Here is a 58,646-nt window from a genome sequence, read left to right as displayed (position 1 = left end):
TGCCTACAAACAGAAAATCCTTCTCCTCAATGCTGCTGTGTCCGACCTTCGATAAAAAGCGCGCACCAAGAACAGCTACTTCAGAACTTGTGGAAGTGGTGGAAAAAGGAAGATCTTCTGTTTCTGCCTGCTGCTTACCACAGCAAGACGATGCCGTTATCTAAAGTAGAGCCTGATAATCTCATCTTGTTAGAAGATTTAAATACTCCACCACTAATATGGAAGACGGGTCGAGTCGTTAAAGCATTTTCGGGTAAAGACGGCACAGTACGTTCCTTCCAGATGTGGCTGTCTGAATGTCAGCAAGTCCAACGTCCTGCACAGCAACTCTACCTCCTAGAGGCGCACTCATACAACATGGCCGCGAGAGTGTGATAAAAGCTGAATAGGACGTTGCGGCGCAGTGTGTGTGCGACGCGTGCTTTGGACAAGAAAAAAGAAGTTGCGTTCCATCAATAAACCGTGTACGAGGGCACGTCAGTCTCTCTGTCTTCACATGGTTTGAAAAGTGGCCATAAAGTTTTAGACATTGAGAAATAACAAGAAACTGAAAAACAGCATTTGTTTTATTCTTTGCCAGAGAGTGAGAGAAAGAAAAGAGCTGTCCTACTGGTAAAAACATCTGGGCACTTTCTTTTCACAGCGTCTTCCATCATTGCTGAAAGCCTCGCATTTATAAATAAGTATTATCTGTATAAATGTATGTACATGAGTTAGCTTGCTCGATACATAAAAGGCTGCCACGGCATGCTCCAGAAGAAGGACGTCCTTGATCAGAAGCTGTACCTGTTCAGCTCTTGCAGTTGGGCATGCAGCTGTTCTTCTTTCACTCGCCTAACGTGACCCAACTAAAAAAAAAAAAAAAAATCATGCATCACATCACTGCCTTGATTTCAACGTAAAAATATTTGACACAAATCAGTCTGGTTGGGCAAAATAAGAATAAAACGAATTCTCCACCCACATTTAGTCTTTAGTTTTTATATTTACAAGAGAGTCACAATTTCGCCAAAAGAACAAAGCAAGGTTTTTTAAGGAACAATATTACTGTGCTTGCTAAGTAACTCTTTCTGTGGCACGGCCACAGTAGATGACCACAAGAAGGCTCGTGCACAGAAACAACGTTGATGAGAAGCGCCTCCCGTGGGCAGCGCATGCTGGTTTCCCTCTCTACCATTATTCTCACCACAATAACTACAGTCGAATCTCATTAATTTGAACACGCTTAATTCAAAATTGGTTAATTCGAATGCACGATGAGGTCCCGTCAAAGCTATGTGTATTCCAATGGGCGAAAACCCCGGTAATTTAAATACACAAGAACTTGCCACGGTTAATTCGAATATACCGCTCTCCGAAAATGCTCTCAGCACCCCACCTAATCCCACGACGCCACCTCCGACACCTCAACGCTGCGCGCTAAGGAAAGGAAATAGAAAGAAAAGGCTGCGGTGGAATGTTCGCGCTCTCTCAAATGCCGATCTGCGATGCGCCTGTGCCTCGCTTCTCCCTTTTCTGCCCCTGCCAAGTAAAGACATTTTTCCTTCCATCACCACATGCAAAGAGACAGAGGGAAAAAAAAAAAAGCTGTCACGGAGTGTGGCTCTCTTTCGCGTGCCGGTGCCATGCTTCCCCCTTTCCCGTCCCTGCCACGTAACCCTTCTCCTTGTATGACAAGAGCAAAAAAAAAAAAAAAAGCCGATCTGCTTTTCTCCGCGTGGAGACGCTCCACCTTTCTCGTCACGTGCTGGCCACGCTGCTGCTTTGGCCCAGAGGGTAGTAGCGGAGATGCAGTTGTTGTCATCTTTAGAGAGAGTTGGCGCTGGACATTGCCACGCGCAACTTCTCTTGCCAGGAGAATGCTGACGCCGAAGCAGACATGCTTTGCAAGCTGTGTGCTAAGGATTGACTCGCTGCAAGGCAAACGTGTGCAGACGCGCATCACCGATTACTTCAATTAGTGACGGATGTCCTGTGACTAGTGAATAAATGTAACTCTTCTGAAACTTCCCCCTCGTGTGTTAGCTGCATAGGGAGCTCTCCGTTTACTTAGCTTTCATTAATTTGAACTTCTTTTAATTCGAATAAATATTCGGTCCCCTTCAAGTTCAAATTATCGAGATTCGACAGTACCATCATATTGTGCTAACTTTTAAGCCAGCCGAATAGTCACCTCCTGAAAAAAGAAACCGAACGAATCACGAAATCTAAACACGTTTTGAAATATAAAAACCAAAGACAAATTGGGGATGGAGAACCTGTTTTTTTTCTTATTACTGCCTTGGCACAATTTCCACAATGTCCTCAGTGAAACATACTGCACTTGAATAATGCTGATGCAACGAGAAAACTGCATGTCTGTCACATAAGCCAATCCGGGCACAAAGGAATAAATGAATAAAACAGAATTGATTCTTGGTGGAATTCAGTTTCAACATGCTCCGAAGGCTGGGCTACGCCCATTGTAGAATGTGAATACTGAATATGAATGTGTTGTACCCACAGTACAAAACAAGTCCACTACAAGAAAGTTGCGAGCGGACAATCGGCGACATATTCTGTATACACCATAAAATAACAATCACAGTATTTTTCAGGACAGATTTACCAACACAAAGACAGCAAGCAAACGCAACAAAGTCAGAGAAGCTATGGCAGCTTACATAATCATTTATGCAGAAGCAGCAAGCCCACAAAATAAGCACGAAATATAAACAAAAGATATTCCAGGATTACTGTATCTCATGCAAACATTCCAATCTCTTTCTCTGGAATAACGCACATTAGCAGCACATAAGAAAGCAAATGCGCCAATATATTTAGGGCAGTCATGGTAGTGGGGTTTCCCATTAAAAAACTAAACAGAAATATCACAATGGTTGCTTTTCTCTACCAGCTAAAACTACTTCGCGAAAATCAGTGGCTGTCAATAGGTCCAAAGGTACTCACCGTTCTTACTTCCATAAATTTTGCAAGGAACTGGTTAGTGCTTAGTTTACCTGGAAAGGGACAACTGCATTGTATACAAGTCCGTGCACACATGCATGAAAGTTAAAGAATTCCCAATACTCTGCAATATAGAACTAGATGAGTGCGTCGCAGTTCATCTCAATCAAGCAAAAAGGTTGAAAATTGTTACCTATTATGCTTACGGTGAAAGAGGTTTTTTAGACATAAGATGCTTCATAATTTAAGTTAGGCAGATGAAAACAGACAACATTACATGTTTTTATGCACTCATATTCAATATGAGCTCAGTTATGTAAACCATATCATTATTTTTAGATTATTCATAAAAACTTCACATCATTGCAATATTAAAGAACTAGTTGCATAGACCCTGCTGAATCAAAAATCTTCCTGAAACAAAAGTGACCAAGGTTGGTTGTTGTCATTAAAGAGGCTGAGGAAAAGCATTTTCTTATACTGCCCTGTAAAAAATGTGTACTTTTCTAAAGAAATGTATGGCAACCTATTAGCTGAGTGTATTGTTAAGGAATACAAAATTGATATCTGGGGTTTTACGTCCCAAAATAACGATGCAATCATGAAAGACGCTGAAGTGAAGCGTTCAGGAAATTTTGACCGTCTGGTGTTCTTTAAAGGGCCAGTAAACAGCCCTGAGGTTCAAAAATTTTTAAAAAGAGATAAATGTGCAGTTTTTTTTTGCGAACATGCTGCCGCAACAGTTTTGCGAATACATGCTACATTAAAGGAAGTATAGGGGTTAGCACATCAAGCTAAGCTGGTTTCAAATTTTCGTGTGGCCTTGCCCCCTTCTCCCTTCCATGAAGGGGAAGGCATAGCCCATCGACGTGCTATAATGTTACGAGTAACTTGTTTAATGATCTATTTACAGCGCACAGAACTCGACAAGCAACATGGCGCCAGACCAGCATCAAACGAAAACCCACTTTGCCCTCCTCTTTCATGCAGCCGTGTTTAGCTGCTGTTATGTATCATAACCCCCGGCGGTCGAAGCACCGTCCCGGTGTTAAATTTACGCAGATGATGTCGAAGGGGGGTAATAGGGCTTTGGCCGAGCCACGTGAACGGTGTCGCTCGGAGCTGACGATGACTTTGTTGGATCGGTTGGAACAATCTCGTACGTGACGCCTGTCACTTGGCGAACGATACGGAATGATCCCGTGTAGGGCGACAACAGTTTTTCAGACAGTCCCACACGCCGAGTAGGTGACCAGAGGAGCACGAGAGAACTCGGAGAAAAGTGCACATCCCTATGGTGAGAATTGTAGAGCTGTTGTTGGCGCGCCTGTGAAGCCTGTAGACGGTTACGGGCGACTTGGCGCGCGTGGTCGGCACGGGCAATGGCTTCCCCAGCATATTCAGTGGCCGCAGGTAGTAAAGTGTCTAAGGGTAGAGTTGGGTCCCGGCCATATAGTAGATAGAAGGGCGAATAGCCGGCTGTGTTGTGACGAGATGAATTGTAGACGAACATCACATACGGCAAATGAATGTCCCAATCATGGTGGTCTGGCGCAACGTATTTGGCAAGCATATCGGTTAGGGTCCTGTTAAGGCGCTCTGTGAGGCCATTTGACTGAGGATGGTACGAAGTAGTAAATTTGTGCTTGGTATGGCAAGACCTCAGGATTTCATGAACGACAGCTGATAAAAACGTGCGGCCTAGTTTTCTGGTCGGAGGTGCTGCGAATAGGTTGGGGAGGCAGCACGGCGTTGTGGGGTTGACCGGGACTGACGACGAGCAGGGGACGGTGACCGGTCGTAGCGAGGTCTGCTCAGAGGTGCTGTAGGAGCGGAAAATGAGGTCGGCGTTGATGGAGAAAGTGGTGGGGACGACTGGCGAGCAGAAGTGGTGTGATACTGAGGTGCATAATGGGACGGTGGAGCCCAGCGGCTGCGGCAGTGACGAGCGATATGACCAACGCGTCGACAGTTAAAACATATGGGCCTGTCATCAAGAGTACGCCATTCAGACGGATTGCGTTGTATGCGAGGTGCAGAAGGGGTAGGATAAGAAGGCTCAGCAGAGTATACGGTAGGAACAGGATGTAGGCCGACATTCGATAGCTCTTGACGAACGACCGCTTGTATTAAAGAGATCGTGGTCGGGGAAGGCGCAGGCGTCGGTAATGGCATGGCTACCGGTTGTGCTGCCTCGACCTCTCGACGAATGATGCGTGTAAGGTTGTCACATCGAGGTGCATGGTGGAAGGCGTCGTCACACGAAGAAGTGGCCGCTGTATTCGGAAGGCGCACGATGCTTTGGAAGTTATAGGGATTAGCACATCGGGCTAAGCTGGTTTCAAGTTTTCGCGTGGCCTCGCCCCCTTCTTCCTTCCATGAAGGGGAAGGCGTAGCCCATCGTCGTGACTCTGCCCACTTCGGCAACATGACACCACGTCAGCGATTGACGTCATCGGCGAACTCGATCAGTCACAACGCACTCCTGCTTGCTGCGAAGCGTGGTTGTTTCTTTACCATTTGCTGCACCAGCCGTGCGTCAACCGTGTAAGCGTCAGGTACAATGTGTCGACCACAAACGATCAGGTCCCCGACGTACGTCGCTGGATGGCCGATTCGCTTTAGCTATGCAGCACACAGGGCTCCATTGTGAGGCACCTGGTGCCAATGCTTCTCCGTTGCCCAGTTGCTCGATTTGCAGCTGACGACAGAGCAACGCTTTTTACCCGTGTTGCTCATGTCAAGGGCGAACTACGTTTGTATGCGCACACATGCGCTGTAGTAGAGCGAGGAGTGTACACGTGCACGCGACAACTGCAAGGCTGGTTCTTTCACCACAAAGCCAAGAAACAAGGGGCAGTTTCGTAGCTGTGGGTGGGAGCAGGAACCGACGTTGACTTCACTACTGTTTTTTCACACTTGATTTAGACCAATCGGCGAGCTGCACGCTACATCAGGTCGCCGATCGCCGAGTTGACGTCACTGCGCATGCAAAGGGGTCCGTCGGGCGTAGGAAAAATGCGCGGGAATTGTTTTTCGAAATAGAGGCTCTGCGCGGCACGCAGCGCTGTAATATACAGAAAAAAGGATTGCTGCGGTCTAATCTACGAATTGACGAGCTTGTATGGGGGGTGTAAAGTCGGAGCCTGTCTACTGGCCTTTTAACGTGCGCCGACATCTCATAGAACACGGACCCCTACCATTTGGCCTCTATCAAAGTACGACTGCCGCAGCCGGGATCAAACCTGCGACCTTCTGGTCAACAGCCAAGCACCCAAACCAAATGAGCCAAAACTGAGCAGGGGTAGAAGTGGACTTTATTGGAGCAGCTCAGCTTTCTAGGGTTAAACATAATCATTAATTAAAATTATTTCTCGTAATCCAATGGGTTTCACTAAACATTCAGTAGTTGAGCTGACTGACCAATAAATGTGTGTGCATGCATATGTTTGTTCCCATCAATAAACCTCACAGCTGACAGAGAAATAATCTCTGCGTGACCCGGATGCCGGCATAGTTTAAAAATGCTTTGTGGCTTGCGATTGCACGCCATCGGACGACCGCACTAAAAAGCCAATTCAGTTCCTTTTCCGCTCTCTGGTAAAAATAAAGAAAAGACTTTCTGGTGGATACTTCGGGCATCGGCTGCTGTGGTACTGTGTTTTTCTTGGTGGTGATAGCGCACTAGGAGACGTATAAATTTGTGCTCAACGGTAAATTCGCAATGCCGTTTAGTGCATAATCATGTCATGTTCCATCGCTGAGACAGGCACTTGCAAGCCCTATGAATGAACCGAATCACAACGTGATCCAACTACACCAGAGAACGATATGGATACAACCGCATTCTTTATGGAGCCAACGCTCACTGTTGCTCGGTCGATGATAATAATAGGCGAGATTTGGCGGTTTACACTTCCAATCGACAATTATGGCAGAAATTGCAGTTTATATGCAGCAGTTTAGATTGGCCCAGAATGGCGCAGTTCAGGGTGGCGCAGCACGTTCATCCCTGACTGAGAAAAGCTTCTCAGGAGATCATAAGGTTTAGGAAAAAGGGAACATGCCATTGAGTGCTGGTTGTATATGAAAGGCACTATGCATGAAAATTGTTTTTAGTTACCCCTCTAGTGTCTGAGCTGTGTCTAGAAAGACACAGCTCAACTTTGCAGCTCCTGTGTTTGAAAAATGCATTAATAAAAAAAGTGATGCTACTGAGAACCTCTGATTCGGAGCACTTGTTGAAGCAACAAAAGTTGCCATATTGGTGCGTTTTAAGAGCAGGTGATTTTGCATTAGCGAGAAACTCATTCTGGCATACACTGGAGAAGGAAGTTTCATTTACATCCTGACACCTATTATTATCAACTATTGTGATTACCTATATAAACATTGCAATTCATTCTAAATATCATGAATATGCTCTCTAAAGCCCTGATTATTTCAGTCAATCATTCAAGAACATAAGGGGGTCATGCAAATGTATGTTGTAAAACAACCACCAGAGCAACATTTTTTTTAATGCATCAAAATCGACACAATATCGCATCAATAAAATTCTAAATCATGAAACACTCGAATACAACTACGTGGTCATCAAAGTACTGGGAGAAGAACAAGAAAACTTTGTGAGGAAAATGACCTTTCTATGAGTATGCGTAAAAGTACAAGGATCCTACCCCAATTTTACAATCTTGATGTTACTACAGTAGGATCTTGATGATACTGTCACGGCTAAAAGCCGGGCAAGAGGACGACGAAGTGATGAGCGTAGGCAGCACCCACGGTTGCTCCGAGAAAGACGACGTCGAAGTGGCTGCTCCTTTATTCTGTCAATACAGACCTTGTTTTTCCTGGTCGCACCCGCATCCTGTATCCTGCTACTTTCACGCCGCGACATTGGTGGAGGTGCTGGACTTCTCCAACTGATGCTTGGGACACCTCCGCGCCCTGACACATCGAGTCCGCCACCACAACCTGTTCCTGCAGTGGATACTCCTGTCCACCGCTACAGTCGCCGACAGGGAGGCCTTAGTCTCGAGGCAATCCCCCTCGAACTTCTCCAGCAACACACCGTGCCTAGAGAAATGGCTAGTGGAGGGCCTTCACACTTTACTGTTGAGCAGCCTCAAATTCCAGAGACCTTTCACGGTGAGGTCTATGAAGACGTTGAGGACTGGTTAGCCCAGTATGAGCGAGTCGTTAAGGCCAACCGCTGGCCCACTGAACAAAAGCTATCGCGTGTCTACTTTGCTTTGGCAGACAGCGCAAGTACGTGGTACGAGAACCACGAGTCAACGGTGTCTTCGTGGGATGAATTTCGGCAGCGAATTCTCGGGACATTTGCAAACACCGACCGCCGGGATTCTGCTCTGCAGCTCATCGAGGCACGCATACAAAAACCAAACGAGAGCATCGCCATGTTTGCTGACGACATGATCCGCCTATTTGGGCGGGCTGACCCCGAGATGCCTGAAAGTAAGAAACTCCGACATCTGATGAGGGGCGTCAAAGAAGAGCTGTTTGCCGGTCTACTACGCAACCCGCCAACAAGCGTAGCGGAATTTATCAAAGAGGCTACGACAATCGAGCGAGCACTGCAGCAACGGTGCCGATACCACAACCAACCAAACAACACATCTCCCAGCCTCTCTGCTTTGACTGTGAGCAGTGAGTGCTCTCTGCGAGAGCTCATTCGTGAGGTCGTTCGTGAGAAGATCCGAAACCTCCTGGTGACTCCGCAAGAATATACCATGGCTTGCGTTGCAGAAGTTGTGTAGCAAGAACTCCGCCAGGCATTTTTGCTGCCCGAATCGCTTTCAGACCAGCGGTCTGTGAGCCACGCACCGGCCTTTCGTCGACCCCCTCCAGTGACGTACAACTCGACACCACTGGCTTATCGCAACGTCAGCCAAGAGCCTTACAACGAGCCGTGGGCCCCAGCTTCCAATTCGCTGCTGCCGTATCCACAGCCTAACGTACCTATGCAAACTTCGCCGACGTACACTCCTCCGACATCTGCATCTTGGTCGCAAAGAATGCCCACCAGTCGACCATTGATTCGTAAGACGAACTTGAGGCGCACCGTCGACCACTTTGCTTCCACTGCGGAGAAGCCGGCCACGTTTTACGCATTTGCCCATACCGTGACCATAGACATCAGAACTTTCTACAAACCTCCCCTCGTGCTTATTTCGATAAGCGCCATGACAGCAGTGCAGGCCCGCTAGCCCAGCAACCTGATGTGCCGTATCGCCGACCCCGCTCTCCTTCTCCTGCACCTAACTCGCCGCAGCAGCGCAGTTACGCCGAGGTGATCCGGGGCAGATCTCGTAGCCCTCGTTGGGGAAACTAACAGCAGCGACCTTTGGGGGGAAGGTTGCCGCCCGTCGAGATGCTATCACACCCCCAACATCTTCACTACAACGCGATACGACGGATGTTACCACGGATCGTACGACGGATGATACGGCGCCACCCACATCAACGGAAATCGTAAGCGCCCATCTATACATTTGTATAGACGGACGCCCAGTAACAGCGCTGGTAGATACTGGCGCGGACTTCTCCATTATCAGCCGTAAACTTGCCGACTGGCTAAAGAAAGTCAAAACAATATGGACGGGCCCGAACATAAGAATCGCAGGGGGTCAATTAGTAACGCAGACGGGCAAATGTACCGCTCGAATTAATATCGGCAGTTCAGATTTCTTCGCTACTTTCGTAATTTTATCGGAGTGCTGCAAAGACTTGATTTTGGGCATGGACTTCCTGCGTGAATACGGCGCTGTTATCAACGTTTTTGAGAGATCGGTTACATTCTGGATGGCCCCAGGTCAAGTTTGGGATGAGCCCTGTACAGACCAGCGATGTAAACCTTTTCGCGTTTTCGACGACGTGACCATCCCGCCGCGGTCGAGTGCACTCGTGGCTTTGACATGTGACACGTCGAGCAATTCTGAAAACATCGCCGAGCAAATTCCAACACTGCTATTCAGTCATGGTTTATCTATCGCAAGAGGCATTGTGAGCATAAAATGCGGACACACGCACGTCCTTGTTACGAACTTTAGTTCTGAACGCCGACATCTGACGAGGGGCAAGGCAGTCGCGTACATGGATGAGCTCACCGAGATGACAGACTGCCTAACTCTTGAGAAAGATAATTCAACTGATCTGCACCCCGTACCTCTATCTGTTGATATTGGCCCAAGTTTGCTGCCGGGGCAGAAGCAAAGTATCCTGCAGCTTATTAACCAGTTTGAAGGCTGTTTCTCTTCGACGTCCAGGGTCCATCTCAAACGCCACTGACAAAACATCGAATTGTAACAGACGACATGACCAGACCCATCAGGCAAAACCCGTACCGGGTAGCTCCGCGGGAACGTGAAGCCACGGAAAACCAGGTGCGACAGATGCTTGAAGATGATGTTATTCAGCCGTCGAAAAGCCCTTGGGCTTCGCCGGTTGTATTAGTGAAGAAAAAGGACGGCACCTTACGTTTCTGCGTGGATTACCGCAAGCTGAATCAGGTGACAAAAAAAGACGTCTACCCGCTTCCGCGTATCGACGATTCACTCGATCGACTACCGCATGCGCATTATTTCTGGTCGATGGATCTAAGGAGTCGGTATTGGCAGATAGAAGTCGATGAAAGTGACTGGGAGAAAACCGCTTTCGTGACACCTGATGGTCTTTTTGAATTTAAGGTACTTCCATTAGCTTGTGCTCAGCACCGGCAACGTATCAGCGGCTAATGGATACCGTACTATCAGGCCTCAAGTGGCAGACGTGCTTAGTGTATTTAGATGACGTCATCGTATTTTCTGCCACATTCGACGAACACGTCAGGTGATTGCACTCAGTATTTCAAACCATCCGTTCCACCGGACTAACACTTAAGCCAGCAAAATGCTACTTCGGCTTCGAAGAGCTTCTGTTCCTGGAGCATCTTGTCAGCAGTGAAGGCGTGCGGCCTGACCCTGAAAAAATAGCTGCCGTAACGAATTTTCCAGCGCTAACTGACAAAAAGGCGGTCAGACGGTTTTTAGGACTGTGTGCGTACTACTGACGCTTCATTGAGAACTTCTTGCGCATTGCCTCGCCGTTGACCCGCCTTACCAGAAAAGACGACGCATGCGTATGGAATGAAGAGCAGCAAAAATCATTTGACGAGCTGCGGCAACACCTTCAGAAGCCACCTGTCCTCGCACACTTTGATGATGACGCCCCGACAACAGTGCACACCGACGCTAGCAATGTCGGCTTAGGAGCTGTACTCGTGCAGTGTCAGGATGGCGCTGAACGAGTAATTGCTTACGCGAGCAGAACTCTTTCACGTGTGGAAGAAAATTATTCCACCACGGAAAAAGAGTGCCTTGCCGTAGTGTGGGCCGTTATGAAATTCCGCCCATATCTGTATGGTCGTCCTTTTAATGTTGTCAGCGACCATCACTCCCTGTGCTGGCTGACAAATTTAAAAGACCCTTTAGGACGGTTGGCGCACTGGAGCCTGAGGCTTCAAGAATTTGACATGACGGTGGTCTACAGATCGGGGAAGCGACATTCAGACGCCGATTGCCTTTCTCGTGCGCCATAGGAACCTGCAACGGCAGAAGATAATGATACAGCCTTTGTCCGAGTTGTAAACACGGCTACTGTCGCACAGCTGCAACAAGACGACCCGGAACTAGAACCTATAGTTCGTTTTTTGGAGGGTCACACTTCAGCTGTACCTAGACTGTCTGCGAGATGGCTTTCATCATTTTGCTTGCGCAACGACGTAATGTATAAGATTAACTTCGTGTCCCACGGAAACGATTACTTACTTGTCGTGCCAACATCTCTAAGGAGTGAAGTACTACAGGCATGCCACGACGAACCAACATCCGGCTACTTGGGTTACACGCGCACGCTGTGCAGAGTGAGGCAGAAATACTACTGGCCAAGACTGGCGGCGACCGTTCAACACTATGTTCGGACGTGCCTTGATTGCCAGCGCAGAGAAGTCCCACCCGTCAAACCAGTAGGCCACCTCCATCCTATTGACGTGCCTGTTACTCCATTCGCTCAAGTCGGTATGGATATTTTGGGCCCATTTCCCACCTCATCGACAGGTTGCAGATGGATTATAGTAGCCACCGACTACCTCACTCGTTACGCCGAAACCAAGGCTCTAGAGAGGGGCACGGCAAGGAAAGCAGCCCGATTTTTCGTGGAGAATGTGGTGCTGAGGCATGGCGCTTCGTCAGTGGTAATAACTGACAGGGAAACTGCATTCGCAGCCAAGCTACTACAGACGGTTTTAAGACTTAGTGGCACATCCCACTGGCGAACAACGGCGTATCATCCTCAAGCGAATGGTCTTACGGAGCGTCTCAACAAGACACTTGCAAAGAAGCTCTGCATGTACGTCGATGTGGAGCACAAAAACTGGGACGAGATCTTGCCGTATGTCACGTTCGCCTATAACATGACTCATCAAGAAACAAGAACAATGCCATTCCGCCTTTTTTATGGTCGTGAAGTCACCACTATGCTCGATGCTATGCTACCACACAAATACGAAAACGTCGAGACGAATGCTGATTACATCACCCAGCTTGCCGAAGAAGCTCGACAACTTGCACGCCTACGTATTAGTTGCTAGCAGGACTACGATTCAAGACTGTACAACCTTCGTCACTGACTAGTCTCATACGAGCCAGGAGAGAAAGTTTGGATATGGACTCCTATTCGGCGCCGTGGCCTCTCAGAAAAAACTCCTAAGACGGTACTTCGGGCCCTATAAAGTTCTACGACATCTCAGTGACATTAATTATGATGTTATTCCTGATACTGCACACTCATTAAGGCATTGAAGGTGTGCTCCAGAAGTTGTGCACGTTGTTCGGATGAAACCTTATTTCTCCTAATGAACTCGTACGTTCCCAGCGAGTACGAACCACTTTGACTATAAAGCATCGGGACGATGCTTTCTTGAAAGGAAGGCTAATGTCACGGCTAAAGGCCGGGCAAGAGGACGACAAAGTGATGAGCGTGGGCAGCACCCACGGTTGCTCCGAGAAAGACGACGTCGAAGCGGCTGCTCCTTTGTTCTGTCAATACAGACCTTGTTTTTCCTGGTCGCACCCGCATCCTGTATCCTGCTATTTTCACGTCGCGACAATACGATCACGGTTGATGCGAATTTCACAATGATACGAATATTAAAGTTGTTTTAGATGGACTGCATTATACAAAATACGCTGTGACTCGGTGTTATTCGAACGGTTTCCCCAGGCACCGCGGATGATACGACCGTACGATGGATGGCTGCACACCAGCGGTGCAACGCAGCTTCTTTGTGGGAAGAAAGCCCATTCACTCTTGGCCTCGAAGGGAGTGATTGCAGCAAAACTCACCGGAATTTTCTTTGCTTCAGCGCAAAGTGTTCGGAAAACCACGCCGCAAGGCCTACATGAAAAAAATAGATCTGATATTGATTTTCCCACGACGCAATAGCAGGTCACCTTGTTTGCTTCACAACTTCAGTTACACCGGCTGCTCTAGCTTTCAAACCACGTGATGTAAACAACCAGCCTCAAATTCAACATGTCAGTAAAGGCATCAGTGGCAGATCACGTTGGCGCTATCGTGTTACTCGTGGAGCACGCCAAAGCTCACGGCCTTGAGAAGGACACATTACTGAGAGCCTCGTTTGGATTACGATTGCTGAGAACACCGGAAGTAGAAGAAGGTGCAGCAGCAGCAAGTCGACATGCCCTTACATGTCTCACTTTTGCACTAGTGGCTAATTTGTCGCCACCGCTGCGTCTGCTCGTGTTGTTTCTGCTGCCATATCTTCCGAAACAATGTCTGTAAAGGTGTAAACTGTTTCTTTTCAGTGCTTTGTATGCATAACTAGAACTCGGTACGAACTTATATGCTTAGGGAACAGGCAAAATAAAATTAATTCTCGAACGGCGGCTGTGGCATGTATGAGGGCCAGAATGAGTGTGAACGTTTTCGATGGGCCCAGACATGGTGTTTTGGCCGCTCTGTCGTTTGGCGCTTGAATTCTCCAGGACTGATTTTTCTTTGCGGCGTAATTTACTGGCCGCTTAAGCGGTGGAGCGAGTGAACTTCCAATTAGTTTTGCCGCTTTTGCTCCCTTTGATGTCAAGTGTGAACGGGCTGCGCCAGCAGCATGAGTGAGGAAATCTCGGCACTTTATTAAAAGACGGTGAAGGCAGGAAAGTTCAAAAGAACATGCTGGACTTTTTCAGCAAGAAGGGGTCGCTGGTAAAGTCCTTGTTCATCTTCATTATCAGCTTTAATTTTGGTTCATATGAATTCGGGATGATACGAATATTTTGCATGCTCCCTTCAAATTCGTATCATCGAGATTCTACTGTACAATGCTGCACTTAATATCAGCAAAAGTAACAGACGAATCACATGACGCACAGCAGTGCCTTAATGCATCAGTGCCGGCAGAGTTTTTTTCTCGGGAGGGGGTGTGGTTGTGGTTGAGGGGAGACAAATGAGCCCTTCTCAGCTCCTTGCTGACACACATGCTTCAATGCCAAGAATTTTTGTCTCACCATCGAGAAACTGCTGGGCGATGGTGTCGGCCTCCTCTTCAGCAGCCCGCGTGGCCACACGCAGGTTGTTCTGTAGGGTGGACGGCTGGTAGGCCTGCATCTGGGCCTCCAGCACCTGGCTGTTCTGCTCAAACTCTTCTTTCAGTACATTCACCTCATCCACCTGCACAGCTCCATTTTTTGGAAAGTCACACTTTGGCACACAGGGCAAAGCAATGAATGCAAGCAACAAATTGCATTGTTATACAAAGTAAAGCATGCCACCTGGTAGCTATTCTCAATGTATTCACCTTGTGGACATACCCACTTTGGCGAAGTGCGTTCAGTATTAAAAAAAAAAAGGGTAAAGTTGCGGTGCTCTTGACTACATCGACACATTGAACCCACCAGCAAATTATCAGAATAAAAAGATAGAAATGGACAAAATGTACAGCAACAGGACACTTGACAAGTCTGAACTTTTGTATTGATAGATTCAGATGTTTGAGAACAATGCAGAGATTATGTAATGACCTTCCAGATGCGTTATGCGGGCCTAATACGAGGACCAACACGATTAGAGTTCATGCACTAGCCAACTGGAGGCAGCATTCGTTGCAATGAAATGAATTCCGTCCCTCTCATTTGTGTTGACAGTTGTGAAAGCTCTGTGACGTTAAAAGAACAAACATTGCAGAACAAGGTGAGAAACAGGGGGCCCACTGTTTGCTCAGCCACAGCCAGTCAGTGGAAGCGAAGCAGATAGTCCACAAGGCGTACCTTAAGAATTGCACCCACGATGTGAAAAAAAAAAAAACCACGCGGCTGCAGCGAGCGAAGTGACCTTCGTACTGTCTATCACTCCAACGCAAACTGATTGGCGATAGTTGGCTGCCTTCACAAACTTTCAATTGCACATAAAACAATTTTATCGCCCTTGGCCTTTATATGAGACCTTATGACAAAAACACTACAGATATGGCAAAAGTGTGCCTAGGGTGTCCATAAAATTGCTATTGCTATACACTTTCCAGAAATACATTTACATGTCCAGTATAACCTCATTACAATGCATCTCCTTACAACTGATATGTGCATGAACCTTTACATGTCTAGTATAATTTTGCTGCAACGAATCTGCTTACAACAGACATTTGGATACAATTTACTAATTGGCAGCATTATGCTGACCTCCCTAATTGTTCTATTGATTGAGCTTCGTTTAGAAGGGATTCTGGTGCAAAAGACATAATTGACTAAAACGTGCGGCCAGCAAGCTGGTCAGGATTCCTTTACAGAGGAATTTTCACGATGGACATCCCTAATTCAATAGCTTCTGACCTCGAACATCGCTTGCCATACATTCGCAACGGAACAGTGAGGCACGGATATTGACGTACCATTTTAAGAATGAAGACCGCTGCTCTCCGGTATCTTATGATCACTTATGCCAAGCTTTGGCAACGAGAAATCGTAGCTTGGCCTAGCGTTTTGGGGCGCTGATGTGTGAAATTGCTAGCCACTGCCACCGCTGTGCTGTTCCAAGCGGTTGCTGCGTGTCGAGCTTGGCTGGGGGTGTCTGCTGCTGAAGCGTGAAATGCCCATCTGCAATTCTCAGGAGCCACCAGGTGACACAATTCGTTGCTTTCGACGAAGCACATTACAGCTTCTTCACTTTTGCATGTAGCTAGCACAATGGTCTTGCCTCCCAAGTTCGAAGCAGGGTTAAGCCTAGCCTCGACTTTGAGCCATGAAGGAAGGAGAGCCGAGGAGAGGCCACTCATATGATCATGTTTTTTGAGAGCTTGCTGGAGTTCCGAATGTGCATTTTCATACAGCTGTTGCACTTCAAAGATGGTGCAATGTGTTGGAAGCATACAGTGAGCACTGGTCTTCACAGTTGCGAGTTTAGTTGATATCACTTGTGGTCGAAAACAGTTGTTTTCGAAGCTCGCGACCACTTCTCTGAAAATAGTTGCTGCCGCAACTTCGCTGTTTTCCTTCAGCACTGTGCTGTTGCGTGCCTCAGCGATCGAAGGCTAGAATTCTAGACAAGAATGGCAGCACCTATGGCTTTTAATGCGAGAGGCACGGGTGCGCTTTTCCAGTGTACGGCAGTCACAACTATACAACTATCGGAAAGCAGCATGTGGCCAACTGGGCTCACTGATTCAAGAATTACAGACGTGCCTTTCCTCAGTAAGACAATTTTTTTTATATATTGCATCCTGTTTACATTTTGTGCGTGATAACCTCACTTTTGACCAAGATTTTTTTCGATATGGTCGCAGTCGGCCGACCCGCGCTGCTGCGAATGGTACTAGTGCACATGCGCAACTAGCGCCTGTCGCTTCCCTTTCACTGGCGGTAGTTGCGCATGTGCGAGTCGCCAAAGAGTGACCACCATTTGGAAGGGGAGTCCTCTACTCTTTCCTACTGCTGGCTTCGCAAAACGTGACATCATGGCCTCTCCTTGCTTTTCCATGCATCGAGCAGAAAGCACGGTATTCCATGGTTCGAGCAAAAAGCTCAGTCGTGATGTGTGTAACCGTGGAGCTTTAAAGCACATCATGCTCGATCCCATTTACAAAGTGTGTCCCACAGTGGCCTTCATCACAAGGTTTAAAATGCTGATGCAGAACCTTTAACAGCAGGTCCAACGAGTAAATGCTGTAGTGTACAGGTATTTTAAAGGATTACGCCCACTAGCATGGGTCTGGCCTTAGCAAGCCAGAGGGCACGCGTTGACTGTCGCCGTGGCGAGAACACAGTACTGCTCAAGGTCGCAACACTTTATTGTCTGCGGCAACACCAAAATGCAGAACAGAGCCCGTTGCAAAAGACGCGGCGGGAAGCAAATGAGCTTATCCACGCCACGGGCGAGAAGTACTACACAGGGTGCTGGAGGCACGTCTACGTGGACAAAAGTGATTCATGGGGACACCGGGACAAAAGAGCCCGGTCACTCAAGCGAGGGAAAAAATGCGCTCATGTTGGCTTCGGAAAAATACGGGTCAGCGTTGTCTAACCACACTGGTACACCGCACCGCTCTTCGGCCTAGTGCTCGAGGGGGGGGGGGGGGCAGAAAGTAAGCGTTCGCCGGAGGTGCAAGGCGTTGTTGGCGAAGTCCGATTGAGCCCCAAACAAAGAGAGCGACGGACCAAAAAGAAATGCGTGCTTACCCCATGTCGTCCCGAAGAAGTCTCTCACGCTCCTTACAAGTGCGCGTGAAACGTCGAGACTCCACGCACCGCGCCACAGTTGACATCCGCTACCGGGTGAGAGCGGTTAAACGTCACTACCCGCTCCCCCAGCACGACAGACCACGGAGGAGAGGAGAGTCATGTCAGGATATGAGAACGCAGAAAAAGGCGGCAAAGCCTACACAAAGGCGGCGGGCTAGCCTTGACCCACAACACCAAGCATACAGACTGTTTGAGACGTGCGTGGTGCGTGTGCGATATGGTCGCAACAAGTGCGGCTTGCTATTGTAAACTAAAGTGTAATTGTATTCTAAATTATTGTCGACCCATGAACACAGAACGAGTGCGAGAACCTCACTGAAAGTAGCATAATTTTCAACAGCCGTGACCTCGTGGTGCGCAAGCAGCAGACGACGCTACGTGCCCTGCGGCTGTGTTATAGTGGTGCTAAAATTTATTTTTGAAAAATGCAGTTTTTTTTTCAATAATTTTTGCCACTTCAGCAGAGGCAAACAAACTCTTTACAGCCCTTTTACGTTGTTTTCAGTAAAGATATTTTGATTTGATTGATAGATATGTAGGGTTTAACATCCCAAAACCACCGCATGATTATGCGAGATGTCGTAGAGGAGGGCTCCGGAAATTTCGACCACCTGGAATTCGTTAACGTGCAAGACATTTTGAAATCTGATAGAAGAAGAGCTACAGAAACTGAAAATCTGATTTTCAAAAACTCGGTTCTTTTATGCCCACATCGAGAATGAATCGGTAAATAATTGTCTCTCACTATAACAGACTCATTCAGTGTTTCCTTAAAAATCTGTTGTAACGGTACTTAGATTTTAAATACTTTTTTTTACAACAGACCGATATCCCCTTTACCATGGAAGTCTGTTGTAATGAGGTTGTACTATTAGTAAAGCATACGTGAGACAGAAATGGCGCACAAAACATAAGAACACAAAGCCAACTGCAAGTAGCTTGTCGAGCTAGAAAGAAAATGAACAGACTTCAATTATCAAATCAAGGCAGTATTTTATGGGATGAGAAGTAACTGGTGAGAACCTAACATGTGTAGAACTCAAAACAAATTAAAAAAAAAGAAAATTTCCCGAGGTTTGTAAGTGCATAAAAACCTAGAAGACAGCTGGAAAAGAGCATAAAATTTGACAGAATGGTTTGGAATGTCATAACTTTCTCAATAAAATTATGCTATGATGTAATACTGCTTGCTTCTTATCAGTTCTACCTCAGAATATTTGAGCCACACTAGTAAATGAAAAATTGTGCAATGTCTCGACAGAGACATTGCCCAAGAAAGGGCCCAAGAAAGGGCGGAACATCACGGTGTCCCAGCCCCGACCTGGACGCGGCCAGCGTCTTCCGCGGATCCCCGATAGGGGTTCCCGCGAAAGCTCCTCAGGATTACATAAAGTTCATTGTCTGTCTGTCTCGACAGAGATATTCGATTCTCTCTTCGTGTCTATTATTTTCACAGTGACTACATTAAAAGGGACACTGAAGTGAAACATAATATAATTAATGGCATTTAACATCACAAAACCACGATATTATTAGGAGAGAAAATGTGCAGTGGAGGGCTCCGAAAATTTCAAATAGCTGGCATGGTTTTAACATGCACTTAAATAAGTACACGAGCCTAGAGCATTTTCAGCTTCATGAAAAATAAGGCCGCCACCGCTGGGATTCAATCTCACGACCTGTGGCTCAACAGTCGAGTGCCATAACCACGAGACTATTGGGCAGGTTCCGAAGTGAATATATTATTTTAGAGGTATCAATTATCCTTGGAAACCTCTACTGTCGTTAATTTCACCATAAGAGGTTTAGTAATAAACACAATGAAGGTGAAAATTGCATTCTGAATTTCGCACTGGAATCATTGTATGTGATATCACGAATTTTCCGTGTAATTTTTCCTATTTTGGTGATGGTGACCCAACAAAATTTCCTGAAACTTAGGGTGCTGCATCTCTGATTCCCTCAGGACAATAAACTTTGTGGTGACCTTGCTACACACCATAACGAAAGATCACCGCGGCTTCAGACTTAGCGAGCCACAAGGCTGCGTTACTGTCGCCTGCTCACAAGTAGCGTACTGCTCCGTGCGCGCTGAAGTAGCAAAGCATCTAGCGTGACGTGGCAAACAGACAGTGTTTAAGACTTAGCAGCAACACACAAACACTTTATTGCCTTTGGCGACACCCCAAACACAGTATAACATCCGCTCACAGGAAGCGGAGAGCGTAGGTTCTTGCTTGCGGACGTTCAGCAGAAAAAGGAGAGGTCGCAGCTGGCAATGCCGGTCGGAAAAGGGGTTCCTTGCGGCAATGCTGTGCACTCTCACTACGTCCACTGGGCCTGGCGCAAGAGTTAAGCCTTCAGCAAGTGCGGCTTGGTGAAGTACGACCACGTCAAGCACTAGGCATCGCTGCTTGGCTTATCGTACGGAACCGGAGCTAGCACAAATGTAAACACGCCCGCTGAGGATAGTCCGGCGATTCCCGGACAGGCTGCAGTCCGGCGATTTCTAAAGGAGAGGTGGGCGAAGGAAAACACGGGCTTACTGAGCGCCGGTCAAGGAGGGAGAGAGCGTTCCCGACGCACACGTGATTCGCCGACTTTCACGGCCCGAGATCACGTGCTGCGCTCGCACGTGGAACCATCTATCGTCACACGCTGTCACAAGAGCACGGGAGAAGGAAAGGAAGCGGCAGAACAGTAAAAATGCCCGCAAAATTTTTATAGGCATTGAACAAAGTTAGGTCCCAGAAGATGCCTTCAAAATCTATGATGTCACGCTAACTGATGTGGATACTTCAACGTACGGTAGCGTCGCCACTTGTATTTTTCGTTTGTGCATCTTCTTGCTTAGGAAGCGTCCTCTTGTGAAAAGCATGGCGATCTTGGTACCGTGAAGAAGTAATTTACTAATATGATACAAATTTGTTTTACTCTGTGGTGTCCCTTCAAAAAAAGAAAGCACGCACACTAGAGAGACATCAATATATTGTAGCTCACCTTCTGTAAAAGCAGATGCTTGCGCTGCTCTGTGGTAGGCTTGAGCTCCAGCGTTTTTCCTGGGTAAGAAACAGGCAGCTTGAAAAGTCATCTTCAAGTACACTGAGCTCAGGTTAAATAGAACTTAACAGCGCAAAAACTACCGACAAGTAACACAAAAGACAAGGATGAGCGCAGACTTTCAACTAAATTTATTACTAGCACGACGCACATATATATGTTACAAAACAATACGATAAGATCACTTGCTTACAAAACAAAAAAAGAAAAAAACACAAAACCAAAAGTCAAAAGAGCCAATAATGCATTACCAAAAAGCCAATAATGCATTACCAACTAGCCCAATCCCACACTTTACTTAAATGGAACCCCAGGTGACTATGAAAATCTGTTCTGTTTCTGAGCAGTTCCATTTACTGAGAAAAAGAAGTGGAAGGGTACACGATAAAGCTTATCATCCATTAGTGAAACATGTTCTGCAGATGTACTGTTTTCCAAAACGTGGCTTTCTTTCACAATAAATTACATTGAAATAATGATGCTAACAATAATTCTTTCCAACAACAGTGTCGATGGAGGGGATGAAAAGAAAAGCAACTAGCCGCTTGACTAATGAAAAATAGTAGATTGGGGTAAATATTATGTCGCTCGATCATACTGTTTATCCAGGCAGTGGTGCGTTAATAGACCCTTTTTGTAAAAAGGCGCCTCAAGAGCCTTTTATGCGAGCTACTTTAAGCCACCATGTTTACAGTGTCGCAGCAGACAACACTGTCTGCGACTAGGGTGGCTACTTACAGCGACTGTGTGATGTTTCGCTAACGTGGCTCGTCCTTTGTGAATTGTGCCAAACATGTGTTCCTAAATATTATTGAAGGGTGCTGTGTTCCATTGTATCACTAATGAGGCTACTGCGGTGAGAATGGAAAGGTACGTGCGACAGTATGATGTAAACAAACACACATATCATGTATCTACACACAATGCAAAAGTCAAAGTCATTATTGTCGTAGAAGTGCTAAGCCTTGTCGCCACGATGGGTGATGCAGTGTCGACCATAATAAGCACGTTGCAGTGCCTCCCGTACTCACATAATAAACGCATCCCCAACTTCATTTAGTCAAAGAAATTTTTATTTTTTTTCCCCGCACTATAAATGCACCCCCTACATTCATCCGCTGTAGTCTCGCTAACCGACACTTTGCGCCTCCTCACCCATTGGATCTCTTCCGTTCTTTATTATTTTGCGACTCCCCTCAGCTACCCACTCGCTCCAAACGTAGAAGCCAATGCTTGCAGTGCAAGTACCTTCATAAGATTTTGTTACATCAGACATACTATAAGCGCACAAAAGCGAGACAGGCAAAAGCTAACCTCACACAGAAGCTGACGCGAAAAAATGCGCTGCTGCAATGGCAAAACCAGAGCATTGCAATGTTGAGCAATATTATAGAAAAGATGAACGGGGACAATGAAGCTATAAGCAGCTTTAGTTTTGAAGAAAGGTTACAAAGCCTACCAAAAAAGCAGCAAGTGCAGGTACGCTATTGCTTTGAAGGGTTGAAGAGGCGAAAAACAATGGGGTGAAATTTCGGCAAAAGTGGATCCTTCAGTGGATTGGGATGCATATAAAAATCTCGCATCTTTTGTGGGGGTGCTGACACCCCCCCTGTAAAGTTGTCTGCGCCACGTGGCGCACGTGTCTCGCCCCAAGGCTTTATTTCGGTGGTGACCACCGCCGGGCGATAGATGGCGTTGTGTTCGCTTTGAGTACCACTGTTGGTAGAGTGGTAGCGCCGGCGGTGGCCCCTGGCGGAAGGCGGGCCTTGGTGGTGGGCGACAGTTGAGCGAGTCTCTTCTCCTGCGCGTGCCGGCTGCCGCGAACGGCTGTCTGTCGCGTGGGCCCCCGGTGCTCGGCACCGCGGGCTTCGCGCCGGGGTCCCACGTGGAAGGTCAGGCGTTGGCGACGCCGCCTTGGGTATGTGCTAGTGTGTTGGGTGTTAGTGTGTGTTTATCATGTTATTGTGTGTTTAGTGTTTCACTGTGTTATGTTGTTTGTATGGTAGCATGTTAGTTGAAATTGTTGTATCATTCGGCGGACGATATCGTCGTCTAAATTAGTTAATAAATCTATGTATGTTGTGTGCTTTGGTACCGATCGTGTTCACTGTGTCCGTCCCTCCAAGAGCGTGGCGTGGCGGTGCGCGCGTTCGCCTCGCCGGGACCCCACACTGGCGCCCAACGTGGGGCTCTTGGAGTATCGGACGACAGTTTTTGCGGTTCGGTACAGGGATTTTGTTAGAGCCGGAGTAGAGTAGGCCTAGGGGGGACTTCTTTGCTAGCGTCGGTGGTGTGCTTTGTTGAGAAGCGAGGGGATTGGTTTTGTAACGTGTTTCAGTTTGTCGGCAGGTTGACTTTCTTTTTTTTTTTGCTCGCAAGTGTTCTTATTTTTTGTTGTTAGTTTTCAAAATCGTTGTTGAATTAGGACGAGAGCCATGCGGTCCGCATCCTGGGGTGAGCAAGGCCTAGAGCACGTGGTTTGTAGGCCAGGCCCGAAGCGAGTGAGTACGGAAGCCTCGTGGGTGGTCCAATTTTCTGTAAATAGCTTCTTCTATCTCTTTGGGCTCAGGGAGCCGGGCGTCGTTGCTGACTTGTATTGCGGCTCGACGCCGGGGCGTCGTGACACCGCCCGGGGCGGTGGACGCCGATCGCTCGGTAAGCTGCTGTGTGCGGCGAGCGATAGGGCCACCTCACAGAGTGGACGTCTCCTCGCGGCTGCCTCTCCTGCGCCTAGGCTGGGTGGATGCCGGTTGTTGCCGAGCGACTCATTAGGCCTAAGGCTCTGCGCAGCCGCCTGTCGCACGTGGCACAACTAGGTGGATCGTAGCGTTGAGGTGTTGCGCTCTGCTTCCCTCACTTTTTTTTTCTTGTGAGCACGAGTTAGGAAAAGTGATTTTTGTTTTTATTTTCATGGGCGTCTCGGCCGCCACCGATGTATTAGCTAGCAGTACTGACCACCGTACCACGTGGCCGAAAAGCCTGAAGCTCCCTCCCCTGGGCCGCGCTCCTTTGTTTCTTTCGAGTTTTGTTTTTTGTCGATGTATTCAGCGGGAGGGCTGTCATCCACGGCCGGCTGTCATCCACGGCCGGCTGTCATCCACGGCCGGTTCCTGAGCGAATCAACAGCTAAAGGACTCCGCGTTACTCTTACCAGCACATTTTCTATCTTGCACTATGTCATGAAAACCTTGGACTACAATACATGACGTCTCGCCTCTGCCTTGACTCGCTTGAAAATCTTTTCGGTATCCTGAGGCAAATGTCTGGCTCGAATGACCACCCTACGCCGACACAGTTTTTGGTCTCTGTATTTGCCTTAGTTTTTACAGCTTGGCATGGTCACCCTCTAGGGGAAATATAGCGTCTGGAGTTCTGAGCAACCTTTTATGTTATGCCGGGTGCCCACAATAATTCAATGAAGCTACAAAATAAGCTGTATGAGCTGCTAGATGTGGGGCATCTCAATGAGGTTCATGAAATGATTATTGCTTGTGAAGCCCTCCCTAACCACACAGTTGGATGCAAAAGTGACTCCCGGGTCATGTCAGTGGCTATGTGGCCCGGAAGATGTCGTAAAAGACGAAGTGCAATGAATGAAGCAGGCTTCACTCAGAAAATTCCAGCTTGCTTCCGGCAGAATCATGCCTCACACGTTATATTGATTGATTGATTTGTGGGGTTTAACGTCCCAAAACCACCATTTGATTATGAGAGACGCCGTAGTGGAGGGCTCCGGGAATTTTGACCACCTGGGGTTCTTTAACGTGCACCCAAATCTGAGTACACGGGCCTACAACATTTCCGCCTCCATTCGGAAATGCAGCCGCCGCAGCCGGGAATCGAACCCGCGACCTGCGGGTCAGCAGCCGAGTACCTTAGCCACTAGACCACCGCGGCGGGGCCCTCACATGTTATATAGACAGAGGTGGCCTCCTGCACCTGTTTGATTTCTTAACAGACCTGGTAAAAGCTATGGAAGATGCATTCATCTATTGCTTCAGTTTCAACAAGTTAAAAAGGGATAGCATAACGGACTTTATCTCTTGCCTGTCTGTGAAAGAAGGTAAATAAGGTCGGCTGTGAACACCACAAACTGGAAGTCACAAATCAGATCATTAGATTTTTTACATTGACCAGAATGGATTTTCTCGTCGCTGAAGGAAATGCGTCCAACCAAAAAAAAAAGGCAGAAAGAAAAGATGAAGTTTTTGAAGTTGAAATGTAAGAGTTAACCATCATTACATCAACACAGCAAACAAGGTTTTATTTTATGTTATTGTGCATTACTCACATTGTGTTTTCTCTTGTAATTTTAGTATTATCTTGTTCACATTGTTACAAATCTCCCATTAACAATTTTGTTATCGCTGTCTGGCTGTGTTTCACATATGCAGAAATCTATTTTTTTGTGAACTGGTTTGTGGCTGTATCTATGTTTGCCAATCAAATCTCAATTTATGTGTATATGTATGCCCCACAAGGGCATTGTATATTTACTGCTCTTTTCAGTTGCCTTATTCACTTGGTTTAGTTCAGTTTTGTATAACTTGCAGTTCTCTCCAACTTTAAGGGGGGGACACCCCACTTAAAATTTTTTTATTTATGAGTGAATTTTGATCAAACTTCTATCCTTTATGTATTTGTAATGCTTATTTTAAACATGCAATTACTTTTTCTGTGCAACACGCACTTTTCAAAGTATTGAGAAATTCATGTTTTTTACATTGACTAATTTGAAGGTAACTTTTTTCTTGAATGCTGGTAGTGATAAAAGACAGTGGCATATCAAAATGACATTGTATGGTCAGAGCTTGCAGTGCTATAAGAATGAATGCTTTAGACTGATCTGAACCAGTTACAGCATGTCAAACTTTTGTGAGCAAAAGGTTTTAGTAACATCTCTCAAAGTATTCGTTCAAATTTCATGCCTATTGCACTCGGCATTTGTCTCCTATTCTAACGAGAATCACCGCGATAGGATAATTACCACCAGAGATATCCTCACAACAAAACTACACCATGATAAAAAATGCAGTTTTGAGGAAACGAGCAAAAATGTATCAAGACTAGTTAGAAACTCGCTCACACGGTCCTCATCCCCAAATCGGGAAAGGCGCCGAGCCTAGATTACCCACGCCCTATATCGTCGTGCGTGGGCAAGGTGGCTGAGCACGTCGTCCTCAACAGGGCTGCTCGATACCCCGAAGATAACGACTGCCTCCCGCACCACATGGTTGGCTTTCGACCAGGATTATGCACTCAAGACTCCATTACTGCTAAAGCACCAAATTCTAGATGGCAGAAACACTTGGGACACTCGTGATTACTCGGTCTCGATTTAAAAAGGCATTCGATACCATATTGAAAGCGATCGCAGACCTCGGCCTAGGGAATTGATTCTACTATTTCATCCACTCTTTTCTCACTCGACGGAGAGCCGTCCTCCTCGTGGGAGATCTAGTGTCGAAATAAGTGAAGCTCGGACAGCGGGGCACTCCTCACGTATCCGTCCTCTCGCTGACGCTCTTCAACCTTGTGATAATCGGGCTTTCCGAACAACTATAGAAAATCGATGGACTAAACCACACTACCTATGCGAACGATGTAACCATATGGTGCTCCGCAAGGTCAGATGGCTTCATTAAGTCCGCCTTGCAAGAGGCCATTGAAACCACCGAGTCTTACCTCGAACACATCGATCTCAGGTGCTCACTCGCAAAGTCGGAGCTGTTAATATATTTTCCCGAACACCGGGATGCCAAGACCAAAGGGTGGAAACCTTTGGCGGAATGCAATATTACCCTCCACACTAGAGATGGTTATAGTGTCCCCACGGTAGACGCCATAGAGTTTCTCACAAATACCTAGAGGGAACTGTGCCACTGTCTATGCGAATTTCTTAAAGGGCGATGCTAGAGCGCTGGGAATGATGGCATATGTCTCTGTGAGAGTTGTGTTGGATGTAGTTGAGCGAGGCTTCGGCTCAAAAGTGAATACGGCTGCGTAAATAAAGCTTCTCTAAAACATAACGTTTATGAGGGGATCTCATTCACAAGTATTATATTCTAAAATAAAAGTCCACTTACCATGACGGCACAACCAAATCACGAAGGAAAGAAGACAACATAAACGTATCGGAAAGAACGGTCGCTTTGTCGTCTGCCTGCCAAGTTTAGCGGCCATTGGTTACTTCTTACACTTCGTAAAATTGTACATTAACATAGGAGGTTATAGTGTTAAATACAACACGTTTCTGTGCAATAATAAAAATAGATAGCTTATTATGTGCTCGTTTAGTAAGAAATCAATCATTTTAACGTGAAGCTAAACGCGTCTTCGACGTATGCAAATTCAAGTCAAGTTCGAAGGTCACGTATCTCGTCATTCCCTTGCATCCAGCAGCTCACTAGCGCCAGAATTCCCTCTAGGTATGATTGTGAGAAACTCTATGGTAGACGCCATCAGGGTCCTTGGCATGTTCATCGAGTCCCACGGAACCAACACCCAAACAGTACAGAAGCTTAGGACTATGACTGAGAATGCCATACGACATGTACGTAGAGTAGCCAACTGGCACCATGGCCTCAAAGAAAACAATTTGCTCCGTTTTGTACACGCGTTTGTTTTGTGCCACTTTACCTATGTTGCCGCTATACACAAATGTTTACGTGCTGAGCGCGATCAACTCGGTGCCCTTATTGGCAAGGTGGTCAAACGAGCCCTCGGCCTCCCTATCATTATATCAACGCACAAATTCCTCGAGCTTGGCATACATAACATGCAAGAAGAGATCCACGAGGCTCAAGAACATGTGCCATCGACCCGATTCAGGACTACCAAGGCGGGCTGCCATATTCTGCGTGAGCTCGGCTTCTCCTTGACGGCCAGGGATCTCACAGAGTTGACTCTAAATCCCCGTCAAATCCACGATCACTCCCGTTCATTCACGATCACTCCCGTTCAATCACGATCACTCCCGTTCCGCTAAATGTACACCCTGAACACAACAGAGGCAGGCACCTAGCGTGGGCGACCGCCATTCCCAAGCGCATAAACACGAAAGCGGACAACGTCTCCTTCATGGACGCCGCTGCCTATCACAACAACCGATCCTTCGCCGTGGTTGCGGTATCATCCGCGCAGCAGATTCTTAACTCTTCCACAACCCTCGCCCGAGACCCCGAAGTAGCTATAGCTATAGGTATGCTCAATAGCAAACGGGAACTCATCTACAGCGACTCCAGACTGGCCATCAAAGCCTTCGAACGTGGCGTCACCTTCGACCAGGCATTATGTATCCTGTGCAGCGCGGACCCATGTGTCCTGAAGCACCACACTGTCATCTGGTTCCCTGCCCATCCTGGTCAGGTGCCGGTTGCCCCATCCAACCTCAGCAAGATCGCCCATGATGCAGCGCATGCAATCACCGACTGCGTCGCCACAGGGCAACCTATCTCGCTGAGTTAGAGACCAATCAGGATGCACCCATTACGTACAATGACATAACAAAGCACTTTTAACTTGAACGCCGCATTTTGCCACACCCACATCCGGAACCTAACAGACTGCAGGCGCTAACCCTACGCCTATCACAGACCCACATGTACCCAAACCTTTCCAAGCTTGACGTTTATTATCCTGATGCATACCCCAGCGACACATGCCTCTCGTGTGGACACACGGCGACACTCGCACATATGCTCTGGGAGTGTAGAAACATTCCTCCCAACTCTACCTCAATCAAGAGGGAGAGATCCTGCAGGAGCTCACTTCTCGCTAACCAGCTCTAAGCCATTCAGCAGGCCCACGAAGTGGCCGCCACGTACTCCCTGTCGGTCCCTACGTGGGAGACATCCGCTACGTGCTAAGCGCTTCATGCAGGACTAAAATAAAGTTTTTTCATTCCATTTCATTAGAAATAATTATGAAAATCTTTTGAACACTACAGTGATCGAGGATAATATATGGTGGTAGTGACACCTTCCCCAAGGTAGCGACACCTTTTCCTTTCCTCCTCGCTTATTTGCCTGAAGCGCCCTCTAGATGGTTCAAAACTTTCATAAAAAAAAAAGGGTTTTGCTTCAGCTGCTATGGTGAATAGATGTAAATGAAACAAAATGGAAGGGAATGAGTCATAGAATAAACAGTTACCTATTTGAATATAAATGATACAACACAAAAGCAAGCCGAATGTATGTTACTCAATTGGCAATGTTGTGCAGCTCTATACTTCACACCACCAGGCATGACATCTTGCATCGTACATCATAGTTTGTCCAGTTCTCCAAATTTGTTTTTGCTCGTGGTTATGCTGTGACACAGTGAACGCACTTCTTGCTGGATCCTGTGAGTGACAACAGGGCGTGATGTGATGAGTGATTGCAGCCGGCTTGTGCACATGCAAGAAAAAACTATGGCCAGACTGGTAGGAACGCTGGACTAGCAGAACTGCGATGACAGTTTTCTTTTTCTGGAAAAATACGCTCATTTTGACAATTGACAGGTAATTCTGGTGCAGAGCGCGGAACTTCACAAAAAGTAAGAATTCTGCCAGTCAGGTGTCCCGAAGCAGCCCTTTGCAACTACTTTATGCCGTGTTCCAGGGTAACGGGCTCGAACTGGTCAAGCATGAAATGTTCCTGAAAATGCATTCACGAAACCCGCCCAGCTGTAGTGTACAGCTGCAGGGTGTAAATATTTGTGTTATGTATTCACACAAATATTTGTAACAGCGGGCCTGAACTAGATGTGTGTTAGACAAGCTCCTGGTCAACGTACATCGATGGCATTGCACAAAAGCCTACGGGCGAAATGTTTTCTGTTATTTTACTGCAACCCCGCATTAGTGAAAAACTCAAATGTTGCACTGAACTTGCATTGCGAAGCAATCGTCCCTGATTTTGTGCCAACTGAAACGCTCCTGCTCTGCAGTTGATGTCTTGGCTACGATTTAATCATGGCAAAAATTCAGCTGAAAGCCTATGCGCATGCGTTCTCGTTTTGAACTTATAATAAATAATATCAGCACCCATTTACAAAATCACAAGCAAGGAATGCACCAATTACAGACGCGGATGGCAAAGAAAAGGAGGCGAGAGAGTGAGAAGAATGGCATAGAGAACAATGAGTGACGTTGACATAGAGAAAAATACGCCATTAGTTTACAAAATGCAGCACTGTTCTGTCCACTGCTGGTGCTGCCTTTTCTGCACTCTTTAGAATGAATGCTCTGAGCTGGACTGCAAACAGCCAGAATGCACGGCATTGAACAACAACAGCCAAAACTACTTAGCTGTTCTGATATCAAATGTTATGAATGCTGTCTTCCAAGACAGCAATATAAATAAAAATTTTGTCTACTCACGCGCCAAATCCTCATTCTGGGTCACCATGAGGTGTCTGATTTCCTCAGAGCGCAATACTTCGGGTAGCTGGTCAACAAACTCCTGCAGCTTGCCATCTTCTTTGAGAAGTTCTTCTAGTTGGGAGTTACTGTGCAAGGACAGAAGGGCATCACAAGTGAGTGGCAGATGTGACTTTCTAGTGCCACAATGGCCCTGCAAGTCAATCCAAAGACAAACTAGGCAATAATAGTTATGACTGCACTGTATCGAAAAGGAAGATTTTGGTTACAGTGGTTTTTCTTTTGCCTAAAAGATCTGTGCACAGTTTAGAGAATGACATAATGATGAACCCAATTAGTTCCAATTATCATACCCACATCAATGAGCACTCCCTGGCGGTAAATTGGACATCTACCAGTCTCTAACTCAATACATAAGTATGGCAATAATCAGGTGGTGTGTTATAGGTGGTGGTATAGGCCAAATTTGTTGATATCAACATCTTGTAGATTATTGGAGCACATCATCCACAAATATATCGTAAAGTACTTGTCTGAACACAATATTCCCTTGCAAGCTCACTATGGCTTCCGTTCTGGCTTTTTGAACACAATTACCAGAGTTCTGCTCTGATATCACATCCACACTTAATGTTAGAAGACAGCTTGATGACATTTTCATTGACTACAGTAAAGCTTTCGACCCGGTGATTCAAAATAAACTTCACATTAAACTCGGGGCAATAATCATGACACCAAACCTACAGCTTGGATAGAAACAGTTTGTTCCAATGAGCAACTTTTTTGAAAATCCCCCTCCAAATGTCAATTGGTTTAACGTAAAAATATTTCACTACTAAGAATTTCAGAATACATAATATTTCACAATAACATATCGAATTTTAATCCTCTTGTATCTGCACAACACTTTAAACTAACGAATAGCAATTTTAAAAAGTTACTCGCACGTGTAAAAATAATACCCAGCTCCGTACCCGCCACTATCATCATTAACAGAACACTAGCGTATTCAATCTGCCTGTTTGTCCGACCCTATGGCCATCGTCATTGCCTGACATTTGTTTTATTTGTTTTTCTTTTTTGCATAAGGCTTCCCCCTTTACCGTTGCTTTTGTCGGGCAGCTTTACCCGTGTGCTTGTTACATTCTAGCCTTTTGGTTGGTAGCTGAACATGCAAGATGAGCTGCGCAAGCAATACGAAAGGAATGCTACAACAGTGAAAAATGTGATACGAGTGACCTGTGGGATGAAGTTGCCGATCATTACACATGCATGCATCAATAACGCTCGAACACCACGCACAGTGTGACAACAAAGCATGTCTCACACGTTTAACACAGAAAGACGTTCCCATTGAATGGAGTGACGAATGTGAGAGAGTACTGTGACTTGGTGCACAGAATTTCTTCTGACCCTGTCCTACGCCTGCCAGACTTCATTTTACCCTTTGAATTGAACACTGACACCTCACATTATGGGACTGGTGCAGTGTTGTATCAAAAATGTATTGAAGCATCCAGCCAGGAAAAGCGACACGTAGCAAGTTACTACAGTTACATATTCAAGCCATCTGAAACTAACTACACTACTACAGAAAAGGAAGTCCTGGCCGTTCTGAAGGCCATTGAGTACTTCCGTACGTACCTGGAAGGTACGAAGTTCACTTTGTTCACCCATCACCAGGCCCTCACTCATCTCTTTAATATGACCCAAACTAAAAGACGTATTGCTAGATGGGTGAATTACTTGCAGCAATTCGACTTTACCGTCTCGCATCGACCAGGACCGTTTTTAACCGATGCAGACGCTCTATTAAAGTTGATGGTATGAAGCAACACAGAAGAATCCAAAGAAATCAATGAAGTGAAGCTGTAGGAAGGATCCGAACAGCTGGTTTTCAGTGAAGGTCGGTATCAAGTCCAACCAACACTAGTTTCCAGAGGCCTTTATTTGTACCGGATAGCCCAGAATCTGAACGACACGACAGATTTTGGCACACCGACAACAAATTGGTCAAGAGATTTACATGGCCTCACATGAAGAAAGACGTCAATCAGCATGTTCGTTCCTGCCATGTGTGTCAAGTACACAAAGTCAAGTATCAACAGCCTACGGATGCTATGATACTACCTTGCCACTCGAATGTGCCTTCCGAAGTAGTTCACCTGGATTTCGCTGAACTAAATGAGAAACGGGAAGAAGTTAAGAAAATGCAAGCTTTTCTTCTGGCCACAGATGAATGCGGAATAGTCACGGTGCGAGCAGGAAAAGAAGATGCAAATAGCGTCATAACCCTCCTCTCAAGAGACATGTTTAAGACTACGCGGTCAATCGTATGCGATAACCGCCCTGCATTCAAGAGCGAAAAGCTAGCAAGATGGGCTCGGGATCACAATATATTGTTCAAGTTCTGTGCTCCATACCATCCCGTAGCGAATGGGCTGGCAGAACGTGCCATACGGGACATGAAACACTGCATCAAGATGTACGATAGTTTTCCTGGTGGATGGAAATGTTCTTTGGAAGCCGCCGTGAAACATCATGATCGATCCTATACAAGTGGCTTGGGGTGCAGTCCACAGCACGCTTCTTCAGGAGAAACCCCTATTCTGCAGGCAGACTGTGAGTTGAAACTCTTGGAAAACATCAAGATCGTCGAGGAAAGGCAAGAAAAATCACAGGAGGAGAGATACCGAAAATGAACGAGAAAGAATTTCAACAAAAGGCATCGAGCAGACATGCCAGACATTCAAGTCACCGACCTCGTACTAAAGTGGAAAGAAATAAGAGACAGTGCCAAATTTTACGGTCCTTACTCTGTGACTAAGACAGCCACCCAGAATGAAATTTTGAAGACTGTCTGGTACACTGGTGAACGTGGATCAGTTGAATGTGCTTCAATTGGAAATGTCTTGAAATATTACCCCAGGATGGGTAATCAAAAGAAACCGGGAAGGGTGAAGTGGTATGAGCGGTGAGACAGGAGAAGGAGAAGCACGAGATCCGGGGCAGGAAAGAAGAGATGGATGAAGGGAGGAATAAAGCAGATTAAGATGGACGCCAGTTCTATACTGAGGCTATAATTCTGTTCCGTTCTTTTAAGTAGGAACGCTACATTTTTATTAGGACCAGAAGCTTGAAAGTAAAGACACATTTAGATATCTAAATGGCATGCTCACATTAAGCACATAACCAACAAGGTGCTAAGTTAACTGGGTCATCTTGAGAGATACCTTAGAGATGCGTAAAAAAGAATGTGAACTGGCGGCGTACAGATCACTTATAAGCATGGGTTGGAAAACTTCCTGATGAGTCGACTTACTTGGACTCACCCATACTCAGATCGAGACGTGATTTCCAGTCAGTATGAATTTTAGGAACTAATATTTCTATGAGCTTGAGTGTAAATAAGTCCTGTTGAAAAAAATTTTCCTGAGTGTGAGTCCGAGTGAGTTCCTGTCAGGAAAATTTTGGTGTATGAGTCTGAGTGAGTCCAAAGAGCAAGATATTTCTTGAGCAAGCCTGATTTAGTTCTACATTATTTTTTGTCCTGACCTATGGTCCTATCCACTCATCATCAGCATGGCTTTACTTGGATTCACATTTATACGCACATCCACTCACACGCATTTCAAAGCAGTGTTATTCATATTCATAGACCATGTCAATATTTGTTCATCACAGGTGTGTATTATGTGGGGGGGGGGGGGGGGCAATGGGTGGCTTGACCCCCGCCCCCACCAACTCTTCCAGGAAAGTTATGCATATCTTATGTTGTCACCTGTTTCAAAAGAAAAAAACGACCCAACTGGTTTGTGAGCTATCACAACCTTTTTAAAAGGTACTATATATCTAAAGACACCAAGCAGGGCACCAATCATATGAGATATAAGGGTTAAAGACTATTAACACTATGGTCGAGAAGCTAATTATACGCTAACAGACTCATGAGTTGACACACTCAGACTCCGATCAAGCTACACGTCTGAGCGAGTCCAGCTCGGGAAAATTTTGGCGAGTCAGAGTGCAAGTGAGCTCTCAGTTTAAAATATATTTCACGAGTTTTGCTGACCTATGCTCATAAAGCTGCTACGTGAGTACACATCCGTTGTGTGGTCACCACATCAATATGCTAAAGTCCATTAAGAAAAAAGGCCATCAGATTCATATGTAATAGTATGATCACCATTGTTCACTAGCACTGCATGCTGACAAGCTGCAGCTAAGACATTTGGCCCACAGACATGCTTGTGACCGTCTTGTCCTGCTGCATAAAATTCCTCACGGAAAAACAATTATCAATGCACATATTGCTTTTGCTAACCCTTCATCTCGAGTCACCATAAGTGGTCATCACCTCAACATAGTTGCTTTGAAATCATCCATTGATTGCTTTATGCTTTCCTTTTTTGTCATAATATTGACATTTGAAATGGTCTTCATGGCCCCTTGTGCGAGTTGTCCAATGACGAATTTGTCGAAAAATTGCCAAACTTCATTCACCGATGAATCGTGTATGCTTTCCTGACTTATTTCTTTACTTTCCTTTCCTTTTTCAATGGATAAACTCTTCTTCATATTGTATTTTTAGTGTATGTATATACTCACTCCAGCAATTACTTGCTAGCAAGATGGGACTATATGTAGATGAGTAAATATAAACAAATAAATAAATAAATAAAATTTTAAAACTGGCTGTACACATATCTTGTTTTAAATAGTGAGCACTGCTACAAAAACTGCTTATAGAATTTCTACACAGTAACATCAGGTGATGCCACGGCAACAATGGAACACTAAATAAAGAAAACCACGTCAGGTGGTTTTGAAATTCATACTACAGTATAGAATGTTATAATGCAAGTCGCAGGAGTCGAATATGAACGCACTATAAGCGGTACGGCACTATAACCAAGACAACCTTTTTCAAGGGCCACTTTTGCGGAAAATGTGTTGAGCGTGCAGCCTTGCGTGTCCGAGAATCGAAGCATGTGATGTGTGGTGCTTACAAGTAGTTAAATTTTCGAATGTTATAAAAATTTAACCCCCAAAGACCCGCACTGCCAAGGAAATGAACATGAAATGGGGAGACAGTGTATATAAAAAGAAAACACCCTTGCTAAAATTCGCCAACTACTTCTCAGACAGCCTTTATTATGCACATGACACAGAATCTATGTGGAATCCCATTCGCAATTTCACGCCCTGAGAGACACCAATTGTTCAATTTCATGGGCATGCACCCCAATTTCAAGATGTCGCAATCAAACCTCGAACCACCATTCGAGTGCTAAACATGTCACTCTTGTTTTCATTAACCATGTGTATCCCTTTCAATCAAGTGCAGCCACCGCAAAGGGTTTCGTTGATTCAGTACCAGTCTTCAACTTTAGATAGCTTGAAAATGCTATCGAAGTATAACCTACGCTATCATGCCTGCCATTTGGGACGTTGTCGTGGGAAGTATGGCCAAGACAGAAAATAATCGCACTGAACCAAGAACAGCGTGCGTGATACGAAGTTTGCGTTTGTCGCCGAGAAATCAACTATGAGGAAAACCCGCCACGCTTATGTAAGACAGGCAGCAAAGGAAAAAGCCCACGTCACAAAGCCATGGACGAGGTGCGATATCTGTCGCAAGCTCGATGACGCTTTTCCCCGGCAGTAAACTTGGCAGTGCACGTGCCATGTTGAGCCGCGCGCGGCCATTACTTATAATGTTCTCAAGGAGGAAATTACAACACAGCCTTTTGTTTTTCTTCTGGCAGGCCTTGATGCCTTAGTTACAATAATGAAACACGAAACCATATCCTGTTTAAATTTTGCATGCATTCTACTTACAGTCCAAAAAGCTATTCTCATATAGCAGAATAGTTTTGATTGATTGATATGTGGGGTTTAACGTCCCAAAACCACCATATAGCAAAATAGTTTGTATAACTCTTTAGTACAGTAAATAACAATGCAGTCCTTTTGTCACATGTGCATAAATATGCAAAAAAGAATGTTTTCATGACACCATTTCTGTTCCACTGTTTAATCGGGTCTGTTTAGATGTTTTTCTTACCTTAGCTTGAGGAGCTGAGGAAACTGGCAAGGTGACATCGAACTTTTGAAAGGAATTGAGCAGGAATTCTGTTCCAAAAGCAAAACACTCATGAGTATATGTGAAAAAAAAAAAAACAGAAATGTTCTTTTTAAAGAACTTGGAAGCCATTCTGCTAAGTTCTTTTAAAAAGTTACATTAAATTTATTACTGACAACATCTCCTACACTTTTCTCGGCATTACTGTATATTAGTTCCCATTATTATTTTGTCTAACAAAGAAAAATGAGCCCTTAAATTTGCACTTCATTCGTTCATTCATAGCAAGGGTTTCATTCTGGCTTGGTGCCATCAGGTAGTATACGAGAATTAATCAGCTGACAGCTCGTAATAAGATCACATGCTAGATGATGCAAATGGGCCTTGCTGTCATGGCTACTGGCAGTGCTGACTGACGCTTCCAGGCTTAAATGCACATATATACCCCATGGAGTGGATGAGGGTATGGCCACTGTGGTAGCTCAATTGGTAGAGCAATGGATGCCTTATTTGAAGGTCGCACATTTGGTTCCTGCCCACGGCAAGTTATCTTTTCATCCACTTTCCCTTGTGGGGGTGCTGTCACATATTGTAGGGCCATTTGCAACTTATCGCGTGTGTGTGTCCGGCGAATAATCTGCATTTAGATTTAATAGTGTGGTGTCGTTCTCTCTATTATATGTGTTGCCATCGTACACCACAGCGGGTTCAAGCACTCAGAGCTCCAAGCAGGGGTGTCGTGTCCTCATTCGTCCGTCTCGTCGCAACGTGTATATATACCCGTTCGTACAACTGCGCATGCGAGTTCAGACCATCTCTACAAAGGGACGGGCAGCCTGCGCACGTGCAGCGAGGGAGAACCCAGGTGACGCTTTCCAAATAGCCAGTTTATTACCGGGAATTCAGTGCAATAAAACATCAATCATTCGATATAACCCAATCATACGTGACATAAATATACAGGCACGCCAATTATATAATACAAGTTACCCGATACATCGAATAGTCACCGCAAATGGCGTACTTATATAGAACAATCAAACAGACAAATAGACAAAGAACCAATTTCGAAGTGCAGACCTACCCTTTGGCTAGCGCTCCCGCGATCGCGCACCCCAGAGCATGCAGAATAATCAGAATAGACATACATAGCAACAGTTGAGAAGACCATACGGTGCACGATCCCAAGGCGCTGCCTCGGGACTTCGAGACAGCGGAAAAGAGCGTGCGCCCGCAGGGACTGGGGCCCCGATGAAACGACATAACCACTGGCCGGCAGCGACGAAGAACAAAGGACAAAAGATCACCGCCGGCCAGAGAGGCCAAAACGCATATGCACCCTCCGAAGTCCCGAAGTGGTCTCCCGAACCCCGTCTCGTGCCCATGCTTGTCGAGCGAGCACGAGAAAGGTCCGAATCCCACTAAATTGGGCCAATGGGACTCCTTGTTAAGCTTTAAGGGGCGGGAATGGTAGCGAAGTGACGTTGATTTATGATCAGCCGCCATCCGTCCCGTTTGGAAGAGAAGCGACGCGAGAATTATACAAGGAAAAATGGCTTCGAGCAATGGTGCGGAGGCTTGAATTCCCACAATAGTTACCCAGCTGGAGGTGGCGCTGTGCTTGCACGTGACCATCATCCATCATTATCATCATGGTTAGCCCGTTAGTGCCAGCAGCATTGCCCGGCAGTGAGGTTAGGTGGTCGCACAGAAAACATTAAAGAGTCCCTATAGCGTTTGGCAGCTGTTGTGAATGGACATATCCTGCAGTGGGTCTACGGGGACGGCATCGTAGGTCGTCTCCCATGAATCCCTGAAAGTGAATTGACTGCCTGCGGTATTTTTTAAAAGGTTGTTTGTGTGTTGTATTGAAATATTGTGTAAAGTTGTTTAGTGTGTCACTAGTGACATATTTGATGCGGTTGGCAATATTGTTGTTGTAAAAGCAAGTGAATAAACAAACATGTGTTTTGGTTGGCCTGACCATGTGACTGTGTCCATTCATTTTAACAATGGCACTCTCACTGGGACCCCACACCTTTCTACAAATTTACATTACATTTACTATTACAGTTAAACCTCCATATAACAAATTCTTGATATAACGACGTTTTTCTATTCCCTGTCTTTGCTCCATAGAAGCACATGTATTTGTGACCTCTATGAAACAAAGTAACAGCCGCAGACAACCTTCATATAACGAATTTTCTCGATGGACAATCTAGAAATTTTGCTCCGCATTTTGTTACGAGCATGCATCTTCGGCGGCTGCCCCGCCAGCGGTGAAGCGCGCACGGCTACAGTGGCTAGAATAGGGAAGTGTGATGAGCGGGAAGCGGCACCTACGAAGCGCACTGAAGCCTGTACGGTATCGAAGGTGGCGAAAGCGCCACACTCTTGGAGTGAACGAACACAGCAGACGCGGTCGGTACAAACCAAACTATACACGCATTTATTTAACTAATTTAGAATGAGGATATCATCAGCTGCATAATTATACATCAATCGAGATCAACACGCTAAGACATCCTTAGACAATATTAAACAACACGACAAAACATGACCAACACAATAACACACCCAAGGCGACGTCACCAACGCTTGACTTACCACGAGGGCCCCCAACACGCAGCCCGCGGCGCCACGCACCGGGGACCCACACTTGAGACAACCGTTTGCGGCAACTGCCACGTGCAGAAGAAACCAGCTTATTTCTCGCTCGCCGCCGGCGCTATACCACGATGATGATGATAGTGGTGATCACTGCTCGCAAACACAACGCCACCTACCGCCCAGTAGCTGTAACCCGAAATGCGGCTTTTGGGCGAGACACGTGCGCCACGCAGCCCAAACAACTGTACAGGGGTGTTAGCACCCCCACAAACTTTTGAGGAGGAGACGCGTGGGGGCGCGCGCAGTCGTTTATACGTTGTTCGCACATTTCCGACAGTTTCCTCGAACGCGTTTGTCCTCATTTTTTTTTTTTTTTTGATTGCGGCGGCAGCACTCTGACACCAATTTTTCTCTATGCACTCTCATGGCGCGAGAACAAAGTGATTGCTTGGTCCCGAGGTGCAGTCCCGGTACAAGTCAGCTAAAAAAAAAAAAAGCATGCATTCTTGGGCGTTCCAAAGGATGAAGCTCTGTTTGCGCAGTGGCGGAGAGCGATACCACACGCTGACAAGCTGCTTAGAGAAAACTCTGCAGTGTGCGAGTTCCACTTCAACGAGAGATACACTTCCCAGCACTTCAACTGCACCTGCCAGCCAGCTGTACTAAAAGACTGGTCCCCGGTCAAAATGTTGAATACTTTATTTGCGCGTGCGCCTGCACTGCATACTACTTACATATAAGCAAAAGAGCAGCACACTGTGTACGGCGAAATTGTCGGCATTGAAAGGGGTAGGCCCATAGGCGTGCTTGCTGTTGGAGGAGGGGGGGGCAAAGGTTCATTGCAGGGTGCCCCCGCCCTATAAAATTGGTGTATGAGGCAGATTTTGGGTCTCCCTTTTAGGTTTCTAAAAGAGTACCCTGCCGCCTCGTCAATGTATAGAGCAGATTTATCACCCCCTTCCCAGGTGACTAGGGGGGACGCCCGCCCCCTTTGCCCCCTTCGTGCGGATGCCTATGTGTAGGCCTTTCGGAGAAGCTTTTTGCATTTGTAGGCGCCCTTGAATTCACTTTTTCAAAGTGGTTTAGAGCGAACTTCATAGTGAGGGCTTGGAAAAGCTTGTTTCTTGCATGAAAAAAAAAAAAAGTCACACTGGGCTACTTACAACATGGTCCGAGCCTCACCAATCAAGTGAAGTTTTTTCTTCTCACCCATTTGCTCAACCACAAAGATGCTCACTCCACAAAGAGTGAGCATCTTCCCGTGAAAAGAGGAAGTACATAAAGCTCAGGCGCGTCACTTAAGTTTGCAGCCCAATGTTATGTGGGGCGCTTGTGAACTATAGAACTTTTTATTTGGGAATAAAAAAGAGGCACTACCAATTATTAAGAATGCGTTGTTGTAAACAGATAGTGAGGCCCTACTTGGAAATGCGTTGCATGACCAGCATGCAGAAAATAAAAGGTTTTCATCTAGATACCACTCGTGAATATCGTCTCTGAGTTTGACGTTACGAATGATGGGGCTTTATTTACAGATTACTGCTTGATGAAACGATGATTCGCCATGGAAGGTGTTGCAAGCAATGGCTCACAACTGAGTTCAACGTTCTATTACTCTACCACTTCACATCGATAAAATGTTTCAGTGCCATCACGTGTTCAATTTCGGCACCCTGTCGAGATTTCAGTTCAGTCGCGCACCCGCATAGGCATCCTGTAATTTTAGAAGCTATCACCTTTGCGCCACGGCCCGTACAAACAGCTGGTATTCGAGATTGCAGAAAAGACTCACCAATTCATGGAGAAAGAACGTGAAATAGCCTTTCAATGGCTTCAAAGTCATTGTGAAATAATTGGCCATTAAAGGGCCGATCGAGCTGCTCGTTCTACCCATACTGAAAGCGGTGAAATATCAATTCCTCTCTCCAGAACTGACGCTGCACGGAAACTCCGCAAGCTTGCTTGCAAGCGCACCACGTAGCGATGGAACGAGTCACATTTCGTCCGTGCACGGCTATGTACCTTAGACCCTTTTCAGTCTTTAAATTCCTCCAGAATTACGCCAATGAGATGCTACTATGCTGTCCAGATTATGGTTGGGCATCGCATTTACCAATGCGCACGCATTCTGCATAGGAATGGCTCACACTACTGCATGCGACCATTGCGGCAGTGACGAAACAACTTGGCACATTCTGTGTGAATGCCCACAATACTGCTCGCAGAGACAGTCACTCTGCAATGCACTAGATGAACTGGACAACCAGACTCTTTCGGAAGAAAGAATCCTGCGCTACCGACAGGGCTTTACGTCGCAGAAGAAAGCTGTGAAGGCGCTCCTGTGCTTCTTGCGTTCAACCGGCCTGTCCAAACGACTGTGATCGGAACTCCCTGAATGTGTGCGCATTTGAATTTTTTCTGTTAATTAGCTCTAGAAGCTAATTAACATATTTTCTCGGTCGCTATTTGAGGCCATGCACGAGCGACAAAATATATTTAAATGTTTCACATTGCCTGCGCGTGTGGTTGATTCCCGTCTTTGCACAATGCATCGCCGTCTTGGGTGACGTGCAAACGTGTGCCAGTATCACCTGGCGGTTTCCTCCCAAGGTGTTACGCGCTAACTTGCGCGTTCATCCAACTTTCCTATTCTAGCCACTGTAGCACGGTGCACCAGGTAGAGCAAGCGCTCGTTATTGCGTGAGCACGTGGCGGGCGGGCAGGCTTGCATTTCTTGAGCTGGCGTTGCTGCCGTTCTCGCCACCCTGGGCACATGCGCAAATGCGCCCCCCCCCCCCCCCACTCCAAACCAAAATGAAAAAAAAAAGAGAAAGAAAACTACTTTCGCACGCTGGCAGTGCTATGCCTTAGTTAGCGTCACATATGTGGGACCGCGCTGCATATGGAAGGAACTTTACTGAATAGTTTTCCGCAGTATCCGTGTTCGTGTCGTTCGCTGTTCATTTTCAACACCGTGCACGCGTGCATAGTTCACTGCGCGTGCATGGTGTGGCCACTGGTGACGTTCAGCTTTATTTTTTTTTATTGCCATAGCATTTATGCGGAGAGTCCCATCTGGTTTATCGCCGTCGCCGCCGTCATTCACCGTATATGAACATATCCAATATGAAAACTCAAGAAAAAAAAAGCCACCCGCGCTCGGCACGCAGTTTGTCACGATGCGCCGATGCGCGCTTATCTTCCACGCGTACTTTGCCCCGCAAATAGAGGGAGGGGAGGTTAGATGGCAGTGTGCGCGCGCTTATCCTTCGGCGGGGAAAATAACGCCTTCGACTTTGACCGGAACAAATGCGTTTAGCTGCCGGGCGCACAAAGATTACTTCGCTCGCTGGACATGCGCCGTTTGCGAAAAGAGTGCGCTTTTCAAAAACTGCGAACTAACAAGTACCTCAGTACGTTCTCATATCTGAACCTGTGATTACCCTTCAAGCCTCGTTTTTGTTTGAACAGCCCGTTAAGTGTCAAGCGGTAAACGTTAATTTGCTCTTGTCCTGTGAATTGTTTTTGTGCATGAGCAGCGTATTGCACGTTTCGATCTGCTTGCCATTCTTAGCGTTACATTCAAACTTGTTGCTATTGCAGTCATTAATTGCGTCCCCCTTGCGACAAAACTGTGACTTTTCTTAATTTCGGACAACCGTGTCGTCATTATCGAGGGGATGTCCTATTTGGCGTTGATGGAAATTCTCTGAGACCACGGTGACGATGGCTCTTCATAGGTCGACTCGTCACGCGCTTCCGTCTTGCGCTGCGAGTTTGCAGGCTGGTAGCTTTCACGACTAGCTGATTAGTTCTGGCAACACGATGGCGCGATGAATGCAATGCAATGAACACGATAGCAAGAAATTGTAATAGTATATGAAGTAAGGCTGCAGCCAATTCTTTAAAATCGGATATCGCGGAACTCCCACAAAATGCTGGTGAGAGCGAATAGGGCCTCTCCAAGAAGAAGTGCTTTTTTCACACAGTCACTTCACGCTGAAACCGCACTGATACTTGCCGAGATAGCAAGTGTGCCAGCGACCACGACCACCCTTAAAATCCAAGTTCATTACTGCTACTCGATCAATTCCCTCGTCGTCTCCGTGTTGTTTCATGCTCATTCAAGACCGGTGGTTTACTCTCTGTTTGAGCATTTGACGGCAGTTCTAACATGTGAGAGATGTTATCTTACCACTGTCTAGGTGAGAGGAATAAGCCGACTGATTTGATCTCTGCTTCAGCAGCACTCGCGCGCTTTTACCTGCTGGTGAAAGTTACGATGCACTGGGGCATCGTATCAACTTGGACCTGTTACGGAACGTGGTGCCGAAATAAAAACCCGCCAAGTGTACCCATGTTATTATTGTTATGCTATTATTGCTATTGCAATACCACAATAATAATGCAGCCTTATACTGTAAAATAAGTGTTTTCGGTTAGCTCTCCTTCAGAAACCCTCTTGTTTAATTTTCGTGTTTATTTAATTTGTGCCTTTATAACCTGCATAAACAAAACCCTCTTTATAACAAATTTTTCCAAGACTTCATCAATTTCGTTATATCCAGGTTTAACTGTACCGTCAAACCTTGATATAACGAGCCCAAATATAGCAAAATATGGGTTATAATGAAGTAAATAAAAAATGGTCTTGCAATAGATATAGTGTTAGAAATAGACCTTTATAATGAATTTTCAGATATAACAAACTTATTTTTGTGTAGTATGCAACTTTGTTATGATGAGGTATAAGTGTAATAACACACTTTCTTTGGCATTATTATCTGTTAGTTCTCATTAATGTTCATATTTGCAAACAGTTCTTCATTGGTCGAAATGGTTAAATTACTGAAAGGAATTTCTTTTCTTGATCATCAAAATTGACATATTGAAATGTCTTGTGGGCAATGATGTATTCTGCAGTGGTACAGAGTTGTTTACACTTGCAATGAACATGATAAAGTGCAGCTGCACTCCCCAGAGCACCAGAGAGTTCATTGCCACACTACTTCAATGCACGGCCGCGTCTAATGCAGTGGTGCCCAGCAGAGTGCAGCCATGTTGAGTCACATTCGTTCTGAATATGGACAACCCCATTTGTGCGATGTCTGTGACGTAACAAACTGGATGTCCCAACTCAAACTAGCATGAATCGTTGGGCTAGCTGAGGTGGCATTCATAATGTCAAGAGCAAATGCTAGTCCATGAAAAACTACAAACAAAAATGACAAGGGATAACCAGCCAAGTAGGAAATGCTGTCACCATATGATGTCATACTCTCTGCCCCTCCTCCCCCCCCAAAAAGAAGGAAGTGTAAATTCATGGGCTCGTTCTTCTTTGTTAGACACAATATCAGTTATTATTATCACGCTTAAAAAAATATACACAAGTGCTAAACATGAACAAATGAAGTGTATTTGTCCCGCCATGTTGTTACTAGCTGGTGTGAAAAATAACAAGCCGACAGAAAAAATGCAGAGGACACCTCACCAGTGTTGCAGAAGGCTCTCCAAAACCTGATGAGGTTAGCAGTGGGGGCAATGTCCTGAAAACATGAAAACGGGTTGCAGCCGCTGCAGCATGAACACCTCAAAATAGTAGCTTTGCTTTAACTGTGTTGATAGAGGGATACCTGAAAAAAATCTGATGACTGCATACTAAGCCGTTCAGCTAGCAAAGTGAGTCCTAAGGATCGTTGGCATACTAATTCAAAATTCCTGCGTCAAGTGTGCGAGGATGCTGACACCCCCTGTAAAGTTGTTTTTGTCGCATGGTGCTTGTGTCTCGCACAGAAGCGCACTTGTGGCTTTGTTTATCGCTGTGTTTTGATTTTGTTTCGAATAAATGAACATACTGTGTGAACTTCGTGAACCGATTTGAATTGGTGAGCCTAAAAGGTTAAGGTGGTGAAGTGTAACTGCTATACCTTTGCTGAACTTTGTCGAGCAGCAAAGTGGGTTCAGGCGACATGGAGCCAAACGAAGCTAAAAGAGCCAAGATTGGACAAAATTTGTGAGCTACCCATCATTCCCATGTTTGCTGATGCGCCATGCGTTGCAGCTCCTATAGACACCAGAGTTGCCTCTAATGTATTTATAGGAAATTCTATGCCGACGTGAGCTGTACAACAACGCTTATCTTAAAATTTCCTTTTTCAGATGCCATGATGCGCCCTAGCTGTGATGTGTGTTTCAAATCTATTGATTCCTCACTTCCTCAAATCGATTCCTCACTTCCTTAAATCAATCTATTGATTCCTCAAAGCAGCGACACTGTGTAAGGCAGCTGCAAACAGAGTCGCTTCATTTTGTTGGTGCAATTAGTGTACGGCTCTCACAATCCAATAGACACCAGAATCCACGCGTCTATTGCTGCAACTTCATCCCTCAAGATACAGCTTTACACTTGTTGATGATCATTCTCAAATACTTTTTGTATGTCTGCACACATCCTGCTGTCTGCAGACTGTCAGCGTACAGTAGACTAAAAATGGGAATGAGAATGACAGTGTTCTTAACCATTCCATGATGTGCTTTGTCCTTGTCAAGTGCACTGTGCATTTGGCAAGTCAAAGAAGGCAGTGCTGAGAAGAAAAGCATTAACACATAATTGCTCATAGCCACATTGATACAAGGTGTCTTGCATAATTTTTGGTGCAAATGATCTTGGCGAAGTTGTAGCACAAACAGTGACAAAATTCAAGAGACCGTTTTAAGGTCTCTTTAAAGGGACCCTGCCACATTTATTTTAAGTTATGATGTACGAAAGTCACTATTAGCGCATGAGGGTTCACAAATCACATGCCGCAAATATGTTTATAATTCCTCAGGTATAAGCAGAGTTGAAGTGCTTTTTCTCTCCTTTCATGCCAGCGAGTGCATTGAAGGCTGTGCAGGGAGGGGGACGAACAGAAGATGCGTCCTTTGGTTAGTGCATGTCCTGACCCTGAGCATTTTCCTTCCAACACGCAGCTGACTTTCAGTGTGATCATGCACGCACGCGGGCATGAGGCAGGCTAACTATGCAGTTCAAGGTGCTTAAATCAGCCAATGACCACAGATTTTCGATATATGACACAGTAATTTGGGTAAATGGCATCATTTATAGAGACAACAAGAACCAATTAACAGCTGGCTTTAATTGTAAATTACAGGCCATGTGTCGTGCTATAACGTTCGGCTCTCATGTTTTTCCTCAAATTCCTGTCGGCAGCATTTTCTGACCATGCTCAAAAAGCGCTGCAGGGCTCCTTAAACACAATGCCACAAAGATATCAATGGCTCGCCATGTAGTTTGGAGCGTTTAGGTTCGAACAGCAGCACCATCCCATATGGAATATATATACTAATACAAAGATTCTGCTGTTGCAGCCAAGCACAATACTTATAATTTTTAGCATTTTCACATTTACAGCACGCCTAAATACGCAAGTCTACAATAAATGTAGCTTCTGAAATGCAATATCAGCTGATCTTTTTTTCCAGGATGAAAAAAATGCTACCTGTAACAATAATCTTTATTTAATTTTGATATTTCAAGTAAGCACTCCTTATACTGCCAGTCATCGCAGCTTCCTCATTCTTAGCACATTACTACAGCAAGGATTTTGACTCTGGCAGATTTGATTCCTTCCCATAGAATACGAGGTCAGCACCCCCACCCCCCAACGCTCGTAGGGTTATCCCAGTTATGCAACCAAGAAAATCATTACGAAACTGCAAATGGGAATGCACCACACGCAATGTGTCTTCTTTTTTTTCTCCAACTTCTCTTCCCACAGCCAGTACACTCGAACAAAATTTAGGAACAACACACTCCATGCTTTTCTTAGCTTCATAATTATGGGTGTGTATAAACGAAAACTCAACTGCCTGCACTTTTTTGTATCATAGAAGTGAACTAAAGACATTCCTGCACAGCCAGGAGCTCTGCAACAAGGCTTGTTAATAATGTCAGCTTTCGGTACATGGCTTAAGGCCATACAGTAAGCTTGAAAAAAGAGGTTACTTCCAATGCTTCACAATGCAACTGCTGCAATGTCAGACATGCTCTTTGGGCAAACTGTAACACACAAACAACAGAGGAATAACCACACAGCACGAGCACTCTGTAATAGAAATACCTAGCAACAGGATAGAAAGGTGGGCTGGTTAGTAGTTCATATTCGTTCCGCAAACTACTACCAATCAGCCCACCTTTCTATCCTCTATTTCTAGTACAGAGCATTTATGTTGCGTGGTTCTTCTGTCTCCTGTGTGTGTTCTCACGCTCCCAGTTCACTAAAGGAATATGAACTGCCAACTAGCCCATTTTTCTATTCTTTTTCAATGTGAGATATGCAACATGAACAGTGCACAGGAAGTACAGAAAGGAAAACAATCACCTAGCAGCGGTGCTGAGCTTAGGTGGGTGGTTCTGAAACTCCATCAGAATACCTTGAATTATTCTTCCAAGGTCTGTGTGCATAGAAAACTGAAAAAAAAAGTACGTGCATATGAGCATATACGGCTTTCTTAGTGACAATGCTGCACTTATGATGGATTCAGGCAAAGAAAGGTGTTTTATTTTTTGTTTTTTAGACGTTAGTACTCGCCAATTTGCAATAAGAAGCACTTTGTAGTAGCACACATTTCTAGCAAAAGAATGCACACACAAGATTGCTGGAACCAAACTAAAAATATGAGCACAGTGAAATGACTGCTCACCTATTTTTTTTTTTCATTTCTAATTCTTTATTAATGCTCAAAAGAATTTTTCAGTTAGTGCTTTGTGAGGAATATAAGTCTCGCTTTATTTTATTTTTTGCAAGGTACTTGTGAAAATTATACCACAATAAGAAATGTTATTTAGCATAACACTTGCAATGATGAGGGTGCAACTTGCATAATGCAGTGAGATAGAGCCAGCCAAAGAGACAATTTGCTACAATCAGGGCCTCCTCTATTTTTTTTTTTCACTGGCCGGGCGAACGCTTTTTTCAGGTCGTTGAGCGTGCGCTCCGTATCTGCTCGTCGTTGAGCGTGCGCTTTGTATCTGCTCGCCGTTGCAGCATGATGGCGCTACGCGAGTAGACTACAGGATGCTGGCGCTGAATGGCCGCGCATATTAGGAAGCTCGCGAATTCGTGTTTCATGTGGGTTAATTTGCAGTCGTATTTCTTGACCGCTTTTATGGATGCAGGGCGGATGAAAAGTACCACGAGCATACGCTGTTTTCACCTTGCTTCCTCAGGCCGTGCTAGCGGTTCGATATTTGCGTTCAAGTTTGATAGCATTCGCATTTTATTTTCTTTTTCAAGCTATTGCAACCTCATTATTTTCATGCCTCAGTGTATATTACTGCTGTGAACCACTCTGCATATCTGACTAAAAAAAAATCAGATTGTCAAAAAAAAAAAAAAGCTCCCCGGTCCCCTTATGGATTCACCTGAGATGACTGAAAAGCAAAAACTATCCTCGCTTTTTTTCGATTCAATGCACTGAATATTTCTCACTTCCCTCTGGCATATTTCTGTGCCCAACATAGTTTATTACTGCCTCAAGGATTGGAGACAAAGCTAGCTTTCTGCCCCTCAGCTGGTTATGCACTGCCCTCATGATTGGCCCATTTCAACTAAGTGAAGACGTTAAATGATGCCATCAAGTTATGTGACCTTCCGATACGTTACAAACATTCATGATATGCAACGTCATATGATGACATCTTCACCTAATGATAATTTCTTGCATCACTCGTGTTCATGCCGCCGACGCGAGAAGATGCCGGAAGCCGCTGGCAATCAATATTCGCTTTTGATGAGGCAATTAAACCTATTGCCTAAATGCACTGAACAGCTGTAGCTCCGCGAATTTGCAGCTTCCGCTGGTGTTCGGGGAGAGCTTGCTTGCAGTAATCAGGCAAAACAATTGGTCCCCTAATAAAATTTCGTACTACACCTTAATATGTAGCCGTCATTTACAACCCGACTATTTTATGGATTATAAGTAGCAGTGGCTGAAGACTACCCATCACGTTTGGTAACAACGCAATTGGTATCACTAAACGGGAGTACACTGCATCTGAACAGTCAACAAATAAGTCTATAAGTAGCAACTCCGCCTTGCCATCACTGCTGTTTGCAACATTAGCAGTATGCCTTGAAGCTGAATAGGAGCCCATGGGCACCACACAGGCATTTGTCTCTATTCTGCTCGCTACCGAATTAAGAGACCAGAGGGAAGAAGAAAGAAACAGAGCTGAGCAGCCGGATATTAAGGCTACAACAATCCGTCCACGAATACACAGACAAGCTCAAGCAACTGACCACAGGCCGCATTTTTCAGGCCTGTCACTTCGGCTCAAGTTGAGAGTCTGCATTAGACTTCAGACTTTAACAGCGCCTGTTTAAAACATAGGCAATGATGTCAAAAATCGCGCGGTATATGGAGCTGTTCTTGTTTATTTCACAATGACTTTATTGTTTAAGCTCTCAAATGGTGAAATCACCTGCCATAGTTCATTTTCTGACACTTGCTTTTTCTCGGTGGCAACACATATAATGCTTTGCGAAGAAAACGGATGATGACCTATATCCCTGGAAAAAGTCAAGTGACATTTTGTGCTATTTAGAGTATGACCTGCAGGCTTGAGCATAATTTTATACGCCATGAGAGTAGCAAGCATCGGGGAACATTAGGCATCCAAGCTTTTAATATTAGCTCCCAGCAAAGGCTTTTCTCAGAAATCGACTTTCAGATAGTCAAAAAATCAACTCTCAGTAAAGCGAACGCCATGGTGACAAAATGATCTTCCGCGGATTACTGGCATCAACTATCTGGTATCGGCCTAGCAGACGATGCGCGTGCACCTCGATGTAGTCGTGAACGACCCATGCCTTTGAAATAAGCTAGGTGTCCAGAACAACAAGTGCTTCAAAATTCTGAATTTCATGTTTCCATTACTTCTTAAACAATGTGAATACAGCCGGAAACCGAGCTGTATAGCAGCTTTGAATTCAGCCACGACATTCGTTTGCGCGAGAGACGACCGCGGCGGCATCTCTACTCCAGTTGCGGCGCTTGGCGGGGAAACGCCGCACTAGCACCAATGGCCGCTTCCCGTTGAAATCCGGTCCTGCACCCGGGCACTGAAAAAATAGAGGAGGCGCTGGCTACAATCCATTTGCTATTTCAGACTGTCATTACATTGAAGGCTGCATAAAATGTTCACCACTTATCCTCATGCGTACACACATGCACGCATGTTTAGAGCACAATTTTGTTGTGAATTTGTCAATACAGAAGCTGTTTCAGAAACTGACCAGAGCAGCATTTAATTATTATTATCTAAGTATACACATTGTGTGGCCTCGATATGAAAATGGATTGATTGATTCATTGATTGATAGGTGCAGTTTAACGTCCCAAAACTGCCATATGATTATGAGAGACGCTGTAGTGGAGGGCTTCGGAAATTTTGACCACCTGGGGGTCTAAGTTAACCTGCACCCAAATCTCAGTATTCGGGCCTACAACGATTCCACCTCCATTGGAAATGCAGCAACTGCAGCCGGGATTTGATCCCGTGACCTGCGGGTCAGCAGCCAAGTACCTTAGCCACTAGAGCCAATGTTCCACTGTGCAACTAATGGACTCATTGCATCATTGCAGTTACTGAAGTAAAAGTGGGATGGATGTGTTATGGAGGTTATGTCAAGAGTAGACTTGTGCGAATATTCGAACAAATAGTAGGATATTTAAATTAGATTTTATTTGAATTCAAATTATTGAAAATTTCAAAGTATTCGCGAGGAACAAAAAAATGCATATTAATCCAAATGTACCGCCTGGAAAGGAGGCACTGCAAAGATGCTAAACTGTGAAAGCATTTATTCAGGGGAAATCCGCTCTGCCGCAAAGCTCGCCTTCAAATTTAATATGGCCCTGCAACACTTTTTGAGCATTGTCAGAAAACGTTGCCAATCGGTAGCGGAGGCTCCCGACAACACAATAGCCAACTACTATAGCGCAGCACGCAGCCTGCAATTCACAATAAATTCTCGAATTGAGCTAAAGATTTCTCTCAGCAAATGATTCTGCAAGCTGAAAACGCACGCAGGACGTATTTTTCTTTCCCCGTGCCATTCCTCCCAGCTTAGCTTCCAGCGTTTTTGTCGGGACGAGAAGAATGCATTTGCAGTGTGCAACAAATTTGCAACTCCGCTCGTATAGAAGGAATTCTAAAATTTTTGTGGTGGTGAATTCACGAGGCAATAAGTTTCTTCAGTGAATCGATTTCATGGCTACTTGAAAAATGTAGCAGGGCCTCTATAAACTGAAATATTACACTAAAATCAATACATTTTATTAAGCTTAAAAGCTTGTTATGATGGCTTTTATGGTCTAAGTATAATAAGTTTTAAAATGTTATGTATTTTACGAGTTATGACTCGCATCCTGCCAAAAGTCAAATCCTGCAACTACTCGAAGTTGTTTAGACTTCCTTAGAGCGAAAAAAAATAAGGCATTTGCATAGAAGCCCTATCTCAATTTTTAAAAAATATTGTGAAGGTTAGTTATGTCATGATAAATATGCCCATTTTTTTTTATATGTCCTAAATGCTATTCGAATTTGATTAGAAATTATTCTACCAAAATCACTAGTCGCTTCGAATTCGCTTTGAACCTAAAATTCACTATTCGCACAAACCTAGTAAACAGGAATAGGTGGATCAGACAAGCTGGTCAACATTTTGATAAGTCAAATTGTCACTGTCAAAGGCATCTTGTTACCTTTGGCTTGTTAGCTTTTAAGTGGGTTAGTCGTTGATGCGATGTCTCGTGACCAGACTGTACACATTGGAGAAATGAAATAACTGATTACAAAATGCTATTCAAAAAACACGGGAACCTGACTTACGAGTGTAATAAGTATTCCTTCTGGTCCTTATTTCTTGCAGTATGCTACACCAACTCACCCACATCAAGCGTCTTCAAATTACAAGTACTTACTCCAAGTTTAACTGATAATAATGGTCAATATAGCCCCAGAAAAACAACTAAGCAATTGCAGAAACATAATTGATTACTCCTGCATTGTTTATTTCAGACTTTTATAGCCGTAATGTGTCAACACAAGAGCTCAACCTACAATGAACAAGTTACTGCCTGCATGGTAGAGGAAAGGCTGGAGCCTTGAGTGAAGACTAAGAGGCTTACTGTGGCTTCTGTGATAGTGTTACGTGTTGTTAGTTTTCTACAGGAGTTGCTTTTCAATATTATCGTCACCGATAATTCCTTATTTCCTTGTTAAGAGGTCAGTTGCTACACTGAACAATGCAAGCGGTTGTAGGGGGGTGGCTTTATAACGTAGGAACACCTTGCACACCAGCCCTGTGTGTCGATGCTACAGGAGGTATTCACATGACATTATCTGTAAGGGTCACTAGTGGTCGTCGGTGCGACAGTCGCCATACACGTGGTGTCGAGAGCAGATGCCATCGTAGGACTACAACAGAAAAGCCTGGCTTTGCTTGTTCCGACATTTTTGTCAAGAAAATGGTGCAATAAAGTGTTCAGAAGACTTGCTTCTATTACCATGTGGTTAGGTGCTTACACGCATAGGCTGACAGAGCCTGAAAAATCACGCTACGAGGAAAAGGTGCACCTGTGCGGCCGTGTTGACCCCTTGACTTGAACAAAGCAGAGGTGAAGTGCGACGTGAATCTTTTGCACACATGTAGATTTCATAGACATCAAGGTTTACCTCGTCCATGCAACAAGCTTTATAACTTGAGAGCAGGTGGTCTTACAAGGCTTTGGAAGTTCACAATTATCTCACCAGCGGTTGGGTGTAGGAACAGTGCCTCAAAGCACTCGCTGACAACTGAGTGGTCATTGGTAGCTGAGTAAGGTTGCAGTGAACTCTAAGTGCGCCACGGCGCAGCAGGTGGCTCTGCCAGCGTGTCGCCGACCGACATTCCTTTCCCTCCTTCTGCACCACCAACAAAGGCGTGGAGAGGGAGAAGAAAGGGGAACCGGTCCCAGAGTTGAACGAACAATAAAGTTAGATAGTATTCAGACTCTCAACAACACGCTTCGTATCCGCATCACCTGCACATACCAACATTTGGTAACCCGTAGTCCCGAACATGGCACGACACAACACTGTCGACAGCCCGATAGTGGTTGTATTAGACATAAAACTTCCTTCTTTTTGGACCAGCGACCCGGTACTTTGGTTCATCCAGGTGAAGCTCAGTTCACCGCACACCACATTACCGCTGATACCACCAAATACTACTATGTAGTGGCCAACATTCCACCTGCCACAGAGAGTGAGGTGCGCGACATTCTGCTTGCCCCACCAGCAGAAGATGCGTATAGAGTGCTAAAAGAGGCACTGGTTCCTCGTCTCACCCCTTTGGAGCCGGAGCGCCTGCAGCGGCGGCTACGCGAGGCCAAACTGTACGGCCCCCAATTAAGTCAACTGTTGTGCCAGATGCAGCAACTAGCGGGCAGTACAACAAGCCTCAACAGTCGCCTGGTGCTGGAGCTTTTCCTCCAAAGATTGCCCGCGATCAAGCGGATAGACGTCATGGCCTATGAAGAGGCGGACATTCACAAGATCATGCCAGCGGTTGCCACAGTGGTTGCCAAAGCATCGCCATCCCTGCCTTGCTGGAGATTAGGGCAAATATTTCTCGCTTCGCCGACACCGTCGCGGAACTGCAGTTAAGCGGAAGCCAAAGAACACGGTGGAATGCTGCAGAAGAACAGCAACAGCTGTGCTGGTACCACCGGAAGTTCAGTTACACTGCACAGAACTGTGTGCCCCTATGCAAGAAATCAGGAAAAGCACCTAGCCAGCTCTGAGGCCAACAAGTACCACCGGCATGGAGGAAAGTCGCGCCTCATTCTTTTTCTTGACAGGTCATGAGAAAGGCACCTGCTTCCTCATTGAAACTGGAACAGAAGTGAGTGTGCTGCCGGCGTTGCCAGCTGATCACAAAGGCCCGAGCTCGTTGCCGTTGCAAGCTGTAAATAACACGACAATACCGACGTACAGGCGCCGCTCTCTCTCACTGGACCTTAGTTTCAAGACGACATTAAGGTAAATATTTGTGGTAGATGACGTGAAGTTTGCTGTTCTTGGAGCAGGCTTCTTGAGTCACTTCGCACTGCTTGTTGATCTACGCAACCGGAGTACAGGATCCCCTCTCACAAGCAGAAGTGTGCGAAAAGCCATCTAAGCATCCTCCTTGCAACCCTACACTCATGTTACTATTGGCCCATTTTACGGCTATCCTACAAGAGTTCCCCGAGCTCATGCGGCTGCCAAAGACTGGCTGTGTCGTCAAGCACAATGTCTCCTACCACAGGCCCCCGGTTTACACATGCCCACGCCGCCTGTCCCCCCAGAAGCTGAAAGTAGCACGACAGGAGTTTGACGAACATGCTCGAGCTTGGCATAATTCGCCCATCAGCTGGCCTTTGGGCATCCCCACTACACATGGTGTCAAAGTCTACACCAGGAGCCTGGCGGCCGTAAGTAACCATATATATCCGAGTTCGTCACTGACATCCACCACATCAAAGAAGTCGACAATGCTTTTGCCGATGCCCTTTCACGTAGCCCAGTCAGCGCCATAACCTCACTCACAAAAATGCACCTGAACAAAATGGGGGCTGCTTAACGCAATGATGACAAATCGTGCCACCGACTAGAAACATCAATGTCACTAAACCTGCAATGGTTCCCCTCACCAGGTACGGAAGGCCTTTGCTGCGACACGTCTACTGGCAAGGCATAACCATTTGTGCCCACGCATTTCTGCCAGGAGGTATTTACATCTCTACAAAAGATGTCATACTCAAAAATCCTGGCTACGCAAAAGCTCGTCACAACATGTTTCGTATGGCCTGACATAAACCGTGACTCCCAACAAAATACCCATGAGATTCTTCCGTGCCAGCACTCCAAGGTACAGCGTCACACCGTGACACTGCTGGGGATGTTTCCTGTACCAGATGCTCAATCCTACCATGTACACGTCGACATTTTTGGGTCGTTGCCACCCTGTCAGGGCCAAATGCACTTGCTAACTTGTGTGGACCGTTTCACGCGTTGGGCAGAGACTATAGCCATTCTTGATATTACAGCAAAAACTGTTACTCGTGCTTTCGTTAGACACTGGCTATGTCACTTCGGCATGCCATTCTCCATCACAACTGACAGAGGAAACCAATTTGAATCCGCATTATTCAGCAGTCCGACAAAGCTCATCGGTATATTGCGGTTCAGAATGACGACCTACCATTCGATGAGTAACTGAATGGTTGAGCGATTCCATCGGCAGTTGACAGCCGCACTCATGGCAAGCGAAGAACACCCTTGGGTCAAAGCACTGCCTATTGTACTTTGGGGCATACTCAGAGCGTTCAAGGCGGACGTTGGATACAATCCTGCAGAACTTGCCTACGGCACAATCCTACGCCTTCCAGGTGAGTTCTTTGCACCTGACCGACAACAAGCCCACATTCCTGCAGGTGAGTATGCATCGCGCCTATGTCACATCATGATGAAAGCTTGGCCTACACCTCCACGACATCCTACACAAGAACATACGTGAGCAGCGAACTGAAGTCGTGTAGCCACGTCTTTTTGCGTGGCGATGCAGTACGAAGGCACTACACATACCTACGATGGACCCTTAAAAGCTATTCGTCATGAGAAGATGATTAACATTGAAATTGCGTCCGCAAAAAAGCTATGTCACTGGATTGAGTCAAGCCGGTGCACAAGGAAACAAACTGGTCCACGACAGCAACCTCCACTGACACTCCTAATACCTGCAAAACAGCACCACATTCCACACGGACAAGGGAATTCGCTAAAAGACGAAATTTCGCCACACACGCTGTGGAAGATTGACAGGTGACAGGCGAGGGGGGCAAGTACTGTGGTGAACTTGAAGTGCGCCATGACGCAGCAGGTGGCACTTCCAGTGGGTCACAGACATACATTGCTTTACCTCCCTCTGCACCACCAACAAAGGTGTGGAGAGGGAGAGGAAAGGGGAACTGGCCCCAGAGTCTGCTGAGTTGAACTAACTAAGAATAAAGCTAGTTGGTATTGAGACTCTCAGCAACATGCTTCGTCTCTGCGTCACTCACGCGTACCAACAAGCTAATTTACTTCTTTACAAAACTATAACATGCTGTGCATTAGAATGGTGGCATGAACTTGAGCAGTGACCTTTTATTTTTTTTTAACTTGCTGTGTAACTTGAACCAGTTTATGACTGTGTCACGGAATATGTAGCTGTGCTGATGTACCGAATTTTAGATGTAGCAACGTTCAGTCTCATCGTATTCTCACTTCATGGCATTGTGTGCCGCAGCTATTGCACAGTGTGGTTACTAAATATCCTCATTAATTGTATGACTTTTTATTATGCATTTCGCATTGGCAGCTACGTAAAAGATGAGTGGATTGCTAGCGCTCACTGGTAAGCGGCTTTTCTCCGGCTGCTGAGGCACAACTGTGATGTTTATGTGCAAGTGCCACCTGCATGGCTTTTCCGAACTTGCTCCTAGGTCAAGGAAAGGTTTCGTGAGCGGGAACTGCATCCATACACAGCACAATTGACCATTGTGTCAGGAAAAGCAAAGTTGAAAAAAAAAATCACGTTTCCAAGCACGACACAGCGGCTGTCGAACACCTGACTGTCTGCGCCATACTGCTAAACCGGCTGAAGGACCACAGCAATGGCAACCGGAAGTGCCGCCACATGGCGGGCCGGCCTCACTCAATACCTCCCATAGTGTACAAGTCCTCTATGAAGCGCCGTGCTACGCTGTTGCTGGCACTCGAGTAAGGAGACACCAAGGAAAAAATGAAAAAAATAGGCTACGAAGGCCCCTCCCCCGTCTGACAGAGCAGAGGTGCCTACAAAGCAGTCGCATGTCTATTTCGGATGAGGACTGTTGCTGATGACTGGCGACAAGTTATTTTTTGAAAAAAAAAAACTAATTTATATCTGCTAATTAGTTACAACAAGATGTAAAAATATTACTCGAAACATTACAACTTCATAAAAGTAATTGACAATAGTACAAAATTACTAGAAAATGTAATTTATTACATGTAATTGTTACTTTTAATGTGTTACGTAAAAACTGTTTGAGGCAAAGCTGCCAGATCTTGCCATGGTGGACGCGCGCCTGTTGGACACACACCAAGTGCACTCGGTAAGAAGTGCAGTCTGATGCAGTGGCAATTTGTTTCTTCTGATCAGAACACCTTCACCTTCATTCTCATGTCGATGTAGTATATTGACGAAATTACAATGACCCCTGTTGATAATAACCTCGGAAATACCGTCAGCGGATTTCTTTTGCACACGGGAACATTTCCTCTGCCTGAGAGGCAGAACTTCCAGTCACTCTGAGCCGCACGTTTCAGGTGCACTTAACGAAGTGTAAATGGAGAACATTTAACGCTAGTTGGTAAACGCTACTAAGTTTCAAACAGGATTCGTACCGCAGTAAGCGCTGGCACGCCCGTAACGTGGTACTGATCATCGAGCATGGGATGGGTAGCAGCCGGCGTCACTTTCAGAACAGGGCATTCGTGGGGAAAGGAACTCGGCAAGTGTCTGGAACAAAACAACCATCACCATCTGCACATAGCAGACGCGAAGCGCACGGCGAAATTGTTTACTCACATCTCCAGGTTGAAGGAATTTCCTTCAGCAACAAACGGGATCCGAAACTCCTTGTCGGCTTCGACAACCACGATACTGCACAAAAGCCGATTGCGTTTAGCGCTTATTGAGCACAAACACTTCTTCGAGCTCTTTGATTTACTCACGAGTATATACGATGGCAGCATGCCTTAATTGAGATTACTCTAATCAGGAAACCATTTCTATATGCTTTTCAACGAGAGAGAAAAGTCGCCCTCTGTCCATCGTCGTACTACCATGCATTCGTGGGCGATCGCTTTTATAAGCTCTGCGGCACAGTCGCCAGGCAAGCAGTGCTTAAACTTTTGCAATGAACTCGCCGGGCGTTCACTTTGTTGCATGACAGAGAAAGCGGAACAGCAGTAGTGGCCGGCTATATTACCGAGCAGAATGACAATAGTCACCGCTCACTTGGGACAACAAGACCTGATGGAGGCGATTTGACGCTGTCTTTGCAGTTGTATCGGTGATGGCTGGCTCACATCATTAGTCCGGCGACCAAAGATAGCTTGAAACATTATTACCGCGGCACACGAACACAAATTACAATTTTCGTTCCTAGCAAAGCCGAATCAACTTGCTGCATCAAGTGACTGATTGTGCCGTGGTGACATCACAGAACGCTTACCATTTGTGACATCACATTGTCGTGTGTGTGACGTAGAACATTCTTGTGCACAATCTGCTGGATGTGCGGTCGTTCTGCGCCAACGCCTCCTCTAGAAGGATGCCTGCCGCATGAGAGGAAAAACAGCTGCCACACCCTTTCTCTCTTTTGTTTTAAAATGTTTTTGGTCGCTAGCGTCACCTGTGGCGGACGGTGCAACAACGCAACACTTTGCATAGCCTCCGAAACAGTAATGTACAGTTGCAGGTCTCGAACAACTATAGACTGACGCCCGCCTATGGGTCGAAGACACGGAGGAAGTCCTCCGTGGTCGAAGATGAAAAACGCCTAACTGGTACCGCCCGCCGTCGTGATGATAGTGTCGGTTGCAAGCGCCACTGCGCGGAAATTGTTTAAAACTGGAGGCAGGTCA

The 58,646-nt window shown here is 45.7% G+C and overlaps 1 protein-coding gene across 2 annotated transcripts; it reads right to left on the bottom strand.

The window, feature by feature from the left end:
• Positions 1 to 548: 548 nt before the first annotated feature.
• On the bottom strand, positions 549 to 58,367 carry LOC119178141 (vacuolar protein sorting-associated protein 37A). 2 transcript variants are annotated; one of them, XM_075882269.1, is made up of 11 exons: positions 58,235 to 58,367; positions 57,586 to 57,660; positions 57,402 to 57,516; positions 47,263 to 47,351; positions 44,370 to 44,424; positions 36,248 to 36,315; positions 30,181 to 30,308; positions 20,757 to 20,815; positions 14,532 to 14,694; positions 2,950 to 2,999; positions 549 to 848 (listed from the first exon to the last, which is right to left on the bottom strand). In XM_075882269.1, the coding sequence occupies exons 3-11, from the start codon at positions 57,447 to 57,449 to the stop codon at positions 774 to 776; spliced, it is 735 nt and encodes a 244-aa protein (XP_075738384.1). In that variant the 5' UTR covers positions 57,450 to 57,516; positions 57,586 to 57,660; positions 58,235 to 58,367; the 3' UTR covers positions 549 to 773. The 2 variants fall into 2 exon arrangements, with proteins under 2 accessions (XP_075738384.1, XP_037285205.1); XM_037429308.2 differs by lacking the exon at positions 58,235 to 58,367 and adding an exon at positions 58,018 to 58,228.
• Between the last annotated feature and the right edge of the window lie 279 nt (positions 58,368 to 58,646).

The sequence above is a fragment of the Rhipicephalus microplus genome, chromosome 2 (genome assembly GCF_043290135.1).
Source record: "Rhipicephalus microplus isolate Deutch F79 chromosome 2, USDA_Rmic, whole genome shotgun sequence".
Lineage (NCBI taxonomy): Eukaryota > Metazoa > Arthropoda > Arachnida > Ixodida > Ixodidae > Rhipicephalus > Rhipicephalus microplus.
This window is presented reverse-complemented; position numbering and strand designations above follow the sequence as displayed.

What these genes read in the sequence shown, in the direction of transcription:
- LOC119178141 (XM_037429308.2), bottom strand. Translation starts at nt 58,124, where the DNA reads ATGTTTCAAGCTATCTTTGGTCGCCGGACTAATGATGTGAGCCAGCCA. An exon ending in GAGAGCCTTCTGCAACACTG is followed by an intron (nt 36,316 to 44,369) that starts GTGAGGTGTCCT and finishes CTTTTGGAACAG; the next exon opens with AATTCCTGCTCAATTCCTTT. An exon ending in CGCCCAGCAGTTTCTCGATG is followed by an intron (nt 3,000 to 14,531) that starts GTGAGACAAAAA and finishes GTCCCTTTCCAG; the next exon opens with GTAAACTAAGCACTAACCAG.